The 72,089-nt window shown below is 45.0% G+C and overlaps 1 protein-coding gene across 1 annotated transcript; it reads left to right on the forward strand.

The window, feature by feature from the left end:
* Positions 1-30,036: 30,036 nt before the first annotated feature.
* On the forward strand, positions 30,037-36,087 carry LOC110728728 (probable 1-deoxy-D-xylulose-5-phosphate synthase, chloroplastic). The gene is made up of 10 exons (XM_021908374.1): positions 30,037-30,523; positions 31,462-31,590; positions 31,676-31,840; positions 32,217-32,367; positions 33,299-33,570; positions 33,680-33,953; positions 34,207-34,514; positions 34,630-34,911; positions 35,020-35,304; positions 35,490-36,087. The coding sequence occupies exons 1-10, from the start codon at positions 30,410-30,412 to the stop codon at positions 35,637-35,639; spliced, it is 2,130 nt and encodes a 709-aa protein (XP_021764066.1). The 5' UTR covers positions 30,037-30,409; the 3' UTR covers positions 35,640-36,087.
* The last annotated feature ends 36,002 nt before the right edge of the window (positions 36,088-72,089 follow it).

The following is a 72,089-nucleotide window of genomic DNA, read 5'->3' on the forward strand; positions in this document are numbered from 1 at the left end:
GATAAAGATAGACCCAATGGGTTATTGGTTATCTTATGTGGAATTTCAAGTTCGTAATTAAAAGTTTTCGTGCTTAAGTGCAAATTAATAGCAAGGTACGTATGCACGGCTAAATCTATAAATATGTGATTTTATATGCAAATATGCTTTATGTTTTAACTAAACGATAAATGAACCTCTTCTTCTTTCAGTTTTCTACCTCTTCTTCTCTTCTCTTAATTAATTCTATTATTATTATTTTATTATCAAAAACCTACAAATTCAATCGATTTACAAGAAATTAGTGGGGAGCCGAGATACAATCTGGGCCCCCACTCCTCTAGTTATAGCAAACCCGATCCTGCTGAAGATGTGTGCAGCTGCACGAGCACCTATATCCTAAGTCCGTGCGAACGCCTGAACCCGCTTCAGCAACGCAACAATATCCCTCTCTAATTCCCCCAATGAAGAAAAGGAGAAGGAGAGAAAACCATAGCCAATAGCCCATGCAACGCGCCCCATACTTGTCCCGCTTTCGCTGAGCAACAACCGACACAACACGACCAGGAACAAAGTCAGACAACCCTGATTGTGTTAAAGGAGAATTCCCTGTCAAGTCAACACTCACATCAAGGCCTCTATCCCAAGAATAAAGCAACACATCTGCAGGTCGAAGAGCCCCAACGTTTCCTCCAGTCAACCCAATGTTAACCTCCTTACGAGCAAAAATCCCGGACCGAAAACAAATATCAACAAGGGTATTGCGAACAACATTATGTCGATATTTAATGCCCACCATCCCAGCATAGTACATGCATGATCCCCAAAAATATCCCCATCGAAAACCCTTGAGCAAGCGGAACACGGTGCCGAAACGGAGAACAAAGGAACACCCAATCTGTAACAAAGAACAGAACGATAAGCCTTACCATTCATAGTCTGACCCAACCCTGAAGTTGGCACCGCCCGCAACCAGGCAGAAGTGTGATCCCCCTGCTAGGATTTCCATAAGGCAACCTGATGCGGAGATAAGGAGAAAGTGGATGTTGTAGAAGCGGTAACCTTCGTGAAATATATATCTGCCAATTTCTTCATGAGTTTGGGGGCAGCGATCTCACTAGGATTATGCATAAGGTCAGTCTCCACTGTCCTATTAAAAAGACTAAGAGCATCATCGAACGCCGGTCCCTAACCAACAATACCAGAATCGCGAAGAAGCGTAGCCTGAAAACCAGTAGACTGCAAACGCGACGCAAGGAAAGCATAGTGTCGAACATCACCCGCTGAATAAACACCCAGTCCACCATAAGCAAAAGGCAAGGTGGCAAGTCGCCATTGCTAATCACCAAAACCAGGCCCGAAAGCAGTAACAATGCGCTCTAAAGAAGCCCGAAGGGCCACATCAAAAAAAATTTGGGCCGTTTCAAAGAGACGAGGGGGACAAGTGCGCATAGCAAAGTAGAGTTTTGAAACCCCAGCACACACACGAAGTAGTAACAACTCACATTGGGGATCATCAAGCTTAGCAACAACATCCATTAGCACAATGGTCTTCGACACTCTCTGTGAAACAAGCTCACCACAGAAAGAGGAATCTGCACTGACAGGACCACCAATCAACTTAACACCCTGCACATGACGAGTAATATCTGGAGGAAAGACACCGACGAGACGGCTACGTGGGTCCTCCGTGGGCTAGAAAACTTCCGTTTTTTTCAACATTTACATGGAGGCCGAGACGAGGTCCCTCCACCAAAATTAGTCCATAACCTTTCTAACCACCAAGGTGTCACCAATAATAGTGCCATCATCCAAATACCAAGCCTGGAAACATAAGTAAAAAGAATCCCTTATTCGACACACCAACGGATGGAGCAACAAAGCAAAAAGCAAAGGGCCAAGAGGATCACCCTACTGCACTCCTTGACATGACCATAAGATATGCTCCCCATAGAATAGTGTGGCTGGAGTAGAGTAATAGCATTCAACCCAACGCGAGAGAGCTGGACAACAGAGACGAACCTCACGCAACAAAGCCGTACAATCAACCAAATTAAAGGAATTCTGGAAATCCACCAGCAACATAGAGAGGCCAACATCACCACCACGAGCCTTAACCAAACGATTAACTGCATGAAGAATAGTCTCACCACCCGCCGACACCCCAACACCAAAGTGAAGACCTCCTAAATAGTTTCCCATACGTGGACCAATTAAAGCTGCCCCAACCTTTGAAACCAAGCGTCTCCAAATGGTACCCACATCAATAGGCCGAATACCACCTCCAGGCTTAACAAGCGGCATGAGAGGAGCACTAGCAATATGTTCTCCCAACTCAGCAGGACATTTCCCAGCAAGAAAAAGATTAACCACCTGCGTAATAGAGTCCACCAACTCATCTGAAATAGCAACTGTAGCACTACTCAAGCAATCCATAAGGTGTTGAGCACGCAAGTCGTCTCTACCGCATGACGTACCACGAGGAAAACCCCTAATCTGGTCCAAAACAACAGCAGGAGTAGCAATAAGGGGATGATCAATAGGGATATCCGGTAAGATAGGAGCCGGAAAGGAAGGGTGCTTAGCATGTAAATCCGTAAGAGTAGCATCATTGTAAGGGGCAAGACCAGAAGACGAAAGAACCCTAACCGCAACAGTGTAATGTCCGTCACAAATCTTTCTCTTACATTGCTTAATACTACGCTCAGACAAATCATGGTCCTCATCAGCATCCACCAAAGGAGGAGACACATAAGCCAACGCATCCCGCACAAGATTCACAGAACCACCAGGCTCACACCAAGAACGAATAGTAGCGGTGATACACTCTTCTTGCTGTTGCCGCCTGACACCCGAAGAACACTCACGACTACTCCTCTGAGGAAAGTTTTTAAGGACACAGAGAGGCAACACAAGCTATTGAACCCAATAAGAGATGTCATTAGGCTTGCAAATCACCTTATCAAGTGCTCCTTTGAGAACCCGAGAAAAACCCAAGCGACACTTAGGAGGGATAGATTTCACCGAACGAAACCGCTCAGATAGCAAACTATCAAGGAGAGCAACATCAAATGCAAAATAAGGCTCATAAGGCACACTAGAAACAAGATTAGATACCTCCAAAGAAGGACCATGCGGTTTAGGACAACCATAAAGAACAAACCAAACAACACCATCCCCATAATCAGGTGGGGCCACAATATCATCAGAACTAGGACCATGTCGACACTTCGTACGAAGAGTATGTGTCTTGAAACACTCCCCACAAAGTCAAATGACCATACGACGAGAGGTTGACTCCGGCTCTAAGAAAATAGCCAAATCAGAAGTAAGAGAGTTTCGGGTCATATCCCGCGCATCCGCACAACAATGACGGTCATAGAGATGAGTGATCAAATATTCTATAGAGAGACCATTCCCCCCCCATAAAGACACCCATTAAGACCCACAAATGGGCAATGAAAGCGAACAGAAGGAGGCACAACACCCACCCAAACTTGCCACGAGAAGATCACAATATAGCACAACACAAACTACACATGAAACGACCTAATATCGCACCAAAACTACACACCCAAATCACACCAAAACTACATAAAAAAAACACCAAATCCACACCAAAACTGCACAAAAAAACAACACTAAAAACACACCCAAACAGCACCAAATACGCACCAAAAAACAGCACCAAAAACAGCACCAAATACACACCAAAACTGCACCAAAATCACCCCAAAATTGCATCAAACTGACCGCCTGAAAATTGCACCAACTGACCAAAAATAGCACCAATATTAGAGAGGAATACTCCCGCAAAATTGACCCAATAACAGCCTGAAAATCGCACCAAAAATAGAGCAGAACCACGCCTGAAAACCCAGTAGAACTACACCTTAATTTCACCTAAAAATGCACCTGAAAGCCGCCTGAAAACACACCAAAACCGCCCAGAAACAACCGATCAAGAAGACGCCCAGAAATTGCACCAAATTATCGAGCAAATCGCACCAATAAAAATGCCCAGAAACCACCTGAAATTCGCTTGAAAGTCTCCTGACCTGAACGTATAACACGCAAACTGCTGGGAACTGCTTCATGACTTGAACACGCTTGAAGCTAAACACGCAAACCGCCTGAAAAATACGTGGAAGCAAACACATAAACCACCTGAAAATCGCCACGAAATAGTCGCTTGAGACCGCCTGAGTCTGCCAGAAACCGCAGCTGCTGCTGTGGAAGTCGCCGGAATTTGGACGTGGAAGTCGCCGAAACTTGGACGTGGAAGCAGCCCTAATCACCCATAAAGATCACCGTTATTTGAGAGAATTTTGAATTGTTATTATTATTATTATCATTATTATTATTATCATTATCATTATTGTTTCGGGGTTTTCTGATGTCCTGCGGGAGAGTTACAATTCCGAGACTGGAACCGGACGCCTGTACCTGCAAAACAAACGGATGCTCCGGATGATTGGAGATCCGCCTCCGACGGTCAAGTTAGTACTTGCTTAAGGAGTAATTAATGCGGAAATTAAAGTGATTGGGTCTCTCTAGGTGAGAGTGTTTAATGTGCGTAATCCCCCTTAATGAGGATTAAGGGAGGTATTTATAACCTCGGGAAACGTGCCAATCCTAGGTTTAGGTTAACCTTGGGCTGATTGGGCTTCCCTCGAAAGTTGGGCCTAGGTGGCCGGTTTCTCCATTAGGCATGGAGTATGCCACGTGTCATGACATAATAGGTCCAAGGTGGACGAATAAGCGTGTGCCACGTGGCAAGCCCTGACAGTTCCAACTGGGGGACACTTGGCAGGACCTGATTGGCCCACGTGGCGCATTCCGATTGGTGGGAGCAAAATCCCCTAATCATTTGCCCCTCACAGGTGGAACGTGACTGGTCACGTGTTACCTGTGACAGGTGTCGCCCTGTAACAGGCGACGTCCTGCTAAAGGTGTCACTCGGCGAAAGGCCGAGAGATTCTCCCGCCAAAATTTTGAATTCCGGAAGTGACCCTTCGCCTTCTCACTTCGCCTATATAAAGGAGTGTTGACTTCGGTCATTTTCACACTTAAGAACTTTGTGAGAGAACATTCGGACCCCTGAACTTGCTCTGACATTTTGGACCCTTTCTACCTACCGCCTGCTCTGACAAGCCGACTGCAAAGGATTTTCAGAACTTCATCAACGTCACTCGTTTAGGTAACCGTCGGTTCTCTTACTCTTAATTTTCTCTTTATTTTATTCTTTTTTGAAATGGCACCACAGAAGCACACGACACGGCCTAGGTTAGTGATCAGCCGGTCACCGGGGACGGCTGAATCTAGGACTAGGAGTGCCGCCTGCCCTTTTCCGGACCCATCTTTGCCCTTTATACAAAGTCCGACTGTCTCTGTGTCTATGCAGAACATGATGGCCAGAACAAAAAGAACTGCTAGGATTTCGAACTCAGACGGCTCCTCCCACAGGGTGCCGGTTAGTGAAACATCTGACCAGGCGCCAGATGTGGAAGTGAACCAAAGCGGCTTGAAAGCCGGCAGTTCTGAGGGAGGAGTCAAAGTGACCCCTTCCAATTTTACAGTTGACAAGTCTACATTTTCTCCTGCTCCTTTTAAAGGAGAGGAGGCGGGCCCCTCTGGGAGAGGGGAGGAGTCGTCCTCTTCGGACTCGTCAGAGGACGAATCCGAGTCTAGCTCTTCTGGCCATGCTTCTCTGGACTCAGAAGAGAAAAACATCCACCTCTTACCGAGAGCAAAATACCCCCTACTACTTCACTGTTCCACGGGGCCGGATAACGGCCATGCAAGAGAAAGTGGGGAGCTTTATTGCGAACCACACAATGGGCCCCGGCTTTTTAGTGTTCGTGCCGGATCCAGAGGACACAGTCGTCTGGCCGGCTGGTACTAGCTATGATGGCGCCTGCTTTGGCTGCTACGAGGCGGCCATCAAGGCTGGGCTGCGATTCCCACTACATCCGGCTGTTCAGCGGATCTTGGATGGGTATGAGTTGGGGTTATGGCAGTTAGCCCCGAACTCCTGGGTCAACGTACTCGGCTATGTGGTCGGGTGCGAACTGCACGGGGTGGAGCCAAACTTCGAGGCTTTCGCCCACATGAACTACCTCAGCCGGACCCCTAAGGCAGGCGGTACCGGCTGGTATCAATTGACGAGCCACAGGGGCTACCTCATGACAAGAGGTAAAGCAAACAAATGGAAGGACTGGCGGAGCACCTTCCTTATCATTGAGAGTTCAGACACAGAGCTGAACAAACGCTTCAACAGGTGGAACAAGAATCCGCCCCTTCTTGCAGGCGGCCGCAGCATGCCGCCTGTTCCCCCCAAGGCTAAGAAAGAGATCCTAGATAAAGGACTCTTCAAAGTAGAGTCGAGGGTGAACTCTACTTCAGGGGTACGAGAGCAAGTACCCCTGCACTGCGTCCCGAGCTTCAAATGGCTCTACGACGAGTACTTTTTGGCCGCCTGTGGCCTCAGCATTCGGTGCTCAAGAGGTAGCCGGCCTGTCGAATACTCTGTTTTTCCATGCATTTTTGTGATGACTTTTTATTAACTTTGCTATTTGTTTTTGCAGCGGACGCATGAGCAAAATTACTGCCTCCAAGACTGCGGCGGCCATGTTGCGGGCCTCCATCATGCAACAGTCTTCAACCGACTCCCCCAACAAAGGGGCACCCTTGGTGAGCTTCGAACCCTTCACTCTCTTTTTGGAGTTGGGTTTATGCATATACTGACCGAGTGTTTTATTTTATTTTTTTTTTTTTAGACTGGAGCTCCAAGAGCTTCTTCTTCCCAACAGCCGGACTCCAAGACCCGGAGGACGACTGTTGCGAGCTCTCCTGGTTCTTCCAGGAAACATGCGGAGGCTGAGAAGCAGCCGGCCACTCCTTCTAAAACTCCAGCTGGGCCACCTAGAAGTATGAAATTGTCCTTGTAAATTTTAGACTTGCTCCCTTCTTTACTAGGTCTAATCCGTTTGTTTATGCTTGATGCAGCCGGCCCTCAGGAGCCTGACTTGGTCGAGGTGGCCAAGTCTATGATCAAGGTCGTTCCTCCAGCTGAAAGGGAGGCGGTCAGGGGTGTCGGCACCCTTGACCTAGACGGGATTGCAGGGGTCCTTGCTGAGGTATACTTAGCATATTTTTGAGTATTTGAATTCCAGGACGCCTGTTTTTTTGTTTGGAAACTGACGCCTGTTCCCTTTTTACTTAGGCCCTGCTCCGAGTGAACGGCCTCCGTAAGCCGCTTGACAGGAAGAACAAAGAGGTAAAGGCCGCAAAAGCTATGGCCGCCTCTGACTGTGATAAGGCAATGTTTCAAATTGCCCAAAATGAGGTTCTGACAATTGACATTCTTTATTATAAGGCGCAGGCTACTTCTACCATCCGGGCTCAGTTAGAGGCGGCCCAGAAGAGAAATAGCGAGCTGGAGGCAACCATCAACAATCTCAAGGCCGAGCTGAGACCTCTTCGCCAAAAGATGTCCTCATACGAAACCTTGGAGAAATCCTTGGCGAACGTAAAGGAACGCCTGGTGACCCAGGAGAAGAGTCTTACTCAGGAGCTCTAGGAAAAGGCCGAGCAAGAAAAGAAAGAACTGGTCCGGGAGATGATGGAAGACTCTGCTCAAATCTAGCGCATGACCTGGGGCCGCCTCTTCCCCAATGCCGACTATTCCTCCAAGGAAAAAACGTATCGCCAGTGTTCTGATAGATATAATCAAGAGATCCTGGCGGCTGCTTAGGACGAGGCGTTGGAGGAGGAGGAGCCGGTAGAAGCGCTTGTGCCACTTGGGGATAATGCATCGAAGAAGGATGCAGCTGAAGCCGAGTCAAGCAAGAAGAGTGCTGACCAGGCGGCAGCTGCTAATATTGAAGATCTGCCCCCTTCTTAAGCTTTATGTCTTCTTTCCACGGCCTGCGTGCCGTTTGTTTGTATTTACCCGGCCAGGGGGCCGGGGTTCTGAATATTTGGCCGGTCTTTAATGACCAGCTTCTTTTTATGCCAAAATATTTTATTTTTGTTTTGTTTCAAATTTGTTTAAGTATCGAATATTCTGATATCCAATTGCACACTATACCGACTGTTTTGCATGGCCGATAGTTGCGGACAGGTACGAGATAATTAGTCACACTGCCTATGCCCCTGGACGACTGGTTGTTTGTCTCCAGGCTAAGCGATCAGTCGGCCACTTTAAAGAATGGATTTTTTTCAACCAAGTAGGAAGGTGGTTTCCTACCTGCCTTGTTTGATTTTTAAGCTGGAGACTCTAGTCGGTCCAGGCCGACTGTTCCCCGCCATTTTTAATCTAGTGTGAACAGGCGCCGTATGAACACCTTTTTAGCTTCATACTAAAATATTTTTTTTAAAGAGTGACCATGGAAACATAATTGTTACCTAGTCGCCAAGTGACTGAGTAGTAGAGGTATCAAGCGGTGGGTACCGGTTGTTCCCCTTTATTCGCCAATGTTTGTTGGCTATTAACTCATAAGATACCAACTGTTTTTATCCCAAGTAGTTCAGTCGGTCGATTGACACGGATGGTTACTGCGAACACTTGTTTGACCTGATTAGTCAAATAAGTGAGAGGTATCCTTGTCCGGGAAACGGCTACGTGGTTGTCTTGGTTAGACAGTCGTATAGGTGCCGTGTAATGATTTTATAGAACAATGTTCCACCCAAAAGGGAGCTGCTCTCTGCGACGAATTTCATCCGGATGGATGTCGTCGGACGCCTGTTATAACGTTGGGACAGGTCAAATTGAATTTTTATATTTTGATCAGTTGGCTTGGCGCCTGGTCTGATCATTTTAGCCATGAGCCTTTGATAGTTCTTGGTGAACTGTGTTCTGGGAGAGTAACCGGTTGTGTGGAACAAGCGGCGTGCCCCTCTTAAGTAAGAATGAAAATTAAACATGGAGAGTAGTCGACTGTTTGTCAGTAGGCATGCCCCTCTTAGTACAGAATTGAATAAAACATCAAACTTTTATTAAGCAGTCCTCGACTATTTACATCATTCAAAAGAAATATTTCTTAAGATTATCTACATTCCAAGTTCGAGGCAACGGTTGGCCGTCTGGTGTTTCCAGACGGTAGGTACCGTCTCTGACCTCTTCATAGATTCGGTAGGGTCCTTCCCAGTTGGGAGTTAGTTTGCCAGACTCATTAGCCCTACCAACTGCTTCCATTTTTCTAAGTACAAAGTCCCCCACTTTGAGTGGACGCCTGTGTACTTTTTTGTTGTATGATCTAGTCATTCTTAGGCAGTAAATTTCATGGCGCAAGACAGCATTGCCCCTCCTTTCAGGGACTGAGTCTAATGCCAGGCGCATGGCTTCCCAGTTTGCCTCTTCGTCATATAGCATTACTCGAAGAGTCGGCTCGTAGTGTTCAATTGGAAGAACAGCTTCCGCACCATAAGTTAGGAGGAATGGAGTTTCTCCAGTCGCCCCTTTTTCAGTCGTCCTAATGGCCCAGAGAACATGTGGTAATTCATCCACCCATAGACCGCCTGCTCGTTCAATCTTTTTCTTGAGACCGTCTGAGATGATTTTATTAAAGGCTTCTACCTGGCCGTTTTCTTGTGGACGGCCGACTGATGCAAAGTAGTGTGCAATTCCTTGGTCACCCAACCAGCTTTTGAGAACAGGCGTCTCAAATTGGGGACCATTATCAAAGACCATAGACATGGGAACCCCGAACCGAGTGATGACATTTTTCCAGATGAATGAAATTACATCCTTCGTCTTGATTCCCTTTACAGCCTCCGCCTCCACCCATTTAGTGAAGTAGTCGACTGCAACAAGTATGTACCTCCTTCCGCCTGTAGCAGGCGTATAGGGACCCAGAATATCCATGCCCCACTTAGCAAACGGTAATGGGCTATGAATGGTAGTGAGGTCAGTAGCCGGACGGTGAATTAGTTTGCCAAACCTTTGGCACTTGTCACTTTTTTTCACCATCTCCATTGCATCTGCTTCTAAAGTAGGCCAAAAGTAGCCCTGCCGCCTTGCCCGTTGAGCAAGCTTCCTACCGCCTATATGGGAAGCACAGTAACCAGAGTGAAGATCGTCTAGTATCTCTCGCCCCTTTTCTGGAGTAACACACTTTAAGAAGGGTTGAAGGTACCCCCTTTTGTGAAGTTCTCGATTTATCATTTCAAAACTGGCTGCTCGTTTTTTCAGCGCTGCCGCCTGGTGATGATCATCCAGCAGGATACCATCTGTCAGATATGCCCTGATTGGATCCATTCAAGTTGAGCTTCTGTCTAGGATTCCAATAGGGTCTTCCTCGATGCTTCTCTTCTCCATCACTTCCCAAAAAACAGTTCGAGGAGTATCACAAGAGGCGGATGATGCTAATTTTGAAAGTGCATCTGCCTGGTTGTTTTCTGATCTCGGCACTTGAGTCAGATGAAAATCTTCAAGGGATCCGACTGCCTGTCGTACTGCCTGTAAATACTTGATCATGGCCGGATGGGTTGCTTTGTATTCACCATTATACTGACTCACTACCAATTGTGAATCGGAACAGGCGTCTATTTTTCGTGCCCCTGCAGCCTTGCACATGCGGATTCCGGCTAGTAAAGCTTCATATTCTGCCTCATTGTTTGAGGCCTGAAAACTGAAGCGTAGAGCATACTCGTACCTGTCGCCCTCTGGCGACTGACATATGACGCCTGCCCCACAACCATTTGAAGTAGAGCTTCCATCCACATATACCTTCCAGACTTGGTCTGGATCTCGAGAATAAGGGGGGCGAGTCATCTCAACAATAAAGTCAGCAAAGCCTTGCCCTTTCACTGCTTTTCTAGGCTCGAAAGTAACTTTGAGGCTCTGAATTTCTATGGCTGACGAGCGCTAAATCGGTCGCACAATTTAGGCTCATTCAAACACATTTATAACAAACACCTCACTCAAACAAGTACAATGGCAAGCAAAGGTTCGGTCCACGGAGAACGGGAATCAAATGCTAAATAATCTTAATGCTCAAGCTAAATCGAAATCAAGGTATAAGTGGTGATTAACTAACAAACTACAACTAAAGGTTGAATTCAAAGGACTAAAACACTAGGGGAATGGGATTCACTCAACCAATAGCAATTAGGCAAATAGGGAGGAATGAGGGTAATGGAATAGCAAAGACCACATGTAAGATCAACATGAAACGATATGAAAACAACTCAGATTACTAAGCTTAGATCCCTCATTAACTTAGCAACAAAAGATACATAATCATATTGCAATAGGTAATGAAACATTCAACTCACATTTCCATGTCGAACCAAACATTTCATGCCATCAAGTTCAATAATCTAGGTTAATTACTCCTATCATGAAGAACTAACAAGCAATCCCATATAATCAAGTTTAGTCGCAATCCACCATCAAAATCACTCCCAAACTCACATAATCACCAATAGGTTGAGTTTCACCAAACCCCTAGCCAAGAGGACTACTCACAATTCATTGTGAGTACATGCAAATTCCAAGCTTGGATTATAAGCGATTCTAAGATTTGGAAAAACAAGTGATTATCTATGGACAAAGCTAACATGCAACAACAATATATCAAGATTGAGAGAAAATCAAGTGGCTTACAAAACAAAAAAATAAAATCAGAAAATAATGAAGGACAAATGAAAGAAGTTACTATTGAAGCTTCAAAAATGTTGGATAATTGCTGAAATTCTTGAGATAAATCTTGAAATTTGCTTCTACAATGATCAGATTTGAGAGTTTCTAAAACTAAATCAACTAATTTAATGAAGTTGCTAACTAAGAGAGAGTATCTTTTTTGCTGAAAACTATTCTACTGTTTTTCTTCTCTCCCCCCGAAAAACGATCTCAAAAGGACCTTAAATAGTCCGTACAAAATTGGCTGAGATCGGGAAAAGGTCTGACCGAACTCTGGGTAGGTTCGGTCGGACTCAGGGTAGGTTCGGTCGGACTCAGGGTAGGTTCGGTCGAACCTCCCTAATCCTTGTTTGATCGAAATTTTGAGGTTCGACCTCTCCTGCAAAATTGCTGAAAACTGGTTTGACACTGCCTTCACTGCACCCAGGAGGTTCGGTCAAACTTTTCAAAAGTTTGACCACACCTAGGTTCGACCGGACCTTTCAGAGGTTCGGCCACACCTCCTCTTGCACTTCCTTTTCTTGCTTCCTCTCCTTCCCTTTTGCTCCTCTTGCCTTTGTCCATGGCTTCCATACTTGGCCAAGGGGCCTCCCACCGTGCATAGGACCGTCATGGAACCTGCAGAAGATACCAAAGTTCACGAGAGCATGGGGATGATAAAATAATGCATAAAGATTATCAAAATAAGCGCAAATAAGCATTACTTTTCATCAATACATAAAGAAGCCATAAGAGGATAAATGAGGTGGAAAAAACTAAGAAAAATAAGAGGAAAAAGACCTAAATGCTACCCCTAAGAGTGACATATATGTCACTCATCAATGGCCCATTTGATCATCCGGCCTGACGACTCCATGGTGGTCAGTGGCCGCTTGATAGGTTGATCTGTATACACGACGACTGCATGTGCCAAAAAGTAGGGCTTCAATTTTTTAACAGCCATGAAGAGTGTAAGACCAAATTTCTCCACTAAGGGATACCTCAACTCGGCATTTTTCAATACATGACTGACAAAGTAGACCAGGAGCTGACAGCCGTCTCTTTCAGCAAGAAGAACAGCGCTTAACGCATGATCAGAGACGGCCAGGTACATGTAGAGTACTTCTTTGGGCAAAGGGATGACCAGCCTTGGCAAGGAATGCAAGTGAACTTTCAATTTCTGGAAGGCCGCCTCAGCATCCGGCCCCCATTCAAACCTTGCCTTCTTCTTAATGGCCTGGAAGAAGTATAAGCATTTGTCGCCTGATTGACTTAGAAATCTTCCCAAGGCCGCCAGACAACCTGTTAACTTCTGAACCTCTCGAACGGTACGAGGCGACTGCATATCGATGACCGCCTGTACCTTCTCAGGGTTCGCCTCTATTCCTCTCTGATTGATAAGGAATCCGAGAAATTTCCCAGACTCAACTCCAAATACACATTTCTTGGGATTGAGCATGACATGGTGCCGCCTGAGTGTGGCGAAAGTTTCTCGGAGGTCCGACAGATGATCTGTCTGAAGCTTAGACTTGATAATCATATCATCAATGTATGCCTCGACGTTTCTCCCTATTTGATCAAAGAACACAGTGTTTATCATTCGCTGGAAGGTGGCCGGGGCATTCTTAAGACCGAACGGCATAACCGTGTAACAGTATAACCCTTGATCAGGGACGAAGGTCGTCTTCTCCTGATCTTTCTTCCATAAAGGAATTTGATGGAAACCAGAGTAGGCGTCCATAAAGCTCATCAAAGCATGGCCGGCTGTTGAGTCGACCAGGTTATCAATTTTAGGCAGAGGGTAACTGTCTTTGGGGCACGCCTTGTTTAAGTCTGTGTAGTCTACACACATTCGCCAGGTGCCATTCGGCTTTTTAACAAGCACCACATTTGCAACCCAGTCTGGGAAGTAACATTGCCGAATGAACCCTGCATCAAGTAGTTTTTTGACTTTGGCGACTGCCGCCTGAATTCTTTATTCGCCATGGTTCCGCTTTTTCTGCCTTACCGGCTTCTTTTTCGGATCCACAGCTAGTTTATGTGCCGCCAGGTCAGGACTAATGTCTGTCATTTCGTGGACTTCGAATGCAAAGATGTCCTTGTATTCTTTCAATAGTTTGTGCAAATCGTCACCCAGGATCTGCAGAGCAGTCGTCCCAACTTTGACTGTTCGGTCAAGACGTGAGTCGTCTAAGATCAGATCCGTATGCTCACTAGCCGGCTGAGGGCGGAATTCGTCCGACCGCTCCTCTGCCAATGATTGCTATTTTCTGTCATTTCTTGCGGCCCCCGTCTTGGCTGCCTTTCTCTTCTTGTCGCGTGCTTCTTGAACAGGCGCACTCTCCTTGACATTGTCAAGGTCTGTTTTTCCACCACTTGATCCAGCGGTCATAACAGTGGGTTTGTTATCCGAGAGATAGCACTCTTGGGCCATCCTCTGATCTCCCCTTAAGGACCCGACTGTTCCATTATCCCTCTCAAACTTGAGCAACATAAGTGATGGGATTATAACAGCCTTGGAATTATTCAGGGTTGGTCGTCCCAGAATCATGTTGTAGGCCGAGAGTTCTTCTACTACCAGGAACCGGACTACCATGTGTTGTCCTTCCCCTTTTTCACCCAGGCGGATGGGTAAATCCACTCGTCCCACTAGGTGGACTCCTCCTCCTCCAAACCCTACTAAAGGGTGGGATGTCGGATGTATGCAATCAGTCTGATATTTGAGTTTTGACAGACATTTGCTACTGATAAGATTTGAGGAGCTTCCGGTATCTATAAGGATTCGGCCAACTCTCTGGTTGGCCACTTTACATTCAATAACGATAGGGTCGTCATGCAGCCCCCTTACCCCTCCTAGATCTTCTTCAGTGATGACAATCTCAGGAAATGAATATTTGGAGGGCCGCTCTTGGTGAACGGAATTTACATCTAACTGCCTGATATTGTCTTTGTTGCCCCTAACAGTGGGACCGCCTCCTGCAAAGCCGCCTCCAATGGTGTAGACGGCTGCATCATCTGTATCAGAGTTGTCGGCCTGTTGACTCTTTTTGGCCGACTGCTTTTTCGAGGAAATGTTCCCCGTGGATTTCTTGACATAAGAGTCAAGATTGCCTTGCTCAGCCAGGCGGTCCAGATACCGCATGATACTGATGCATTCGTTGGTGTGATGACCAACATCTTCATGATAATCACAAAATTTTTCCTGGTTCCGGTAACTTGCAGAACCCTTCATGGGGACCGGCTTCTCAATTGAGATTCGTCCCTTGATTTCCATTAGGATAGCTTGGCTATCCTTGTTAAAAGCATACTTTGGGGAGTATGGTTTGAATTCTGTTTTCTTCTTCTAGGCCGGCTGTTTAGAGGAATCAGCCGCCCAGACCTCTTTTCTTTTCTTCTCATCTTTGTTCGACAACTGTTTCTGTCGCCCTTCTTTTTTGTCGAACCTTTTCCCGTCCGACTGTTTTGTACTGCAAAGATCAGTCGCCTGTATATAGGCTTCTGCTTCAATCAAGGCCTCTTGAAGAGTCGCCACCCTCTTTCGGACCAAATCAAATTTGAATGTCGATCCGTCTTTGAGGCCTCTGAAAAAGTCAGTATAGGCTACCTCATCCGGTAACCCTTGAATCTGTATTCTCATCAGGTTAAACCGCCTGATGTAAGAACGAAGCCCCTCCTTCTCGCCCTGCTGAATCGTTCCTAAATCAAGGGTCGTCTTCTTCGCAGGGATGTTCATGGCAAAGTTGGTGGTGAATAAGTAAGCAAGCGTCCTGAAGTTATTCACACAACCAGTCGGCAGGTTGCCGAACCATTGTCGTGCGATTCCTTTGAGAGTCGCTGGGAAACACTTGCACCAAGTGGGATCATCCAACCCTTGAAGGTACATCAGGTTGGTGAATGCCATCAAATGGTCTTCTGGGTTAGTAGTGCCGTCATAGCAATTTCCTTGGAGAAGGCCGACGGCTGTTCCCCAAGTCTAAGCAACCGTAGCTGCCAGTCCATAGGTTGGACATTCTTTGTTGCATGCCCACTAAACAGAGGTGGCTGTAAAAAATATTGTTGTTGCGGTACAAATGGTAAGTTTGGTACCGCCTGGTCACTGTGAAAGCCGGAATGACGGGAGGTACCGCCTGACTGACTCTCATGATGCGACTGAGTATGTCTCATCGAGGTATTGCGCAGACTGTCTTGGAAGTTTGAATTAGAGGCTGACTCTGACAATCGGTCACTCTTCTTCTGTTTTAGCAATAACCGAGCATATGTGTATGTTTTCTTCGACCCGTCCGCCTGAATATGACGAACAGGTTTCCTCATTCCTGGAGTAGGAAAACGGTATTTTGTGAAATCAAGGGCAGGCGGCTCCCACTTCCTAGAGTTAGGATGAGGGGTTGCCTCTCACCTTTGACATGGCTTCCTCTTCCCTGAAGTGGAAGGTTTCTTAGCCGCCTGATCCTTGGCCAGAGCAGGTTTCTTGTTGAGCAACTCTTGAATCTCTCCCTTGAAGCCCCTCATGAAGGTCATGAGTTCGTTCCTTGTGATGGGAGCAGACCCATCAGTCGGCTTCTGCCGAACAGGCGGTGCGCCTGCTGGCTCACTTCTAGTTTGAAGATGTTCCCGTTCCCTCCTTTCGGTATGACGGGTGCGTCGGGCCCTTAGGTTCCCGTCTGAAGCTGTGTGAGCTTCAACTTCAAATTCATTCTCAGTATCATGTTCCGACTGAACTTGAGGGTCGTCTAGGGGACGCCTCTCTTCAGGAGTCGGTACAGACATGGATGCCATCTCAGAAGTACTCTCCCCACAGACGGCGCCAAAATGTTTCGGGGTTTTCTGATGTCCTGCGGTAGAGTTACAATTCCGAGACTGGAACCGGACGCCTGTACCTGCAAAACAAACGGATGCTCCGGATGATTGGAGATCCGCCTCCGACGGTCAAGTTAGTACTTCCTTAAAGAGTAATTAATGCGGAAATTAAAGTGATTGGGTCTCTCTAGGTGAGAGTGTTTAATGTGCATAATCCCCCTTAATGAGGATTAAGGGAGGTATTTATAACCTCGGGAAACGTGCCAATCCTAGGTTTAGGTTAACCTTGGGCTGATTGGGCTTCCCTCGGAAGTTGGGCCTAGGTGGCCGGTTTCTCCATTAGGCATGGAGTATGCCACGTGTCATGACATAATAGGTCCAAGGTGGACGAATAAGCGTGTGCCACGTGGCAAGCCCTGACAGTTCCAACTGGGGGACACTTGGCAGGACCTGATTGGCCCACATGGCGCATTCCGATTGGTGGGAGCAAAATCCCCTAATCAATTATCATTATTGTTATTCTTGTTAGTGTTATTCTTGTTATTAATGTTATTCTTCTTATTGTTATTGTTGTTGTTGTTGTTGTTGTTGTTATTATTATTATTATTATTATTATTATTATTATTATTATTATTATTATTATTATTATTATTATTATTATTATTATCATTATTATTATTATTATTGTTGTTGTTGTTGTTGTTGTTGTTGTTGTTGTTGTTTTTGTTGTTGTTGTTGTTGTTGTTGTTGTACACACTTGTAACAACAAACCCAAAAATTGTTACTTCCTACGAAACAATGCTTCAATTAATAGCGTTTGAAATTACTTGCTTCTACCAATTGATGCTTCAATTAACAGCGTTTTAAACCGAGATTGACTTCAACACTAAAGGTGCGTCATTGTCAATTTAACTCTATCTACTACCATGGTATTCTAGATTTTCACATCGATACTGTTTCGGGGTTTTCTGATGTCCTGCGGGAGAGTTACAATTCCGAGACTGGAACCGGACGCCTGTACCTGCAAAACAAACGGATGCTCCGGACGATTGGAGATCCGCCTCCGACGGTCAAGTTAGTACTTGATTAAGGAGTAATTAATGCGGAAGTAATTGAGTCTCTCTAGGTGAGAGTGTTAAATGTGCGTAATCCCCCTTAATGAGGATTAATGGGCATATTTATATGCCTTGGGATGCGTGCCAGTACTAGGTTTAGGTTAAACCTAAGGCTGACTGGGCCCCCCACAAAGATTGGGCCTTGTTGGCCGGTTTTCCCATTTGGCATGGGTGGACACGTGTCACATTGCAATTGGTCCAAGGAGGACGAATCTCTTGATGACACGTGGCAGGCTCCTATTGGCCTTCATGAAGGACTAGTGGCGAAACCTGGCTGGCCCACGTGTCGGATGCTGATTGGTGGATAAAAATCTCCTAATCAGATGCCCCTCAAAGGTGGCACGTGACTGGTCACGTGTTACCTGTGACAGGTGTCGCACCGTGACAGGCGACGGCCTGCTACAGATGTCACTCGGCGAAAGGCCGAGAGATTCTCCCGCCCAAATTTTGAATTTTGGAAGTGACCCTTCGCCTTCTCACTTTGCCTATATAAGGGTGTGTTGACTTCAGTCATTTTCACACTTGAGAACTTTTTAGAGAGAACATTCGGACCCTTGAACTTGCTTTGACATTTCGGACTCTTTCTGCCTACCGCCTGCTCTGACAAGCCGACTACACAGGATTTCCAGAACTCCGTCAACTTCACTCGTTCAGGTAACCGTCGGTTCTCTTACTCTTAATTTTCTCTTTATTTTATTCTTTTTGGAATGGCACCACGGAAGCACACGACACGACCTAGGTTAGTGATCAGCCGGTCACCGGGGACGGCTGAATCTAGGACTAGGAGTGCCGCCTGCCCTTTTCCAGACCCATCTTTGCCCTATATACAAAGTCCGACTGTCTCTGTGTCTATGCAGAACATGATGGCCAGAACAAAAAGGACTGCTAGGATCTTGAACTCAGACGGCTCCTCCCATAGGGTGCCGATTAGTGAAACATCTGACCAGGCGCCAGATGTGGAAGTGAACCAAAGCGGCTTGAAAGCCGACAGTTCTGAGGGGGGGGTCAAAGTGACCCCTTCCCATTTTACTGTTGACAAGTCTACATTCTCTCCTGCTCCTTTTGAAGGAGAGAAGGCGGGCCCCTCTGGGAGAGGGGAGGAGTCGTCCTCTTAAGACTCGTCAGAGGACGAATCCGAGTCTAGCTCTTCTGGTCATGCTTCTCTGGACACAGAAGAGAAAAACAGCCGCCTACAAGAGGCGAGGCTTTCTCACGCAGTTGAGAAGGGGGACAATTGGGCGGAGCCATCCGCTGGCTCCACCTCTTACCGAGAGCAAAATACCCCTTACTACTGCACTGTCCCACGGGGCCGGATCACGGCCATGCAAGAGAGAGTGGGGAGCTTTATTGCGAACCACACAATGGGCCCCGACTTTTTAGTTTTCGTGCCGGATCCAGAAGACACAGTCGTCTGGCCGGCTGGTACTAGTTATGATAGCGCCTGCTTTGGCTGCTACGAGGCGGCCATCAGGGCTGGGCTGCGCTTCCCACTACATCCGGTTGTTCAGCGGATCTTGGATGGGTATGAGTTGGGGTTATGGCAGTTAGCCCCAAACTCCTGGGTCAACGTACTCGACTATGTGGTCGGGTGCGAACTGCACGGGGTGGAGCCAAACTTAGAGGCTTTCGCCCACATGAACTACCTCAGCCGGACCCCTAAGGCAGGCGGTACCGGCTGGTATCAATTGACGAGCCACAGAGGCTACCTCATGAAAAGAGGTAAAGCAAACAAGTGGAAGGATTGGCGAAGCACCTTCCTTATCATTGAAAGTTCAGACACAGAGCTGAACAAGCGCTTTAACAGGTGGAACAAGAATCCGCCTCTTCTTGCAGGCGGCCGCAGCATACTGCCTGTTCCCCCCAAAGCCAAGAAAGAGATCCTAGATAAAGGACTCTTTAAAGTAGAGTCGAGGGTCGACTCTACTACAGGGGTACGAGAGCAAGTACCCCTGCACTGCGTCCCGAGCTTCAAATGGCTCTATGACAAGTACTTTATGGCCGCCTGTGGCCTTAGCAGTCGGTGTTCAAGAGGTAGCTGGCCTGTCGAATACTCTATTTTTCCATGCATTACTGTTATGACTTTTTATTAACTTTGCTATTTGTTCTTGCAGCGGACGCCATGAGCAAAATTACCGCCTCCAAGACTGCGGCGGCCATGTTGCGAGCCTCTATCATGCAACAATCCTCAACCGACTCCCCCAACAAGGGGGCGCCCTTGGTGAGCTCCAAACCTTTCACTCTCTTTTTGGAGTTGGGTTTTTGCATATACTGACCGAGTGTTTTTTTTTTTTTTTTAGACGGGCACTCCAAGAGCCTCTTCTTCCCAACAGCCGGACTCCAAGACCCGGAGGACGACTGTTGCGAGCTCTCCTGTTACTGCCAGGAAACATGCGGCGGCTGAGAAACAGCCGTCCACTCCTTCTAAAACTCCAATCGGACCGCCTAGAAGTATGAAGCTATCCTTGTGAATTTAGAGTTGCTCCCTTCTTTATTAGGTCTAACTCGTTTGTTTATGCTTGATGCAGCCGGCCCTCATGAGCCAGACTTGGTCGAGGTGGCCAAGTCTATGATCAAAGCCGTCCCTCCGGCTGAGAGGGAGGCGGTCAGGGGTGTCGGCACCCTTGACCTAGACGGGATTGCAGGGGTCCTTGCTGAGGTATACTTAGCATATTTTTGGTTATTTAAATTCCAGGACGCCTGTTTTTTTGTTTGAAAACTGACGCCTGTTCCCGTTTACTTAGGCCCTGCTCCGAGTGAACGGCCTTCGCAAGCCGCTTGACAGGAAGAACAAAGAGGTAAAGGCTGCAAAAGCTATGGCCGCCTCTGACTGTGATAAGGCAATGTTTCAAATTGCCCAAAATGAGGTTTTGACAATTGATATTCTTTATTATCAGGCGCAGGCTACTTCTGCTATCCGGGCTCAGTTAGAGGCGGCCCAGAAGAAAAATAATGAGCTGGAGGCGACCATCATCAATCTCAAGGCCGAGCTGAGACCTCTTCGCCAAAAAATGTCCTCATACGACACCTTGGAGAAATGCTTGGCACACGTTAAGGAACGCCTGGTGACCCAGGAGAAGAGTCTTACTCAGGAGCTCTCGGCAAAGGCCGAGCAAGAAAAGAAGGAGCTGGTCCGAGAGATGATGGAAGACTCTGCTCAGATCCAGCGCCTGACTTGGGGCCGCCTCTTCCCCAATGCCGACTTTTCCTCCTGGGAAAAAACGTACCGCCAATGTTCTGATAGATATAATCAAGAGATCCTGGCGGCTGCTGAGGACGAGGCGTTGGAGGAGGAGGAGCCGGTAGTGGCGCTTGTGCCGCTTGGGGTGGATGCACCGAAAAAGGATGCAGCTGAAGCCGAGTCCAGCAAAAAGAGTGATGACCAGGCGGCAGCTGCTATTACTGAAGATCTGCCCCCTTCTTAAGCTTTATGTCTTCTTTTTACGGCCTGCGTGTCGTTTGTTTCTGTTTACCCGGCCAGGGGGCCGGGGTTCTGAATATTTTGCCGGTCTTAATGACCGGCTTCTTTTTGTATCTTTTACCCGGCCAAGGGGCCGGGGGTATGAATATTTATGCCGGTCCTTCTGGCCGGCTGTTAATGCCACGTGGATGCCTTTTTGCCAAAATGTTTCGAATTTGTTTCGTTTCGAATTTGTTAAGTATCGAAACTCTGATATCCAATTGCATACTTATACCGACTATTTTGCATGGCCGATAGTTGCGGACAGGTACGAGGTAGTTAGTCAGGCCACCTATGCCCCTGGACGACTGGATGTCTGTTTCCAGGCTAAGCGATCAGTCGGCCACTTTAAAGACTGGATCCCCTTCAACCAAGTAGGAAGGTGGTTTCCTATCTGTCTTGTTTATTTTGTTTTTTTTTTTTTAGGCTAGAGACTCTAGTCGGTCCAGGCCGACTGTTCCCCGCCACATTTAATCTAGTGTGAACAGGCGCTGTATGAACACCTTTTTAGTCTCATACTAAATTTTTAAGGAGTGACCAAGTAAACATGATTGTTACCTAGTCGTCGAGTGACTGAGTAGTAGAGGTTTCAAGCGCTGGGTACCGGTTGTTCCCCTTTATTTGCCAATGTTTGTTGGCTATTAACTCATAAGATACCGACTAATCTTATCCCAAGTAGTTCAGTCGGTTTGTTGACACGGATGGTTACTGCGAACACTTGTTTGACATGATTAGTCAGTTAAGTGAGAGGTATCCTTGTCCGGGAAACGGCTACGTGGTTGTCTTGGTTAGACAGTCGTATAGGTGCCGTGTAATGATTTTATAGAACAATATTCCACCCAAAAGGGAGCTGCTCTCTGCGACGAATTTCATCCGGATGGATGCCGTCGGACGCCTGCTATAATGTTGGGACAGGTTGAATTGAACTTATATTTGAATCAGTTGGCTTGGCGCCTGGTCTGATCATTTTATCCATGAGCCTTTGATAGTTCTTGGTGAACTGTGTTATGGGAGAGTAGCCGGTTGTGTGGAACAAGCGGCGTGCCCCTCTTAAGTAAGAATAAAAATTAAACAGGAGAGTAACCGACTGTTTGTCAGTAGGCATGCTTCCTTAGGTAAAAAATTAAACATGGAGAGTAGCCGACTGTTTGTCAGTAGGCATGCCCCTCTTAGTATAGAATTGAATGAAACATCAAACTTTTATTAAGTAGCCCTCGACTATTTATATCATTCAAAAGAAATATTTCATAAGATTATCTACATTCCAGGTTCGAGGCAACGGTTGGCCGTCTGGTGTTTCCAGACGGTAGGTACCGTCCCTGACCTCTTCATAGATTTGGTAGGGTCCTTCCCAGTTGGGAGTTAATTTGCCAGACTCATTAGCCCTACCAACTGCTTCCACTTTTCTAAGTACAAAGTCCCCCACTTTGAGTGGACGCCTGTGTACTTTTTTGTTGTATGATCTAGTAATTCTCAGGCGGTAAATTTCATGGCGCAAGAAGCATTGCCCCTCCTTTCTGGGAGTGAGTCTAATGCCAGGCGCATGGCTTCCCAGTTTGCCTCTTCGTCATATAGCATTACTCGAAGAGTCGGCTCGTAGTGTTCAATTGGAAAAACAGCTTCCGCACCATAGGTTAGGAGGAATGGAGTTTCTCCAGTCGCCCCTTTTTCAGTCGTCCTAATGGCCCAGAGAACATGTGGTAATTCATCCGCCCATAGGCCGCCTACTCGTTCAATATTTTTCTTGAGACCGTCTGAGATGATTTTATTAAAGGCTTCTACCTGGCCGTTTGCTTGTGGACGGCCGACTGATGCAAAGTGGTGTGCAATTCCTTGGTCACCCAACCAGCTTTGAGAACAGGCGTCTCAAATTGGGGACCATTATCAAAAACCATAGACATGGGAACCCCGAACCGAGTGATGACATTTTTCCAGATGAATGAAATTACATCCTTCGTCTTGATTCCCTTTACAGCCTCCGCCTCCACCCATTTAGTGAAGTAGTCGACTGCAACAAGTATGTACCTCCTTCCGCCTGTAGCAGGCGTATAGGGACCCAGAATATCCATGCCCCACTTAGCAAACGGTAGTGGGCTATGAATGGTAGTGAGGTCAGTAGCCGGACGGTGAATTAGTTTGCCAAACCTTTGGCACTTGTCACATTTTTTCACCATCTCCATTGCATCTGCTTCTAAAGTAGGCCAAAAGTAGCCCTGCCGCCTTCTCCGTTGAGCAAGCGTCCTACCGCCTATATGGGAAGCACAGTAACCAGAGTGAAGATCGTCTAGTATCTCTCGCCCCTTTTCTGGAGTAACACACTTTAAGAAGGGTTGAAGGTACCCCCTTTTGTGAAGTTCTCGATTTATCATTTCAAAACTGGCTGCTCGTTTTTTCAGCGCTGCCGCCTGGTGATGATCATCCAGCAGGATACCATCTGTCAGATATGCCCTGACTGGATCCATTCAAGTTGAGCTTCTGTCTAGGATTCCAATAGGGTCTTCCTCGATGCTTCTCTTCTCCATCACTTCCCAAAAAACAGTTCGAGGAGTATCACAAGAGGCGGATGATGCTAATTTTGAAAGTGCATCTGCCTGGTTGTTTTCTGATCTTGGCACTTGAGTCAGATGAAAATCTTCAAGGGATCCGACTGCCTGTCGTACTGCCTGTAAATACTTTATCATGGCCGGATGGGTTGCTTCGTATTCGCCATTATACTGACTCACTATCAATTTTGAATCGGAACAGGCGTCTATCTTTCGTGCCCCTGCCGCCTTGCACATGCGGATTCCGGCTAGTAAAGCTTCATATTCTGCCTCATTGTTTGAGGCCTGAAAACTGAAGCGTAGAGCATACTCGTACCTGTCGCCCTCTGGTGACTGACATATGACGCCTTCTCCACAACCATTTGAAGTAGAGCTTCCGTCCACATATACCTTCCAGACTTGGTCTGGATCTCGAGAATCAGGGGGACGAGTCATCTCAACAATAAAGTCAGCAAAGGCTTGCCCCTTCACTGCTTTTCTAGGCTCGAAAGTAACTTCAAGGCTCTGTATTTCTATGGCCCATTTGATCATCCGGCCTGACGACTCCATGGTGGTCAGTGGCCGCTTGATAGGTTGATCTGTATACACGACGACTGCATGTGCCAAAAAGTAGGGCTTCAATTTTTTAACAGCCATGAAGAGTGTAAGACCAAATTTCTCCACTAAGGGATACCTCAACTCGGCATTTTTCAATACATGACTGACAAAGTAGACTGGAAGCTGACAACCGTCTCTTTCAGCAAGAAGAATAGCGCTTAACGCATGATCAAAGACGGCCAGGTACATGTAGAGTACTTCTTTGAGCAAAGGGCTGACCAGCCTCGGCAAGGAATGCAAGTGAACTTTCAATTTCTGGAAGGCCGCCTCACCATCCGGTCCCCATTCAAACCTTGCCTTCTTCTTAATGGATTGGAAGAAGTATAAGCATTTGTCGCCTGATCGGCTTAGAAATCTTTCCAATGCCGCCAGACAACCTGTTAACTTCTGAACCTCTCGGACGGTACGAGGCGACTGCATGTCGATGACCGCCTGCACCTTCTCAGGGTTTGCCTCTATTCCTCTCTGATTGATAAGGAATCCGAGAAATTTCCAAGACTCAACTCCAAACACACATTTCTTGGGATTGAGCATGACATGGTGCCGCCTGAGTGTGGCGAAAGTTTCTCGGAGGTCCGACAGATGATCTATCTGAAGCTTAGACTTGACAATCATATCATCAATGTATGCCTCGACGTTTCTCCCAATCTGAACAAAGAACACAGTGTTTATCATTCGCTGGAAGGTGGCCGGGGCATTCTTAAGACCAAATGGCATGACCGTGTAACAGTATAACCCTTGATCAGTGACGAAGGCCGTCTTCTCCTGATCTTTCTTCCATAAAGGAATTTTATGGAAACCAGAGTAGGCGTCCATAAAGCTCATCAATGCATGGCCGGCTGTTGAGTCGATCAGGTTATCAATTTTAGGCAGAGGGTAACTGTCTTTTGGGCACGCCTTGTTTAAGTCTGTGTAGTCTACACACATTCGCCAGGTGCCATTCGGCTTTTTAACAAGCACCACATTTGCAACCCAGTCTGGGAAGTAACATTGCCGAATGAACCCTGCATCAAGTAATTTTTTAACTTCGGCGGCTGCCGCCTGACTTCTTTCTTCGCCATGGTTCCGCTTCTTCTGCCTTACCGGCTTCTTTTTCGGATCCACAACCAGTTTATGTACCGCCAGGTCAGGACTAATGCCTGGCATTTCGTGGACTTTGAATGCAAAGATGTCCTTGTATTCTTTCAATAGTTTGTGAAAGTCGTCACCCAGGACTCTCAGAGCAGTCGTCCCAACTTTGACTGTTCGCTCAGGACGTGAGTCGTCTAAGATCAGGCCCGTATGCTCACCAGCCGGCTGAGGGCGGAATTCATCCGACCGCTCCTCTGCCAATGATTGCTATTTTCTGTCTTTTCTTGCGGCCCCCGTCTGGGCTGCCTTTCTCTTCTTGCCGCCTGCTTCTTGAACAGGCGCACTCTCCTTGATATTGTCAAGGTCTGTTTTTCCACCACTTGACCCAGCGGCCATAACAGTGGGCTTGATATCCGAGAGATAGCACTCTCGGGCCATCCTCTGATCTCCCCTTAGGGACCCGACTGTTCCATCATCCCTCTCAAACTTGAGCAACATAAGAGATGGGATTATAACAGCCTTGGAATTATTCAGGGTTGGTCGTCCTAGAATCTTGTTGTAGGCCGAGAGTTCTTCTACTACCAGGAACCGGACTGCCATGTGTCTTCCTTACCCTTTTTCACCCAGTCGGATGGGTAAATCCACTCGTCCCACTAGGTGGACTCCTCCTCCTCCAAACCCTACTAAAGGGTGGGATGTCGGATGTATGCAATCAGTCTGATATTTGAGTTTTGACAGACATTTGCTACTGATAAGATTTGAGGAGCTTCCGGTATCTATAAGGATTCGGCCAACTCTCTGGTTGGCCACTTTACATTCAATAACGATAGGGTCGTCATGCGGCCCCCTTACCCCTCCTAGATCTTCTTCAGTGATGACAATCTCAGGAAATGAATATTTGGAGGGTCGTTCTTAGTGAACGGAATTTACGTCTAGCCGCCTGATATTGTCTTTGTTGCCCCTAATAGTGGGGCCGCCTCCTGAGAAGGTGCCTGCAATGGTGTAGACGACTGCATCATCTATATCAGAGCTGTCCGCCTGTTGACTCTTTTTGGCCGACTGCTTTTTCGAGGAATTGTTCCCCGTAGATTTCTTGACATAAGAGTCAAGATCGCCTTGCTCAGCCAGGCGGTCCAGATATCGCATGAGACTGATGCATTCGTTGGTGTGATGACCAACATCTTCATGATAATCACAGAATTTTTCTTGGTTCCGGTTGCTTGCAGAACCCTTCATGGGGATCGGCTTCTCAATTGAGATCCGTCCCTTGATTTCCTTTAGGATAGCTTGGCTATCCTTGTTAAACGCATACTTTGGGTAGTATGGTTTGAATTCTTTCTTCTTCTTCTGGGCCGGCTGTTTAGAGGAATCAGCCGCCCATACCTCTTTTCTCTTCTTCTCATCTTTGTTCGACGACTGTTTCTGTCGTCCTTCTCTTTTGTCGAACCTTTTCCCGTCCGACTGTTTTCCCGTACTACAAAGATCAGTCGCCTGTATATAGGCTTCCGCTTCAATCAAGGCCTCTTGAAGAGTCGTCACCCTCTTTCGAACCAAATCTAATTTGAATGTCGATCCGTCTTTGAGGCCTCTGAAAAAGTCAGTATAGGCTACCTCATCCGGTAACCCTTGAATCTGTATTCTCATCAGGTTGAACCGCCTGATGTAAGAACGAAGCCCCTCCTTCTCGCCCTGCTGAATCGTTCCTAAATCAAGGGTCGTCTTCTTCGCACCAAGTGGGATCATCCAACCCTTGAAGGTACATCAGGTTGGTGAATGCCATCAAATGGTCTTCTAGGTTAGTAGTGCCATCATAGGCGCCTACTAATACATTTTTCACTTTGGCCGGCTGAGCGGCTTCAGCAATTTCCTTGGAGAAGGCCGATGACTGTTCCCCAAGTCTAAGCAACCGTAGCTGCCAGTCCATAGGTTGGACATTCTTTGCTGCATGCCCACCAAACAGAGGTGACTGAAAAAATATTATTGTTGCGGTACAAATGGTAAGTTTGGTACCGCCTGGTCACTATGAAAGCCGGACTGACAGGAGGTGCCGCCTGACTGACTTTCATGATGCGATTGAGTATACTTCATCGAGGTATTGCGTAGACTGTCTTGGAAGTCTGAAGTAGAGGCCAACTCTGACAATCGGTCATTCTTTTTCTTCTCTAGCAATAGCCGAGCATATGTGTATGTTTTCTTCGACCCGTCCGCCTGAATATGACGAACAGGTTTCCTCTTTCCTGGAGTAGGAAAGCGGTACTTTGTGAAATCAAGGACAGGCGGCTCCCACTTCCTAGAGTTAGGATGAGGGGTCGCCTCTCGCCCTTGAACAGGCTTCCTCTTCCCTGAAGAGGAAGGTTTCTTAGCCGACTGCTCCTTGGCCAGAGCAGGCGGCTTCTTGTTGAGCAACTCTTGAATCTCTCCCTTGAAGCCCCTCATGAAGGTCATGAGTTCGTTTCTTGTAATGGGAGCAGACCCATTAGCCGGCTGCTGCTGAACAGGCGGTGCGCCGGCTGGATCACTGAGTCCAGTTTGAAGATCTCCCCGTTCTCTCCTTTCGGTATGACGGGTGTTCGGGCCCTTAGGGTCCTATCTGAAGCTGTGTGAGCTTCAACTTCATATTCTTCCTCAGTATCATGGTCCGACTGAACTTGAGGGTCGTCCAGGGGACGCCTCTCTTCAGGAGTCGGTACAGACGTGGATGCCATCTCAGAAGTACTCTCCCCACAGACGGCGCCAAAATGTTTCGGGGTTTTCTGATGTCCTGCGGGAGAGTTACAATTCCGAGACTGGAACCGGACGCCTGTACCTGCAAAACAAACGGATGCTCCGGACGATTGGAGATCCGCCTCCGACGGTCAAGTTAGTACTTGATTAAGGAGTAATTAATGCGGAAGTAATTGAGTCTCTCTAGGTGAGAGTGTTAAATGTGCGTAATCCCCCTTAATGAGGATTAATGGGCATATTTATATGCCTTGGGATACGTGCCAGTACTAGGTTTAGGTTAAACCTAAGGCTGACTGGGCCCCCCACAAATATTGGGCCTTGTTGTCCGGTTTTCCCATTTGGCATGGGTGGACACGTGTCACATTGCAATTGGTCCAAGGAAGGCGAATCTCTTGATGACACGTGGCAGGCTCCTATTGGCCTTCATGAAGGACACGTGGCAAAACCTGGCTGGCCCACGTGTCGGATGCTGATTGGTGGATAAAAATCCCCTAATCAGATACCTATATCAAACCCTAAAATTTATTCAAACACTCTTTAACACATAATTTTAATCACTCATTTGATTCAACAGTGCCTCCAACGCTACTGCGCAGTCTTCTTTGCCACCGCAATCATCATCGGGAATGGGCTCGCAAATGATCAACCCATACTCGCCGCCGGTGTACCTTTTGATATCCTCAGTGGTTTCAAGGTACTCCATTGCTTGCTTAGAGCAGTAGAATTTTTAGGGTTCCTGCATTAATGCAAGGATTTTGGAGTTTGCAAGGATTTTCGAGTTCAACAATGGAGAAAAAGGTGGTCACCTTTTCACCAGATTTTTTAAGGAAGAAGGTTCCCCTTTGGAAAAACCAAGCTTAGTATTGTGGGTCTGCTGGAAGAAAGAAGTACAAGTGGGAATCAGCCTCAATTGTTTTTTATTAGGATATGGGTCCCACCCCGTTACAAATTTTTACTATACAATTCAGATTTTCCCTCCAATTTCAACACCCATAACAAAAAGTTGCAAAATATTTATAGAAATGCCATGTTATGCATTTGCCCACACATATCAAACCTCCATTTATACTTCCTCGTGGGGATGGGGGTGGTGGGGGAGGGGTAGCACATGTCCCCCCATGCGCCAACGCGGATCTGCAAGTGTTGTCATGATTATGGAAAGAGGAAAGAGAGAATTGTTTGTCAACATTGCTTTTATACACTTGTATATTCCAATTTTTTGTGAATTAAACGAGCCGTTCAAATAATTTATTACTGTATTGAAATCATCAACCAACATCTATTACACTAAGGTATTGTTTAGGTTAGTTATTCTACTAACTTTTTGTCATTTCTACAATTCTCAACTCCTCGTGAAGATGCGCTTCAATATCAAATTACTACATCTGTTTCAAAACAAATGCCCTAATTGACCGGCACATTTGCTAATGCATAACTTTAACTAATAATATATTTAATTATGAACAACTAAAAATTATAAAAATTTTGTCATCATTCGTAAGCATATATTGGTACGATATCAACAAATACCACCATCACTATTTTAAACATTACAGTATGCATAAAACACCATCAAAGGTTAAAGTAGTGTACAATAATACAAAAGTGAAAATGAGACCTTTATTTTGAAATAGAGTGAGTATAAAAACAAATTCTCCCTCCGTTTCAATATAATTGGCCCATTTTGATTTTTTTTTTTGTTTTTTTTTTTGTACTTCACTTAAGCCACTTTGACCAACTTTAATGATTTATAAATAAGAAAAATATATATTCATCTATACGTGCATTTCAGAATTATCTCAAGTTATGATTTTCGAAAATCAACTTTATATTTTCGAATATTACAGAGTGATAAATCGAAATTTTACATTGGCATATATGTTCAGTTTAATTGGAACATTTATTTTGAAACAGGGGAGTACGAAAACCCAAATACTGTAGAAAGTTGAGTTGACAAGATTTTCCAATGAGACAATCACTAGTCACACTATTCATTCCAACAAGGTAAGTTATCTTCTCTCTCTATCCACTTAAAGATTTCTGATGACGTGGTCCAATCAAATCATCCCAAATCACCTCCCTATTAAAATCTTGAGTTTTTAGGTGCATTGTATACAAAAACAAAACAAGGTAAACAAACATGGGCAATTTGGCAATACTCAGTGCTCACTTTTAAGTGGTAACGCCTATGACAGCATTTCACTCATTGTTAGTGTACATTCTCCATTGCCTACCGCACAAATCATCCTCTCTTTTCTTCTCTTTTTACTTCAAATTTTAACTTCATTACCAAACAAAAACCAATATCAATAGTTTTATTTCAATTGGGTATTTCAATTGTTCCCATTTTGTGAAGATTTTGATACTTTTTTGGGTTATTTGATTTGATTATTGGTTGATTTTTGATCAAGAATTTAGATTGATTTCTGGGTTTGATTCAAATTGGAAATTTGTTTCTGGGTTTTGGTTAATTTTGCATTTAGAAGTTTGAGTGTTTAAAATGGCGTTTTGTTTAAGTTCAATGGCTGTACATTTTGGTCCAGTAGTTAGTTCAGATCTGCTCAAGCCTCAATTAACAAAGAGCAAAAATCTGCAAAATCTACCTAAGCAGCAGGTTGAATTTTTTTTTTTTTAATTTTATATATATATATATATATATATATATATATATATATATAAATTATGCTTGGATAAATTTGGAATTTATTGGTTGTTGCACTGTCTATGCTTCTGAATTTCATAAAAGTCAAATAAATGATTAAAATGTTTTATCATATCATTTGGCATGTGTTGGAAATTACAGAGTTCAATTACTATTATGACATGGTTAGAAATTTGATATGTCTTGCTTTGAAATTTGTACTTCTTTAGTTTCTTTTTGTTTGTCCTAGTTGAAATCTTCAGTTTGAGGAGGGAGATTTGAATATATATATTTTATAATATTTTATAATGAAGGTATTAATGCTCATTGCTCAAACATGTGTATTGAAAATTGTGAAAAAACAAATGAGATAAATAAAAAGGAATGGAGGGAGTAATTATGAATTATGGATAGTTTTGTAACAAAAATTGGGTTAATTCACTCAATGACATCAAACGAATGAAATTAAAAAGTATAACCCTTTTGCATGGATTGGATAAAACTTAAATTCTTTGTTTCAATGACGTGGAAGAGAAAAAAAAAAAAAATCATTTTTGCTTGGAATCAATGAATAATTTGGTGAAAGTAGGTGAAATTCATTGATTTGCATCAAATAATAATACGAGTTAATAGTCTGCTCTTTTGGCATGTTTTGGCTAGAATTAGTTACTTTGTTACATTGATGATTCATCCAATTGAATTCAATCTTGCTAGAATTAGATGAGTGGTTTTGTGACAAATGTGGGTTGACTCATTGATTTATGTTAGAAAACGAGATTAGAACAATCTATTCATTAATTTGTTATAATGATTTGGGTAGAATTTAAATTTATTCTTGAAAAGTGATGAGTAATTATTTTACTATTTTTTTTTAATTTTTTTTTTTAATATTTTTATTTTACTTTGTTCAGGTGAAGAGAAGGCCTTGTAATGTAAGGGCATCATTGACAGAAAGTGGAGATTATTACTCAGAAAGACCACCTACTCCCCTTTTGGACACAATTAACTACCCCATTCATATGAAAAACTTATCTGTTAAGGTAAATTATTATGTGTGTATGTTTCCGGCATTAACTTAATTAAGTTGATTAAATTTAGTAAATTTGATGATTACTGTCAATGCAGGAGCTTAAACAATTAGCAGATGAGTTACGGTCTGATGTGATCTTCAATGTGTCTAAAACTGGCGGTCACCTTGGTTCCAGCCTCGGGGTTGTGGAGCTCACCATAGCTCTTCATTATGTCTTTAATGCACCTCAAGATAGGATATTGTGGGATGTTGGTCATCAGGTATTGATCTGAACTAATCTTCCGTTTTCGAATGACAGGCAATGTTGATTCCGACGCTTTTACTCAAAAAATTTGTAGCGGCTACATGAATATTCTGAAACGAAAGATCTACACTAATGATCTTTTGTAGTGTTTTATTACGCCTCGACAATCATTTATTACTTTGATTACAATAATTTTGTAGCCATTGTAAAAGCTTACATAGAAAATCCTTAATTCTAGTAAATGTGGCTAGCAGCTGAGTTCTATTTTTAAAAGCTCATTAAATGCATACTTATTATGGATGAAGTTTAAAACATGCTTTTAGAGGGTGTGATGTGAGAGGGGTTTTTCTTGATATTTACATCCGGGAATATGTGCTTTTCATTATTTGCAGTCTTACCCACACAAGATCCTGACTGGAAGAAGAGATAGGATGAGAACATTAAGACAGACGAATGGATTGTCAGGATTTACAAAGCGCGGGGAGAGTGAATTTGATGCCTTTGGTGCAGGTCATAGTTCCAACAGCATTTCTGCTGGCTTAGGTAAATTCCTATTCTTAAAATCACATTAGTTTTTACTTGGATAGTTGGTTTCAACATTCAAGGAAGTAGGTTACATTCTCTTCAACTAAATAAGGTGTTGTAATATTAATTTTCTAATCTTTGGTTTGGTCTGTATTTTACTGGTTATATCTGATTTTTTGGTTTGACTGAAACTTGACTGTATTTATACTCTAATACTTGAGAAATTAAAATACATTATGATGTAGATTCTTAGATATGTTTAAATATGTACTTTTGAAATATCTATTTGTTCGTTATTTTTTATTAAAAATGAATTAAATATATATTGCTTTGCAGTAGGCAGATGGTAATAAGAAAATCTGCTATGGTCTGATTAAATAAGAATAGATAAGGTAATTAGCTTATAAAATGAGTCTCTGATAAGTCCACCTGATCTAAATGGTCTGATATTCTTATTTGACTTAACTTCGATGTTATTTACACCAATCCTTAAGAAAAAGAATTGTCAAATAAGATGTCATTAGAATAGTATTCATGTGCTTTTCTCAAATATGAAGTGATTGTAAGTAATTTTAATACAAAAAGAAAAAGCTGGACTCTTGTATAGCTAATTATGCAATGATGTACAAGTTTATATTGGTTTCGAGACATCCTTTGATGCCTAGCTGAGTCATTGGACTCTGGCACTTTTTAAAAATATTTACTGATTATAATTTTCTATATCTTTGTTGATAGTGATGGGAACGTTTGACTGAAACATTAATTGACTGAAGAGTAAAGTCTACTTGACAGTTGCTTTATACATTATTAACTTCTATTAGCTTCTGAAAAGAGTATATTTTTCTTTCTCCTTGCAGGTTAATAGAATATTTCACCTCATTTAATTTGATATTTTGCTAGCACTTGCTGGTCTACTAAAATGATTAATGGTTTGTTATCATTTGCATAGGTATGGCCGTAGGAAGGGATCTTAAGGGTAGACAGAACAATGTAGTTTCCATTATAGGCGATGGTGCCATGACTGCCGGCCAAGCCTTTGAGGCAATGAATAATGCAGGATACCTGGATTCTGACATGATTGTCATTCTCAATGACAATAAGCAGGTCTCTTTACCCACTGCCAGTTTGGATGGGCCTATTCCTCCAGTTGGAGCTCTTAGCAGTGCTCTGAGTCGATTGCAGTCGAACAAGCCTCTTCGAGAATTAAGAGAAGTTGCCAAGGTATTGTATGAAATACAGTACATGTTTAAGCAAAGACTCAAACTTAGGGAGTAAACAAGGTATTGACTGGCATGATTGATGGTTTGTGTCATCATTGAATTTATTGCAGGGAGTCACGAAACAAATAGGAGGGCCCATGTATCAGCTAGCTGCCAAAGTTGATGAATATGCCCGAGGCATGATCAGTGGTACAGGATCAACTTTGTTTGAAGAGCTTGGACTCTACTACATTGGTCCTGTGGATGGTCATAATGTAGATGATCTTGTAGCTATACTTAAAGAGGTTAAGAGTACAAAAACCACAGGTCCAGTGCTTATCCATGTTGTGACAGAAAAAGGAAGAGGTTACCCTTATGCTGAGAAAGCTGCAGACAAATACCATGGTATACATATCTTTCCAAATGCCAGTTTTTAGGCCACAATACTAATTTTAATGAATGAAAGGCTGGCCATTAAATTACTTACTTTTTTTTTTTTTTTTGTTAAAATCAAATTTTGATCTTGTCGCACTTTTAATTTTTTACAGTTTGTATTCTCATAAAATTGTTAAAGATTCGTTATTAAAATGATGAAGAAACTAAAGCTAATACTTCACTTGGATAATGTGCATTTTAAAGCATATTTCTCATTGTGTAGGGGTGACCAAATTTGATCCAGCCACTGGCAAGCAGTTCAAAGGCCAATCACCTACTCAGTCTTATACAACTTACTTTGCCGATGCATTAGTTGCAGAGGCAGAGGTGGACAAAGATATAGTTGCTATTCATGCTGCCATGGGTGGTGGAACAGGCTTAAATCACTTTCTACGACGCTTTCCTTCACGCTGCTTTGATGTTGGGATAGCTGAACAACATGCTGTAACTTTTGCTGCTGGATTGGCTTGTGAAGGTCTCAAACCTTTTTGTGCAATTTACTCATCTTTCATGCAAAGGGCATATGATCAGGTAAAACTTCTAGTCATCTTCACGTAGTAGATCACATTCTAAGCGACAGATCACTTTCTTTACTGTTCCTCTGGTAAAACTTTTTGCTAAAAGTCACGTTGATTTTTATGTACAGGTAGTTCATGATGTGGACTTACAAAAGATACCAGTGAGGTTTGCAATGGACAGAGCAGGCCTTGTAGGATCCGATGGCCCTACACATTGTGGCGCTTTTGATGTAACATTTATGGCTTGCCTCCCCAATATGATAGTAATGGCGCCATCAGATGAGACAGAACTATTCCACATGGTCGCTACTGCTGCTGCTATTGATGACAGACCTTCTTGTTTTCGTTACCCCAGGGGAAATGGAATTGGTACAGAGTTGCCACCAGGCAATAAAGGCATTCCACTTGAGGTGAGCCTTTACCTTAATTTTGTACTCCTACTGTCCTACATGCTGAATGACAACCTTTATTTCCTTTAAATTGGATATTCTCATTAGAATTAAAATCATATGTGACAGATTGGACGAGGCAGGATATTGAAAGAAGGCGATAGAGTAGCACTCCTAGGTTATGGTACAGCAGTTCAGTACTGCCTGGCTGCAGCAGCTTTGGTTGAATCTCGTGGCTTGAATTTGACCGTAGCAGATGCCCGCTTTTGCAAACCACTAGACCATGCACTAATCCGTAGTCTAGCAAAATCCCATGAAGTTCTAATCACTGTTGAGGAAGGATCTATTGGCGGTTTTGGATCTCATGTTGCCCAATTTATGGCTCTTGATGGCCTTCTTGATGGCAAACTAAAGGTACATATATGGTCAACATATTGTTTTTTAATTTAAAAGGTGTAAACTCTTTATATCAGTAAATTCATCTATAAAAAAGATTTGAATAGCAGTGTGTGGTAATTTACATACTAAAAGTCTTGATAAGATGTGGAAGTAGTTATATTAATTCCCTGTGTTCTTGTATCTTTTTAATTTGTCTGCAGTGGCGGCCTTTGGTCCTCCCAGATCGATACATTGAACATGGCGCACCAGGAGACCAGTTGGCTGAAGCGGGGCTTACGCCATCACATATTGCTGCGACAGTATTCAATATCCTTGGGAAAACAAGGGAGGCTCTTGAAGTCATGACATAGAATGGAAAATTTTCAAGCCATTATTGACAAGTGACTTACAAGTTGCAACACCGCTATGTTTTCTCGCTTGTGATTGTTTAGGTGACTGTTAGATTGGTACATAAGTAGTGTTTGTAGCATGGAAATCACAGATGATGTAACATCGTAGCTATTTCGATATTTAGCACCTTCAGAAGGTTTATAGATGTCCCTAGTCGACGTAATACATGGACAATATGCCGCAGCTAGTGGAGATGTACATAGTTTATTGATGTAGCAATTGGGCAAAGTTATAACCTGCCTTTACATTAGCAAAGAAAGCAGAAACTATTTCAAGGTGGTTGAATATGGTAAGTGTATATATGTTGATAGATAAATCAAATGAGCTTTGAATGAAGTTGTAAAACAGGAAATTGGGGATATTACTAAATGGCAGAGTTCGCAAAGACTGATTTGCCCATGAAACGTACGATTCAGAGGCTCTGGATTCGAATGAAGCTTTTGTATTGCATTGGAAAGCTGCAGGCTTTTATTTTTTCTCCTACTTGTTAGACTCTTACAAGTATTTAGACAGAACAGATAAACAAGCTGACGATAATTGAATTAGATCCAAGGAGGAAGAGTTACCTCCTTATTAATCACAATCGGAGATTTGCTACTCACTCCAAGAGTTCACATCATTCTATCACTATTGTTAAACTAAGAAAGCTTACAGAAATATAAAGTGCAGTTTGATTATATAATTGATTTGTTGTCCTCAATTCAGATGCCTTTTTATTGTTAATATAGACATCTATAATGAAAGTTACACATTGTTTATTATCTTTGTCGTTTCTTCTTATGGTGCTGAATTTAATTTAAAACATAGATTTGTTGTATAAGTTTCGAGGTTTTTGGGTCCTTTATTCTTTAAGTTGGGTTGTGTGATTGACTTGATATTGAGACCAACAACTTAGAGTTCAATATGGATTGGACTTGTATACTTAGTCAACAAAAATGACAAATGGGTCTAACATCAGCCCATTTATGTACAAATATGATTTACAAACTATCCTAAAAATTCTGTTGGTGACTTTCTTATTTGCTTTGAAAAAAATCATTTGCTGTTTATATGTTGGAGTGACTAATTAATGATTAGTTTAAACTTAAGAAAAAAAAAGGTAAGCATTTTTGTACCTAGTAAAAGGGTATATAGTTATTGCATGTAGCATTTTATCACATAGGATAATGTAGCGAGTGTAAATCCTTTCCATCCATGTATAGTAATAACAGTTTTATGAGCGGTTTACCTGATCTTGTTGGGTTAATGAGGAATTTCACTATATTATCAATATGTAACCAATCTTTTAATTTTTGACAATTTTCTTACACACAAATGTGGAAAAATCTCAAAAGTAAACCAAATTCTTTCTTCTCTAGATAATTTACTTTTAAAAAACCCATGTAATATAACAATAGTTTCACTAAACTATTTTCTAACCTACATGATTTAGAACATATTTATAAGGCCAAATATATTAACTTAATCCAATCTTGCTGGACCTATTCTTATCTAATATGGCATAATTGAGTACGTATTACCAATCAACCAAAATGATCTAGTGTAAACTTGTTTGTATTTAAATTTTTAAACATTACCATTTTCTTCTAATTTGTTAATAATCAAATTAAGCCATTTTATTTCTATTTTCAAATGTTCCAAAAGATTAAAATAACATTTATTAATTTTCAATATTGACACGATTAATATCATAATGGTTAAGTTTAGAATGAAAATGCAACTTTTTATCATACTTTTACCGTTTTTTAATATACATCAATTTTATTTTCACAAATTTCTAGAATTTTTTTGGTGAGATGTATTAGATAAGTCGGGTGTAATGTAACACCCTAGAAATTTCTTTCCTTTAAATTACATGTTCTTGCTCTTTTTAAATACAAAATAGGAAATTATAAGACATTACCGCCACCGTGAAAAACGGCTAAGGCAATTATCAAAGACACACAGCGGAAGACTCTCTTTAAAACTATTCAAAACAAGCCAACTAACAAGTCAAACCAAATGAAAGTAAAGTCAACCAAAGTCAACCTACAACTTGGAACCATTGTAGGAGTTTAATAAAACCGAGATAAAACATTTGAAAACATTTGCATTAGTCTCACAAGCAAAATATATAATAATTGAAGCAATAAACAACATCATATTCTTATAGAAACTAAATTGATTCGCTATTCACTCATGCCCATCATGAATATGCTTCCACACCTGAAAAATTTCTCTTTACTTTGTCCCCACTACTCACCATTAAAAATGGGTCGTCGTAGGGCCAAGATAAAGACAAGGCCAAACAAACATACAAACACACAATCAACAATGCTGAGTACATAAGCGTAAACAGTACACACTAACATGCTTTCATCCTATCAACACACAACTTACGTACCTTGTTTCACCTGTTTACAAGCACACAACATACAACATAACCAACTAACAGATCACTAGATTATTTATTTATCTTGATTACGCATCAAACGGGTTTTCCCCTAACTTGCCCCAATAAAGGGGTACTAACACGGGAGCTAACCGTGTCAGTATAAAAGAACCACTCGTAAGTGGCGGAATTCCTGCGCATAATAAAAAAAGGAATATACAGCGTCCTGTACTCCCAGTAGAAGTTATGGTCAATTATAAAGTCGCATAACTCCCCCCATATGTTCAACCTCGAGGTATGCTGGGTTTCGTAATGTCCGACACTACGCGGAATGAAACCCGCCCAAGACTCGCACACTAATTAATGTAATTAAACATGCAATCACATAATTAGACAACAAAAGAGAGAGAAAGAGAAAAGACGATCTTACCCTCGACGCGTGCTTCGCTCGCTTACGAGCTCTTACTTGAAAGCTCTAGCTTGGTAAGTGCGTAAGCCTCTAACGGCTCACACCCTTGACCCGACCCGAGCGGTCTCTACCCTGAAGGTTAGTCGGGGCTAGACTAAGGAAATACTAGAGTATTACGAACTTAAAGGTTTTAGCACTTATAAGGAGATGCCTTATTGAGTTCAACTCAAGTGCTTCTTCCCAAACCAAAAACATGGGTATTTATAGGGAAAGGAGTCTTGATTTCCCATCTCCCTTCAATGTGGGAGAATTGCATTTTGCACAATTTATTTTAATCCAAAAACAAATTAAAATGCAAATGAATCAACAAGCGCCAAGTGTCAAATGGTGAGCAAGGGTAGGTAAGGACCACTAAGGGGGGGGGGGGGACAAAACACCACTTGCTCCCCAAGCAATCCCCATAAACCGGTCCTCTCTATTGACCGTGAGCTGGCTACGCACAGCTGGCTTCCAGCCTGCCTTGGCTGCCAAGGCTGCCTAGCTGGCGCCTGTCACCTTGGATGGGCTAGCACGCCAGCCCGCATACACAAGAGCGCAGCAAGCAAGCCACGCACGTAATGCAGGCTGCTGCTACGTTGCGTGTGCTAGTGAGGCCCAGCTGCTACTTGTGGCTGGTGCTGCTATGCTAGCACGCACGCATAGCACGTTGCTTGCGATGCTCATGCTAAGCGCAGCCTAGCTGCGACTATGCATGTGGCTGAGTGCGAGGGGCAGCACATTGGCACGCTAGCATGCGTGCGACTAGGCACGCCAACCATGCAAGCATGCTCGGCCAGCGAGCCTAGCACGCACATGCATGCTTGGCTTGCGGCATAGCCATGCGTTGCGGTTGGTGGCCTAGGCTAGCCTAGCACTCTCATGGGTAGGCCAATGCGAGGCTACGGCTTAGCTCGTACTTGTCGCTTGCTTGATTTCTCGGCTCGTCAAATTCTAAATTTGACTCGACTTATGACGCTCGATTTCGACGCTCCAAGCTCGATATCCGACGTTTTTGTTCGTAATACTCTAATGACTCATCTAATCCCTCGGATTGATTCGTTGTTTCGCATTTGGTTACTCGATTAGGGTGCGACCCAAAGGGTTCAGTCAAGATTAAGCTGTAATATTAATTATACATTGATATTATTGATCAGAAGCGGCCTCCACCTAGACATTCCGATCACTTGACCTCACTGAATAATTAGCTTTCTAATGATTCCGAACCCTCTATTGGAATAATACATTTGTTGGAAGGACACCATTTCTTTCAATCTCCCACTTGTCCTTCCAGACAAGTGTGCAGTTAGTGTATAGCCCATTTCCTATGTCACTTATGTCTCTTCATGAACTATAAGGTAAGATTCATAGTCATCCTTATTACGTCTAGAAGTGTTTCTCGATTTCCGAGTTCGACTGTCAATAAGTGAATGATTTCTAAAATCCATCTGAGCACGGCCTGAAAGGAATGGTGTCCTTCCAACAAGTGTATTATTCTGATAGAGGGTTCGGAATTATTATAAAGCTAATTCTTCAGTGAGGTCAAGTGATCGGAATGCCTAGGTGGAGGCCGCTTCCGATCTGTAATATTAATGGGTAATTAATATTACGACTTAATCTTGACTGAACCCTTCGGGTCGCACCCCAATCGAATAACCGATCCGAGACGACGAATCAATCCGAAGGATTACATGAGTTGATTAGGGGATTTTCCCCTTTCAGTCATCATCTGACAAGTGGACCATTCAGGCCCTGCCATGTGTCCGCCACATGGACCAGTTGGACCCTGCCACGTTTCAAGTGCTGATCAGTCCACCTTGGACCAGTTGTGCCACGCCACGTGGCCTCCCCTATGCCAAATGGGCAAAACGGCCACCTAGGCCCAGTTTTCGGAAGAAGCCCAATCAGCCCTAGGTTGACCTAAACCTAGGATTGGCACGCTTCCCAAGGCATATAAATACACTCATTAATCCTCATTAGAAGGGGATTCAGCAATTAATTACTCTCACCTAGAGAAGCCTAAACACATTGATCACTCCTCACCTTGAGGGACCAGATCTCCTACCTTTACTTTTCCGCATTTATTACTCCTCAAACAAGTACTAACTTGACCGTCGAAGGCGGAACTCCCACCACAAGGAGTCTCCGTTGTTTTGCAGGTACAGGCGCAAGGATACCAGTCCCGGAATTGTAACTCTCCCGCAGGACATCAAAAAACCCCAAAACATTTTGGCGCCGTCTATGGGAGAGTACTTCCGAGATGGCATCACAGTCTGAACTGAATCAAAGCGAGAAGCGTCCTATGGACGACCCTCAGGTCTATAGTGACCAGGATACTGACAATGAGGTTGAGGTTGAGACTCACACGGCCCCAGACGGGACCTTACGAGCTCGACGAACTCGTTCCTCCAAAAAGAAGGAACAAAAGGATTGCCCGGCTGGATCTAGTAAACCTGCCGGCCAGCCGCTTGATCATCAACAGGCGGCCGAGGGATCTGCCCCCATCACTAGAAGTGAACTAATGACCTTCATGAATAGCTTCAAAGGGGAAATCCAGGATCTCATCAATAAGAAGACGAGTGCTCCATCCAAGGAGCAGTCCGCCAGAAGACCCTCCCAGTCTGGGAGAAAGAAGCTTGTGAAAGATCGTGAGGCGACCCCTTACCCAAAACTTGGGGCAAGGCAGCCGCCAGTGATCGACCTAACGAAGTATCATTTTCCCTCACCAGGGAAGAGAAAGCCCATCCGTTATGTTCAAGCAGATGGGTCAAAGAAAATGTACTCTGATGCTCGATTGTTGGTGGAATAGAAGAAGAGTGACCGACTGTCAGAGTCGGCCTCTACTTCCGATTTTCAAGACAGTCTGCATAATACCTCCATGAGGTATTCACAATCAAATTATGAGAGCCAGACAGGCGGCACCTCCCGTCGGTCCGGATCCCATAAAAACCAGTCGGCTCCGCATGTGCCACACCAGCCATACGTGCCGCAGCAACAATATTTCTTGCAGCCTCCTCTATTTAGAGGGCAGGCGGCGAGAAACTTCCAGCCTTTGGACTGGCAACTACGGTTGCTTAGAATTGGAGAACAGTCGTTCGCCTTCTCCAAGGAAATTATTGAGGCCGCCCAGCCGTCCAAAGTGAAGAATGTATTAGTAGGCTCCTATGATGGCACTACGAATCCAGAAGACCATCTGATGGCTTTCACCAACCTGATGTACCTTCAAGGGTTGGATGATCCCACCTGGTGCAAGTGCTTCCCAGCCACTCTGAAGGGCATTGCTCAACAATGGTTTGGCAACCTGCCAACTGGTTGTGTGAACAATTTCAAGACCCTCGCTTACCTGTTCACCTCCAATTTCGCCATGAATATCCCTGCTAAAAATACAACCCTTGACTTAGGGACCATACAGCAGGGAGAGAAGGAGGGACTCCGTTCCTACATCAGGCAATTCAACCTGATGAGGATTCAGATACAAGGGCTGCCGGATGAGGTAGCCTACATTGACTTTTTCAGAGGTCTCAAGGATGGGTCAACCTTCAAATTTGACCTGGTCCGGAAGAGGGTTGCTACCCTTCAAGAAGCCTTAATTGAGGCTGAAGCCTACATACAGGCGACTGACCTGTGTAATATTGGGAAGCAGTCGGACGGAAGGAGGTCCGACAAAAAAGAAAGCCGACCAAAGCAGTCGGCAAATAAAGATGAGAAGAAGAGAAAAGAAATTTGGGTGGCCGACTCATCTGAACATCCGTCCCAGAAAAAGAAGAAAGAGTACAAACCATTATCTGCCAAGTATGCGTTCAACAAAGATAGCCAAGCTATCCTCAATGAAATCAAGGGCCGAATCTCAATTGAGAAGCCGGCCCCCATGAAAGGTTCTGCGAGCAATCGGAACCAAAGTAAATTCTGTCATTTTCACGAAGACATTGGTCACGAAACCAATGAATGTATCAGCCTCATACGCTACCTGGACCGCCTGGCAGAAAAAGGCGATCTTGACTCCTACGTCAAGAAGCCCAAGGGGAATGCTCCCCCCAAATAGAAGCAGTCGGCCAAGAAGAGTCACCGGTTGGCTGACAGTTCTGATACTGATGACGCCGTCGTCTATACCATAGCAGGCGGCTTCGCAGGAGGCGGCCCCACAATCAGGGGCAACAAAGATAACATCAGGCGGTTGGATGTTAACTCCGTTAATCAAGGACAAACATCCAAGAGTACATTCCCAGAAATTGTTATCACAGAAGAGGATCTGGGAGGTGTTAGGGGGCCGCATGACGATCCCATTGTCATTGAATGTAAAGTGGCCAACCAAAGAGTTAGCCGGATCCTCATAGATACCGACAGTTCCTCTGATCCCATCAGCAACAAGTGCTTGGCAAAGCTCAAGTACAAACCTGACTGTATACATCCGGTATCTCACCCTTGAGTAGGGTTTGGAGGAAGTGTCGTACACCCAGTGGGGCGGGTGGATTTGCCCATCTGCCTGGGTGAGAAAGGGGAGGGCCGTCACATGGTGGTCCGGTTCTTAGTTGTGGAAGAGCTCTCGGCCTACAACATGATCCTACGGCGACCCACCTTGAACAACTCAAAAGCTATCATCATTCCTTCTCTTATGTTGCTCAAGTTTGAGAAGGATGATGGAGTAGTCGGCTCCCTACGGGGAGATCAGAAGATGGCACGAGAGTGTTATCTCTCTGATATTAAACCCACTGTAGCAGCTACTGGCCCAAGTGGAGATTATAATGACCTTGAACAAATCAAGGAGAATGCGCCTGCAGCAGGCGGCAAGAAAAGAAAGGCTGCCCAACTGGGGGCCGAGATAAAAGAAAAACGATAGCAATCACTGACAGAGGAGCGGTCAGACGAATTCCGCCCTCAGCCGGCTGGTGAGAGCATACGGATGTCGTCCTGGACGACTCACATCCAGACCCAACAATCAAAGTTGGGACGACTGCTCTTACAGTGCTGGGTGATGATCTTCACCAACTCTTGAAGGAATTTAAGGATATCTTCGCATTCGAGGTTCATGAAATTCCAGGTATAAGTCCAGACCTGGCTGTGCATAAACTAGCTGTGGATCCAAAAAAGAGGCCAGTCCGGCAAAAGAAATGGAACCATGGTGAAGAAAGAAGTCAGGCGGCTGCCGCCGAGGATAAAAAATTGCTTGATGCAGGGTTCATTCGGCAATGTTATTTCCCTGACTGGGTTGCAAACATTGTACTAGTAAAGAAGCCGAATGGTACCTGGCGAATGTGTGTGGACTACACTGATTTGAACAAGGTGTGCCCCAAAGATAGCTATGCATTGCCTAAGATCGACAGTCTGGTCGACTCAACAGCCGGCCATGCCTTAATGAGCTTCATGGACGCCTACTCTGGTTTCCATCAGATCCCCTTGTGGAAGAAAGATCAGGAGAAAACGGCCTTTGTCACTGATCAAGGGTTGTATTGCTACACGGTCATGCCGTTTGGTTTGAAAAACGCCCCGGCCACCTTCCAAAGAATGATAAACACGGTCTTCTTTGACCAAATTGGAAGGAATGTCGAGGCATATATAGACGATATGATTGTGAAATCTAAGCTTTAGACGGACCATCTGGCCGACCTCCGAGAAACATTCACCACACTCAGGCGGCACCATGTTATGCTCAATCCCAAGAAATGTGTCGTTAGGGTTGAGTCTGGGAGGTTTCTCGGATTTCTCATTAATCAGAGAGGTATAGAAGCGAACCCTGAGAAAGTGCAGGCGGTCATAGATATGCAGTCGCCTCGCACAATCCGAGAGGTTCAAAAGTTAACAGGTTATCTGGCGGCCCTGGGAAGATTTCTCAGCCGAGCAGGCGACAAATGCCTTTACTTCTTTCAGGTAATCAAGAAAAGATCTATGTTCGAATGGGGGCCGGATGCTGAGGCGGCCTTCCAAAAACTAAAAGACCATATGCACTCCTTACCAAGGCTGGTCAGCCCCTTGCCCAAAGAAGTGCTCAACATGTATTTAGCAGTATCTGACCATGCTCTAAGTGCCGTCCTCCTTGCTGAAAGAGGCGGCTGTCAGATCCCTGTCTATTTTGTCAGTCATGCGTTGAAGAATGCCGAATTGAGGTAGCCCCTAGTGGAAAAATTCGGTCTTGCCCTTTTCATGGTAGTTAGAAAGTTGAAGCCCTACTTCTTGGCATATTCAGTCGTCGTATACACAGATCAGCCAATCAAGCGGCCACTGACAACCATGGAGTCGTCAGGCCGAATGATCAAATGGGCGATAGAAATTCAGAGCCTTGAAATCATATTTGAGCCAAGAAAAGCAGTAAAGGGGCAAGCATTTGCTGATTTTATTGTAGAGATGACTCGGCCCTCTGATTCTCAAATTGCAGACCAAGTCTGGAAGGTCTATGTGGACGGGAGCTCCACTTCGAATGGTTGTGGGGCAGGCGTCATATGTCAGTCGCCAGAAGACGACAGGTACCAGTATGCTCTACGCTTTAACTTCCAAGCCTCGAACAATGGGACGGAATATGAAGCCTTACTGGCCGGTATCCACATGTGTAAGGCGGCTGGGGCAAGAAAAATAGACGCCTGCTCTGAATCACAGTTGATAGTAAGTCAGTACAACGGCGAATACGAAGCAACCCATCCGGCCATGATTAAATATTTGCAGGCGGTACGACAGGCGACTGGGTCATTTGAGGAGTTTCTTCTAACTCAAGTACCCAGGTCCGAGAATAACCAGGCGGATGCTCTCTCAAAGTTGGCATCCTCGGCCTCCTGTGATACTCCAAGAACAGTCTTCTGGGAAGTTATGGAAAAACGAAGTATTGAAGAAGAGCCCATTGGAGTTCTGGATAGAAGTTCAACCTGGATGGACCCAATCAGGGCATATTTAATGTTTCGGGGTTTTCTGATGTCCTGCGGGAGAGTTACAATTCCGAGACTGGAACCGGACGCCTGTACCTGCAAAATAACGGAGACTCCTGAGAGCTCCGCCTCCAACGGTCAAGTTAGTACCTGATTAAGGAGTAATTAATACGGAAATTAAAGTAATAAGATCTCTCTAGGTGAGAGTGTTTAATGTTGGTAATCTGCTTTGTTAGCGAGATCAACCGGTTATTAGTGTGTTCCGTAACGTTTCTGTTCTGTTCTTCAGGTGAGATTAATTGCTTGATCCCCTTTAATGAGGATTAATTAAGTATTTATAGTCTTGAGAAGCGTGCCACTCTCTAGGTTTAGGGTAAACCTAGGGCTGACCGGGCCTTTAAACAGGATTGGGCCTTGTTGGCCGGTTTTCCCATTTGGCATGGGTGGACACATGGCGTGTCTCAATTGGTCCGTAGAGGACGTATCTGTGATTGACACGTGGCAGGCTCCTATTGGCCTACGTGAAAGACACGTGGCGGAACCTGGTTGGTCCACTTGTCAAACGGTGATTGGTGGATAAAAATCCCCTAATCATTTGCCCCTCACAGGTGGCGCGTGACTGGTCACGTGTCACCTGTGACAGGTGTCGCACGGTGACAGGCGACGGCCTGCTACAGGTGTCACCTTGCAAATGGCCGAGAGATTTTCCCGCCCAAATTTTGAATTTGGAAGCGACCCTTCGCCTTCTCACTTTGCCTATATAAGGAAGTGCTGACTTCGGTCATTTTCACATTTGAGAACTTTGCGAGAACATTCGGACCCCTGAACTTGCTCTGACATTTCGGACCTTTTCTGCCTACCGCCTGTTCTGACAAGCCGACTGCACCGGATTTCCAGAACTTCATCAACCGTCACTCGTTCAGGTAACTCAGTTCTCTTACTCTTAATTTTCTTTTTATTTTTTGAAATGGCAGCACGGAAGCACACGACACGACCTAAGTTAGTGATTTGCCGGTCACCGGGGACGACTGAATCTAGGACTAGGAGTGCCGCCTGCCCTTTTCTGGACCCATCTTTGCCCTTTATACAAAGTCCGACTGTATCTGTGTCTATGCAGAACGTGATGGCCAGAACGAAAAAGACTGCTATGATCTCAAACTCGGACGGCTCCTCCCAAAGGGTGCTCATTAGTGAAACATCTGACCAGGCGCCAGATGTAGAAGTGAAGCAAAGCGGCTTGACAGCCGGCAGTTCTGAGGGAGGGGTCAAGGTGGTCCCTTCCCATTTTACCGTTGATATGTCTAATTTTCCTCCTGCTCCTTCTAAGGGAGAGGAGGCGGGCCCCTCTGGGAGAGGGGAGGAGTCGTCCTCTTCGGACTCGTCAGAGGACGAGTCCGAGTCCAGCTCTTCTGGCCACGCTTCTCCAGGCTCAGAAGAAAGACACAGCCGCCTACAAGAGGCGAGGCTTTCTCATGCAGTTGAGAAGGGGGACAATTGGGCGGAGCCGTCCGCCTCTTACAGAGAGGAAAACACCCCCTACTACTGCACGGTACCCCGGGGCCGGATCGCAGCCATGCAAGACAAAGTGGAGAGCTTTATAGCTAACCACAGAATGGGCCCCGAATTTTTACTGTTCGTGCCGGATCCAGAAGACACTGTCGTCTGGCCGGCTGGTACCAGCTATGATGACGGCTGCTTTGGCTGCTATGTGGCGGCCATCAAAGCTGGACTGCGCTTCCCATTACATCCGGCTGTTCAGCGGATTTTAGATGGGTATGATTTGGGGTTATGGCAGTTAGCCCCCAACTCTTGGGTAAACGTACTCGGCTATGTGGCCGGGTGCGAAATGTACGGGGTGGAGCCAAGCTTTGAGGCTTTCGCCCACATGAACTATCTCAGCCGGACCCCTAAGTTGGGAGGTACCGGCTGGTATCAATTAACAAGCCATAGGGGCTACCTCATGACGAGAGGTAAGGCGAACAAATGGAAGGATTGGCGGAACACCTTCCTTATCATCGAGGGTTCAGACACGGAGCTGAACAAACGCTTTAACAAGTGGAATAGGGATCCGCCTCTTCTCGCAGGCGGCCGCAGCATGCCGCCTGTTCCCCCAAAGGCTAAAAAAGAGATCCTAGACAAAGGACTCTTCAAAGTAGAGACTAGGGTGAACTCTACTTCAGGGGTACGAGAGCAAGTACCCCTAAACTGCGTCCCGAGCTTCAAGTGGCTCTATGACGAGTACTTTTTGGCCGCCTGTGGCCTCAGCAGTCGGTGCTCTAGAGGTAGCCGGCCTGTCAAATACTCTGTTTTTTCACGCTTTGTTTACTTGGGATCTTTACTAACTCTTGCTGTTTATTTTTTGCAGCTGACGCCATGAGTAAAATAACAGCATCCAAGACTGCGGCGGCCATGTTGCGGGCCTCTCTCATGCAACAGTCTTGTACCGACTCCCCCAACAAGGGGGCACCCTTGGTAGGCTTCGAAACTCTTCCTCTTTTAGGAGTTGTCTTATGCATATACTAACTCTTGTACCGACGTTTTTTTTTTTTTTTTTTTTTTTTTTTTTTTTTTCAGTCGGGCACTCCAAGAGCTTCTTCCTCGCAACAGCCGGACCCCAAGGCCCGGAGGACGACTGTTGCAAGCTCTCCTGGGTCTTCCAGGAAAACAGTGGCGGCTGAGAAGCAGCCGACCACTTCTTCTAAAACCCCGGCGGGGCCGCCTAGAAGTATGGACAATTACTTGTAAAAACTTTTACACTTGCTTCCTTCTTGACTAGGTCTAACTTGCTTTTTTACGCTTGATGCAGCCGGCCCTCAGGGGCTTGACTTGGTTGAGGTAGCCAAGTCCATGATCAAAGTAGTTCCTCCATCTGAAAGGGAGGCGGTCAGGGGTGCCGGCACCCTTGACCTTGATGGGATTGCAGGGGTCCTTGTTGAGGTATACTTTTTGAGTATTTGAATTCCAGGACGCCTGTTATCTTTTTTGTTTGGAAACTGACGCCTGTTTTTTTTTTTTTTGTACTTAGGCCTTGCTCCGAGTTAACAGCCTTCGCAAGCCGCTTGATCGGAAAAAACAAAGAGGTAAAGGCTGCAAAAGCTATGGCCGCCTCTAACTGTGATAAGGAAATGTTTCAAATTGCCCAAAATGAAGTACTGACCATTGATATTCTTTATTATCAGGCGCAGGCTACCGCCGCTGTTCGGGCTCAGTTAGAGGCGGCCCAGAAGAAGAATGACGAGCTGGAGGCGACCATCACAAATCTTAAGGCCGAGCTGAAACCTCTTCGCCAAAAAATGTACTCTTACGAAGCCATGGAGAAATCCTTGGCCAACGTAAAAGAACGCCTGGTGAGCCAAGAGAAGAGTCTTAACCAAGAGCTCTCGGAAAAGGCCGAGCAAGAGAAGAAAGAGCTCGTCCGGGAGATGATGGAAGACTCCGCTCAAATCCAGCGCATGACCTGGGGCCGCCTGTTCCCCAATGCCGACTTTGCCTCTTGGGAAAGAACGTACCTCCAGTGTTCGGAAACATATAATCAAGAGATCCTGGCGGCTGCTGAAGAAGAGGCGTTGGGAGATGCGTTGGAGGAGGAGGAAGAGCCGGTTGTGGCGCTTGTGCCACTTGGGGGTAAGGCATCAAAAGAGGATGCAGCTGAAGCCGAGTCCAGCAAGAAGAGTGCTGACCAGGCGGCAGCTGCTAATACTGAACTGCCCCCTTCTTAAGCTTAATGTATTTTTTCCACGGCCTGCGTGCCGTTTGCTTTGTATTTACCCGGCCAGGGGGCCGGGGCTTTGAATATTTTGCTGGTCTTTAATGACCGGCTTATTTTTAATGAATTTTTGTTTTGCTTCAAATTTGTCCAAGTATTCCATATCTAATATCCCATTGTTTACTAGACCGACTGTTGTACATGGCCGAACGTTGCAGACAGGTACGGATAGTTAGTACGCCGCCTATGCCCCTGGACGACTGGTTGTCTGTTTCCAGGATAGACGATCAGTCGGCCATTTATTCAATCGGTATTCGAACTATTTTGTCTGGATCCTTTTTAGGCAGGCGTGCCTGTGTTTTTGTAATTTTAACCAAGTAGGAAAGTGGTCTGACCAAGTAAATAGAATATTACCTAGTCGCCAAGGAATTGAGTGGTAGAGATAACAAGCGGCGGGTACCGGTTGTTTCCCTATATTGCCAATGTTGTTGGCTTTTAACTCATAATTTGTTAACCTAGCAAGAGTAGTGGTTGAGAGCCCCTGTTTGTTAAAAACAGACGGACGACTCATACCTTTTAGGTTCCATACCAAATTTGAAGGAGTGACTATGAGTTAACGTTGGAGTTACTCAGTCGCCGTCACTTTTGTTTGAGAAGTAGAGGTACCAGGCGGCGTAGGCCGACTAGACCCCTTGATTCGCCAATGTTTGTTGGCTATTAACTCAATAGGTACCCCCTGCATTTATCCCAAGTAATACAGGCGGTCATCTGACTCAGATGTCAACTGCTACCACTGGTTTGGTTAGTGATACAGTTATCCTTGTCTCAAAAACGGCTACGTGGTTGCCCTTGGGGACAGTCGTATAGGTGCCGTGTAATTAGTTTATAGAACAATGTTCCACCCAAAAGGGAGCTGCTCTCTGCGACGAATTTCATCCGGAGGGATGCCGTCGGACGCCTGCTATGATGTTGGGACAGGTCGTATTAGTTTTGTAGATTTGATCAGTTGGCTTGGCGCCTGGTCTGATCATTCGGCCGGTGGCCTTGGTAAGTTTTTGGTGAACGTAGGTGCTAAGTAAAAGAAGAGTAGCCGCCTGTTAGGCACAGGGTCGGCCAGGCCCTAATCTTTTTAGCCAAGTATTGTGAGTAAAATACTCAATGGAGAGTAGCCGACTGTAAAGGTACAGACGGCATGCCCCTCGGAAGATAGAGTGAAAAACTCAATGGAGAGTAGCCGACTGTAAAGGTACAGACGGCATGCCCCTCTGAAGATAGAGTGAAAAACTCAATGGAGAGTAGCCGACTGTAAAGGTACAGACGGCATGCCCCTCGTAATACAAAATTGAATAGTAAGTGCAAACTTTATTAAGTAGCTCTTTACTTTACATCATTCAGAAGAAATATTTTTTAAGATTATCTACATTCCAAGTTCGAGGCAACGGTTGTCCGTCTGGTGTTTCCAGACGGTAGGTACCGTCCTTGACTTCCTCATAGATTCGGTAGGGTCCTTCCCAGTTGGGAGTTAGTTTGCCAGACTCATTAGCCCTACCAACTGCTTCCATTTTTCTAAGTACAAAGTCCCCTACTTTGAGTGGACGCCTGTGTACTTTTTTGTTGTATGATCTAGTCATTCTCAGGCGATAGATCTCATGGCGCAAGACAGCATTGCCCCTCTTTTCAGGAAGTGAGTCTAATGCCAGGCGCATGGCTTCCCAGTTTGCCTCTTCGTCATATAGCATTACTCGAAGAGTCGGCTCGTAGTGTTCTATTGGAAGAACAGCTTCCGCACCATAAGTTAGGAGAAATGGAGTTTCTCCAGTCGCCCCTTTTTCAGTCGTCCTAATGGCCCAGAGAACATGTGGTAGTTCATCCGCCCATAGGCCGCCTGCTCGTTCAATCTTTTTCTTGAGACCGTCTGAGATGATTTTATTAAAGGCTTCTACCTGGCCGTTTGCTTGTGGACGGCCGACAGATGCAAAGTAGTTTGCAATTCCTTGGTCACCCAACCAGCTTTTGAGAACAAGCGTCTCAAATTGGGGACCATTATCAAAAACCATAGACATGGGAACCCCGAACCGAGTGATGACATTTTTCCAAATGAATGAAATTACATCTTTCGTCTTGATTCCCTTTACCGCCTCCGCCTCTACCCATTTAGTGAAGTAGTCGACGGCAACAAGTATGTACCTCCTTTCGCCTGTAGCAGGCGTATATGGACCCGGAATGTCCATGCCCCACTTAGCAAACGGTAGTGGGCTGTGAATGGTAGTGAGGTCAGTAGCCGGACGGTGAATTAGTTTGCCAAACCTTTGGCACTTGTCACATTTTTTCACCATCTCCATTGCATCTGCTTCCAAAGTAGGCCAAAAGTAGCCCTGCCGCCTTGCCCTTTGAGCAAGCATCCTACCACCTATATGAGAAGCACAGTAACCAGAGTGAAGATCATCTAGTATCTCTCGTCCCTTTTCTGGAGTAACACACTTTAAGAAGGGTTGAAGGTACCCCCTCTTGTGAAGTTCTCCCTTAATCATTTCAAAACAGGTGGCTCGTTTTTTCAGTGCTGCCGCCTGTTGAGGATCATCCGGCAGTGTACCGTTTGTCAGATATGCCCTGATTGAATCCATCCAGGTTGAGCTTCTGTCTAGGATTCCAATAGGGCTTTCCTCGATGCTTCTCTTCTCCATTACTTCCCAAAAAACAGTTCGAGGAGTATCAGAGGAGGCGGATGATGCTAATTTTGACAGTGCATCCGCCTGGTTGTTTTCTGATCTCGGCACTTGGATCAGATGGAAATCCTCAAGGGAGCCGACTGCTTGTCGGATCGCCTGTAAATACTTGATCATGGCCGGATGGGTTGCTTCATATTCGCCATTGTACTGACTCACTATCAATTGTGAATCAGAACAGGCGTCTATTTTTCTTGCCCCTGCCGCCTTGCACATGCGGATCCCGGCTAGTAAAGCTTCATATTCTGCCTCATTGTTTGAAGCCTGAAAACTGAAGCGTAGAGCATACTCGAACCTGTCGCCCTCTGGAGACTGACATACGACGCCTGCTCCACAACCATTTGAAGTAGAGCTTCCGTCCACATATACCTTCCATACTTGGTCTGAAACTTGAGAGTCAGGAGGACGAGTCATCTCTACAATAAAGTCAGCAAAGGCTTGCCCCTTCACTGCTTTTCTAGGCTCGAAAGTAACTTCGAGGCTCTGTATTTCTATGGCCCATTTGATCATTCGGCCTGACGACTCCATGATGGTAAGCGGCCGCTTGATAGGTTGGTCTGTATACACGACGACTGTATGTGCCAAAAAGTAGGGCTTCAATTTTTTAACAGCCATGAAGAGTGCAAGACCAAATTTCTCCACTAGGGGATACCTCAACTCGGCATTTTTCAGTACGTGACTGACAAAGTAGACCGGGAGCTGACAGCCGTCCCTTTCAGCAAGGAGAACAGCGCTTAACGCATGATCAGAGACGGCCAGGTACATGTAGAGAACCTCTTTGGGCAAAGGGCTGACCAGCCTCGGCAAGGAATGCAAGTGAACTTTTAATTTCTGGAAGGCGGCCTCAGCATCCGGCCCCCATTCAAACCTTGCCTTTTTCTTAATTGCCTGGAAAAAGTATAGGCATTTGTCGCCTGATCGGCTTAGAAATCTTCCCAAGGCCGCCAGACAACCTGTTAACTTCTGAACCTCTCGGATGGTACGAGGCGACTGCATGTCTATGACCGCCTGCACCTTCTCAGGGTTCGCTTCTATTCCTCTCTGATTGATAAGGAATCCGAGAAATTTCCCAGACTCAACTCCAAATACACATTTCTTGGGATTGAGCATGACATGGTGCCGCCTGAGTGTGGCGAAAGTTTCTCGAAGGTCCAACAAATGATCTTTCTGAAGTTTAGTCTTGACAATCATATCATCAATATATGCCTCGACGTTTCTCCCAATCTGATCAAAGAACACTGTGTTTATCATTCGTTGGAAGGTAGCCGGGGCATTCTTAAGACCAAACGGCATGACCGTGTAACAGTATAACCCCTGATTAGTGACGAAGGCGATCTAAAAGATTATAGGGACTCCCTGCATCGAGCTTCTTGCCCAACCCCGTCTTCTCCTGATCTTTCTTCCATAAGGGAATTTGATGGAAACCAGAATAGGCGTCCATGAAACTCATCAAGGCATGGCCGGCTGTTGAGTCGACCAGGTTATCAATTTTAGGCAGAGGGTAACTGTCTTTGGGGCACGCCTTGTTTAAGTCTGTGTAGTCTACACACATTCGCCAGGTGTCATTCGGCTTTTTAACAAGCACCACATTTGCAACCCAGTCTGGGAAGTAACATTGCCGAATGAACCCTGCATCAAGTAATTTTTTAACTTCGGCGGCTGCCGCCTGACTTCTTTCTTCGCCATGGTTCCGCTTCTTTTGCCGTACCGGCTTCTTTTTCGGATCCACAGCGAGTTTATGTACCGCCAGATCAGGACTAATGCCTGGCAGTTCATGGACTTCAAATGCAAAGATGTCCTTGTATTCTTTCAATAGGTTGTGAAAGTCGTCACCAAGGTTTCTCAGAGCAGTCGTCCCAACTTTGACTGTTCGGTCAGGACGTGAGTTTAAGATCAGGTCCGCATGCTCACCAGCCGGCTGAGGGCGGAACTCATCCGGCCGCTCCTCTGCCAATGATTGCTATTTTCTCTCTTTTCTTGCGGACTCTGTCTGGGACGCCTTTCTCTTTTTGCCGCCTGCTTCTTGAACAGGCGCACTCTCCTTGACATTGTCAAGGTCTGTTTTTTCACCACTTGACCCAGTGGCCATAACAGTGGGCTTGACATCCGAGAGGTAGCACTCTCGGGCCATCCTCTAATCTCCCCTTAGGGAGCCGACTGTTCCATTATCCCTCTCAAACTTGAGCAACATAAGAGACGGGATTATAACAGCCTTGGAATTATTCAGGGTTGGTCGACCCAGAATCATGTTGTAGGCCGAGAGTTCCTCTACTACTAGGAACCGGACTACCATGTTTCGTCCTTCCCCTTTTTCGCCAAGGCGAATGGGCAAATCTACTCGTCCCAGTGGGTGGACGACTCCTCCTCCAAACCCTATTAAAGGGTGGGAGGCCGGATGTATGCAGTCCGTCTGATATTTCAGTTTTGACAGACACTTGCTGCTGATGAGATCTGAGGAGCTCCCGGTATCTATGAGGATTCGGCCAACTCTCTGGTTGGCCACTTTACATTCAATAACGAGAGGGTCGTCATGCGGCCCCCTTACCCCTCCTAGATCCTCTTCAGTGATGACAATCTCAGGAAATGTATATTTAGACGGCCGTTCTTGGTGAACGGAATTCACATCTAACCGCCTTATATTATCTTTGTTGCCCCTAATAGTGGGGCCGCCTCCTGAGAAGCCGCCAGCAATGGTGTAGACGACTGCATCATCTGTATCGGAGTTGTCGGCCTGTTGATTCTTTTTGGCCGACTGCTTTTTTGAGGAAGTGTTCCCCGTAGATTTCTTGACATAAGTGTCAAGATCACCTTGCTCAGCCAGGCGGTCTAGGTACCGCATGAGACTGATGCAATCATTGGTGTGATGACCAACGTCATCATGATAAGCACAGATTTTATCTTGGTTTCGGTTGTTTGCAGAACCTTTCATGGGAACCGGCTTCTCAATTGAGATCCGTCCCTTTATTTCTTTTAGGATAAACTGGTTATCCTTGTTAAACGCATACTTTGGGGAGTATGGTTTGAATTCTTTTTTCTTCTTCTGGGCCGGCTGTTTAGAGGAATCAGCCGCCCAGACCTCTTTTCTTTTCTCATCTTTGTTAGACGACTGTTTCTGTCGTCCTTCTCTTTTGTCGAACCTTTTCCCGTCCGACTGTTTTATCGTACACAGATCAGTCGCCTGTATATAGGCTTCTGCTTCAATCAAGGCCTCTTGAAGAGTCGCCACCCTTTTTCGAACCAAATCAAATTTGAAGGTAGACCCGTCTTTGAGACCTCTAAAAAAGTCGGTATAAGCTACCTCATCCGGTAACCCTTGAATCTGTATTCTCATCAGGTTAAACCGCCTGATGTAAGAACGAAGCCCCTCCTTCTCGCCCTGCTGAATTGTTCCCAAATCAAGGGTCGTTTTCTTCGCAGGGATGTTCATGGCGAAGTTGGAGGCAAACAAGTAAGCAAGCGTCCTGAAGCTATTTACACAACCAGTCGGCAGGTTGCCGAACCATTGCTGTGCGATTCCCTTGAGAGTCGCTGGGAAACACTTGCACCAAGTGGGATCATCCAACCCTTGAAGGTACATCAGGTTGGTGAATGCCATCAGATGGTCTTCTGGGTTAGTAGTGCCGTCATAGGCGCCTACTAGTACATTTTTTACTTTGGCCGGCTGAGCGGCTTCAGTAATTTCCTTGGAGAAGGCCAACTGCTGTTCACCAAGTCTAAGCAACCGTAGCTGCCAGTCCATAGGTTGGACGTTTTTTGCTGCAGGTCCACCAAATGGAGGTGGCTGCATAAAATACTGTTGTTGCGGCACAAATGGTAAGTTTGGTACCGCCTGGGCACTATGAAAGCCGGACTGAGGGGAGGTGCCGCCTGACTGACTCTCATGGTACGACTGAGTATGCCTCATCGAGGCATTTCGCAAACTGTCTTGAAAGTCTGAAGTAGAGGCCGACTCGGACAATCGGTCACTCTTCTTCTGCTCTAGCAGTAGCCGAGCATCTGTGAATGTTTGCTTTGACCCGTCCGCCTGAATATGACGAACCGGTTTCCTATTTCCTGTAGGATAATGGAATTTTGTGAAATCAAGGGCAGGTGGCTCCCGCTTCCTAGATTTAGGATGAGGAGTCGCCTCTCGCCCTTGAACTGGCTTCCTCTTCAGTGAAGTGGAAGGTTTCTTGGCCGACTGCTCCTTGACTGAAGCAGGCGGCTTTTTGTTGATCAACTTTTGAATCTCTCCCTTGAAGTCCCTCATGAAGGTCATGAGTTCGTTTCTTGTGATGGGAGCAGACCCATCAGTCGGCTGTTGCCGAGCAGGCGGTGCGCCTGCTGGCTCGCTTCCTGTTTGAAGATGCTCCCGTTCCCTCCTTTCGGTATGACGGGTACGTCGGGCCCTTAGGGTCCCGTCTGGAGCTGTATGAGTTTCAACTTCAAATTCACTTTCGGTGTCATGGTCCGACTGAACTTGAGGGTCGTCTAGGAGACGCCTCTCTTCAGGAGTCGGTACAGACTTGGATGCCATCTCTGAAGTACTCTCCCCACAGACGGCGCCAAATGTTTCGGGGTTTTCTGATGTCCTGCGAGAGAGTTACAATTCCGAGATTGGAACCGGACGCTTGTACCTGCAAAATAACGGAGACTCCTGAGAGCTCCGCCTCCAACGGTCAAGTTAGTACCTGATTAAGGAGTAATTAATACGGAAATTAAAGTAATAAGATCTCTCTAGGTGAGAGTGTTTAATGTTGGTAATCTGCTTTGTTAGCGAGATCAGCCGGTTATTAGTGTGTTCCGTAACGTTTCTGTTCTGTTCTTCAGGTGAGATTAATTGCTTGATCCCCTTTAATGAGGATTAATTAAGTATTTATAGTCTTGAGAAGCGTGCCACTCTCTAGGTTTAGGGTAAACCTAGGGCTGACCGGGCCTCTAAACAGGATTGGGCCTTGTTGGCCGGTTTTCCCATTTGGCATGGGTGGACACATGGCGTGTCTCAATTGGTCCGTAGAGGACGTATCTGTGATTGACACGTGGCAGGCTCCTATTGGCCTACGTGAAAGACACGTGGCGGAACCTGGTTGGTCCACTTGTCAAACGGTGATTGGTGGATAAAAATCCCCTAATCATTTAACATATGGCACCTTGCCGAGTGATCAATCCCAGGCGGCCCTGCTGAAAAAACGGGCGTCCAACTTCGAAATGTGTAAAGGGGAACTTTTCAAAAAATGGTATCTCAAGCCCTTCTTGAAATGTGTCACCCCAGAAATAGGACGAGAGGTCTTAGAAGATCTACATTCAGGGTACTGCGCTTCTCACGTAGGCGGCAGGTCACTTGCTCAAAGAACTAGGCGGTAAGGTTACTTCTGGCCTACATTGGAAGCTGATGCTATGGAAATGGTTAAAAAATGTGACAAGTGCCAAAGGTTTGGCAAGCTAATCCATCGTCCGGCCACAGATCTCACGGCTATCCATAGTCCCATACCCTTTGCTAAGTGGGGCATGGATATCCTAGGTCCCTATACGCCTGCAACAGGCGGCAGGCTATACATACTGGTTGTATTTGACTACTTCACCAAATGAGTGGAGGCAGAAGCAGTTAAGGGTATCAAGACGAAGGATGTGATACCGTTCATCTGGAAAAATGTCATCACTCGGTTTGGGGTGCCCATGTCTATGGTTTTTGATAATGGTCCCCAATTTGAGACGCCTGTTCTCAAAAATTGGTTGGGAAACCAAGGCATCTCACACTGCTTTGCATCAGTCGGCCGTCCGCAAGCAAGCGGTCAGGTGGAAGCTTTCAATAAAATCATCTCAGATGGCATCAAAAAGAAGATTGAACGAGCAGGCGGCCTATGGGCAGACGAACTACCGCATGTTCTCTAGGCCATTAGGACGACTGAGAAAGGGGCGACTGGAGAAACTCCATTCCTCCTAACTTATGGGGCAGAAGCTGTTCTACCAATTGAACACTGTGAGCCGACTCTTCGTATAATGTTGTATGATGAAGAAGCAAATTGGGAGGCCATGCGCCTAGCATTGGATTCACTCCCAGAACGAAGGGTTAATGCAGCCTTGCACCATGAAATCTACCGCCTGAGAATGAAAAGGGCATATAACAAAAGGGTACACAGGCGTCCACTCAAAGTGGGGGACTTTGTACTGCAAAAGATGAAAGCAGTCGGTAGGGCTAATGAGTTAGGCAAATTAACTCCCAACTGGGAAGGACCCTACCGAATCTATGAAGAGGTCAGGGACGACACCTACCGCCTGGAAACACCAAACGGCCAACACTTGCCTCGAACCTGGAATGTAGATAATTTAAAGAAGTATTATTTTTGAATGATGTAAATAGCCGGGAGCTACTAATAAAGTTTGCTATTTAGCTTCATCTATATTGTACATAGAGAGGCATGCCGCCTGCCCCACTAGCAGCCGGCTACTCTACATTTTCTCATCAATTAAGAGGAGCACGCCGCCTGTAGCTATGCAGTCGGCTACTCTCCTATACTTAGTTCTCCATGAACTACCTAAGGCATATGGCCGAATGATCAGACCAGGCGCTCAGCCAACTGATCCAATCTTTAATCTAATATGACCTATCCCAACATCATAGCAGGCGTCCAGCGGCATCCCTTCGGATGAAATTCGTCGCAGAGAGCAGCTCCCTTTTGGGTGGAACATTTCTCTATAAACTAATTACACGGCACCTAGACGACTGTCCTCAAGGGCAACCACGTAGCCGTTTATGAGACAAGGATAACTCTGACACTAAACCAAACAAGTGTTAGCAGTTAACATCCGCGTCGGATGACCGTCTGTATTACTTAGGATAAGTACAGCCGGTACCTCTTGAGTAAATAGCCAACAAAAATTGGCGAATCAAGGGGATCAGCCGGCCTCCGCCGCCTGGTACCTTTACTACTCAAGCATAAAAGCTGACGAATGGGTAATCTCAAAGATTACTTATAAGTCACTTTCTCATACTTAGTAAGGATCCAAAAAGTTACGACGAGTCCGCCTGTCCAAAGGCAAACAAGAGCTCTCGTACCATGACCCCTACTAAGACGATTTCTTTTCAAACCTAACGTGTTTCCTGAAATACGTTGGGGATCTGACTAGGTAAATGGCTGACTGATCGCCTAACCTAGAACCAAGACAACCAGTCGTCCAGGGGCATAGGCAGTCAGTACCTAGTACAAATTTTAAGTTACAAATTTTAAAACATTTTTAGCCGAAAAAGTCGGTATGACATGCAAGCGGATAGTAAGGATCCTCTACACTTGGAAAAAATAAAGCATGAACAATATTCAGTGAGCAAAGACGACCGAAAGATGGTCGCCACATTCATATATAAACAACAAGCCATAAAGACCGGCAAAATATTCATAAACCCCGGCCCCTTGGCTGGGTAAAGAGATACAAGAACAAACGACACGCAGGTCGGAGAAAAGTTTGAAAAAAATGAAAGCTTTAAACATTGGGAGGGGCTTGAGTCTCAACTGCCGGCTGATCGAGCTTAACGACAGGCGCTTGGTTCTTCAAAGCGTCCTCTTTTGTTGACTCGTCTTCAGGGGTAGGAGCTTTGGGCGCACCCTCTTCTATTGGCTGAAGGGCCACCACCTCCTCTTCCTCCTCGGAGATGGAGTCAGCCCCTTCCTCTTTCTTCTCGTCCTCTTCAGCCGCCTGTTGCATGATTCTTCTGTTGTACTCTTCAGTACAAGCGTTGAATTTTTTGTCCCATGCAGCATAAATAGCTTTTGGGAAGAGGGACGACCAAGTCATCATCATGATATTGGCCGAGTCCTCTATCATGGTCTGGGCTAGAGCCAGCTTCTCAGTCTCGGCCTTCGCATTAAGATCTTTGGTGATGGCCGCCTCCTGTTTCACCAAGCGGTCCTTGACAGCCATCCAAGGACTTTTGTAGGCTCTCGACATGATGGGCAATATGTTTAAGTGGCCGCACCTCATCTTTGAGGCTCTTGACCATTTGCTCCAGCTCCTGGTTCCTTTTGTTGGCCGCCTCCAACTTGTCTTTAATCTCCAAAGTGGCCTGAGCCTGATAATAAAGAATATCAGTTGTCAAAATTTCATTTTGGGCAATTTGAAACATTGCCTTGTCAAAGTCAGAGGCGGCCATAGCTTTATCAGCCTTTACCTCTTTGTTCTTGGCGCTGATCGGCCTATGGAGGCCGTGTACTCGCATCAGAGTCTAAAAAAGGGAAAACAGGCGTCAGATCTGAAAAAAGCAGGCAGCAGGCAAAGTCAACATTTTAAAAACTCTAAGTCTACCTCGGAAAGGAGACCCATGATGTCGTTTAGGTCAAGGGTTCCGACTCCCTTGACCACATCCCTCTCCTCTAGAGGGATGGCCTTAATCATAGACTTGGCCATTTGGACCAAGTCTAGTTCTTGAGGGCCGCCTGCATCCAGAAAAGAGAAACATCAAAAACATGAAGAAAGCAATGAAGAAAGAAGTTAAGTCAAGCAGAGCCAGATTATACCTCTTGGCGGCCGACTGTCCCTTGGGACTTGAATTTGTTTACCCACAGTTTATGGGGTCTGCAGCTGCTTGTCAGCCGCTTGTTTCTTGGAGGAGCCAGGCAAGCTCCCAATAGCCAGCTTGCGAACCTTTGCATCCGGCTGCTGAGAAGAAGAGGGCTTAGACGTGCCCACCTGCGAAAAATATGAAATGGTCAATACTAATAAACGCAGGCTTTTAAGACAAAGTTTGAAGGCGCAGAACTCACTTGGTGCCCATCCTTGGTGGAATCAGTAGAGGTCCGCTTCTGGTGCATAATGGAGGTCCGCAACAAGGCGTCCGCCTTCTTGGACGCAGAGATGTGGTCCATAGCTTCAACTGAAAATAAGCACCACAAAGAATTAGGAAAAATTTGAAAGCAAAATCAATGATGCATATAGAGGCTAAAGAGGCCGGCTACCTCTGGAGGTCCGACTGCTAAGGCCACAAGGGGCCAAAAAATACTCATCATAGAGCCATTGAAATTTGGGGACACAGTTTAAGGGCACCTGCTCCCGTACCCCAGTAGTAGAGTTTGCCCTTATCTCTACTTTGAAGAGTCCTCGAACAAGGATCTCTTCCCTAGCCCTGCGAGGGACAAGCGACATGCTACAACCGTCTGCTAGAAGAGGCGGATCCTTGTTCCACCTATTGTAGCGCTTGTTCAGCAGCTTGTCAGGACTGACAATTATGAGGAAGGTGTTTCTCCAATCCTTCAATATATTTTCCTTCCCCCTCGTCATCAAATAGCCCTTGTGGCTCGATATTTGGTACCAGCCGGTACCGCTTGTTTTGGGGGTTTGGCTAAGATAATTCATATGGGTGAACGCCTCAAAATTCAGCTCCACCCCATGCATTTCACATCCGGCTACATAGCCAAGGATGTTGAACTAGGAATTCAGGGCTAACTGCCATAGCCCCACCTCGTGTCCATCGAGGATTTGTTGAACGGCCGGATGCAAGGGAAATCATAGACCAGCCTTAATGGCCTCCTCGTAGCAGCCAAAACAGGCATCCCCGTAGCTATCCCCAGCGGGCCAGACGACTGCATCTTCAGCATCCGGCACAAATAATTGAAAATCAGGACCCATCACATGGTCCGATAGAAAAGAGTCTATTCGTTCTATCATGGCCTTGATTTGGCCCTTTGGGACATGACAGTAGTAAGGAGTATTCAACTCCCTTTGAGAGGTGGATGGTTCTGACCAATCGTCCCCCTTATCAGCCGCATGAGAAAGTCTCGCCTCATGCAAATGAGAATGCCTTTCTTCTGAGTTTAGAGAAAGGCGGCTTGAAGAGCTAGAGTCAGACTCACTATCAGAAGAGTCCGACTCCTCCCTACTCCCTAAGGGGGCCGACCCCTCTTCTTCTTCAGGGGCCGACTGCTGACTGGCCAGGTCAACAGTAAAGTGGGAAGGGGTCACCTTAGCCCCCTCCTCAAAGCTCACGGCAACAGAGCCGCTTTAGGTACCTTCAGCATCAGGCGTCTTGTCTGATGTCTCGCTCACTGGTACATAGAAAGAGGGACCATCCGAGCTGGTGTATCTGGCCGTCCTCTTAGTTCGGGGCATTGTGTTCTGCACAGACACAGAGACAGTCGGGCTATGTGCAAAGGGGGAAGATTGGTCTAGAAAGGGGCAGGCGACACTCCTAGTCCTAGATTCAGCCGTCCCCGGTGACCGACAAATCACTAACCTAGGTCGTGCCGGGTGCTTTCGAGGTACCATATTTCACAGAAAAGAAATTAAAGAAAACACAAGAGAGCAGACGGTTACATGAGTAATATGAGTCCTGGAAAGAAGGAAAAAACAGTCGTCCAACGAAAGCAGTCGGCTTGTCAGAAATAATCGGCAAGTCAAAAGTTGCAAAGTGTCAGAGCTCAAGTGCAAGGGTCCGAGTGTTCTCTTTCAGAAAATGCAAAGTGTGAACAAAAGACTTTCGGTCAAGGCCCTTATATAGAGAATTTGTGGAAGTTGAAGAGTTGTTCCATATTAAAAAAATGAGCGGGAAAAACGCTCGGCCCATTATAGGGCGACACCTGTAGCAGGCCGTCGCCTGTTACAGGCTGACACCTGTCACAGGTGACATGTGACCAGTCACGTGCCACCTGTGAGGGGCAAATGATTAGGGGATTTTCCCCTTTCAGTCATCATCTGACAAGTGGACCATTCAGGCCCTGCCATGTGTCCGCCACATGGACTAGTTGGAGCCTGCCACGTGTTAAGTGCTGATCAGTCCATCTTGGACCAGTTGTGCACGCCACGTGGCCTCCCCTATGCCAAATGGGCAAAACGGCCACCTAGGCCCAGTCTTCGGAAGAAGCCCAATCAGCCCTAGGTTGACCTAAACCTAGGACTGGCACGCTTCCCAAGGCATATAAATACACTCATTAATCCTCATTAGAAGGGGATTCAGCAATTAATTACTCTCACCTAGAGAAGCCTAAACACATTGATCACTCCTCTCCTTGAGGGACCAAATCTCTTACCTTTACTTTTCCGCATTTATTACTCCTCAAACAAGTATTAACTTGACCGTCGGAGGCGGAACTCCCACCACAAGGAGTCTCCGTTGTTTTGCAGGTACAGGCGCAAGGATACCAGTCCCGGAATTGTAAGTCTTCCGCAGGACATCAAAAAACCCCGAAACATGAGTCATTAGAGTATTACGAACAAAAACGTCGGATATCGAGCTTAGAGCGTCGAAATCGAGCGTCACAAGTCAAGTTGAATATAGAATTCGACAAGATGTAGAATCAAGCAAGCGACAAGTTCGAGCCAAGCCATAACATCGTATTTGCCTAGCCATGCGAGTGCTAGGCAAGGCGAGGTCCCAAACCGCATGCGTGCTAGCATGCCAAGCATTGCCTAGCACTCGCAAATTGCGTAGCACGAGCATCGCAAGCTGCGTGCCATGCGTGTGTGATGTGGCTATGCGTGCATGGCTGTGCGTGCTTGCTAGCATAGCAGCACCAAGCAGCAGCAGCTGGTCCTTGCACATTGTAGCACACCCGCAACGCATCGCAGCAGTAGCAGCAGCAGCCCGCAATGCATGCGTGGCTCGCTTGCTGCGCGCATGCGAAGGCAGACTGGCCAGCAAGCTTAGCCTTGGTGCCAGCCAGCCAAGCATGGGGAACAACTATACGGTTTGTAGAGGGGACCGGTTTTGGGGATTGCTTAGGGAGCAAGGGGGTTTTGGTCCCCCGACCCCCGTCTAAATGGTCCTAATCTACTCTTGCTCACCATTTGCCACTTGGCGCTTGTTGATTCATTTTGCATTTTAATTTGTTTTGAGATTAAAATATATTGGGAAAAAGACAATTCTCCAACATTGATGGGGAATGGGAAATCAAGGCTCCCTTCCCTATAAATACCCAAGTTTTGGGTTTGGGAAAAAACACTTGAGTTGAACTCAACAAGGCATTTCCTTGAAAGTGAGAAAACCTTTAAGTTCGTAATACTCTAGTTTTCTTTGGTCTAGCCCCGACTAACCTTCGGGGTAGTGACCGCTCGGGTCGGGTCGAGGGTGCGAGCCGTCGGAGGCCTACGCATTTGCGAGGATAGAGCTTTTAAGTAAGAGCTCGTAAGCGAGCGAAGCACGCGTCGAGGGTAAGAATGTCTTTTCTCTATCTCTCTCTTTGTTGTCTAATTATGTGATTGCATGTTTAGTTACCTTAATTAATGTACGGGTCTTGCGCGGGTTTCATTCCGCGTAGTGTTGGACACTACGAAACCCAATAGCGGTATCGGAGCCGCACTCACTTTAATTATTGTAACTAATAATTAATTGAGGTGATTTAAAATGGATTTAAATTTCTGGTTTTGTTTTCTAATTAGATTAGAAACTCGTTTTAATTAGTCTTAATCTCGTATTTTACTAATTTTGGCTCATGAACCCAGATTTCGACTCAAAAGTAGTGAATTTTGGGTGGAATCAATGTTCTAAATCGTTTTTGACCTTCTTTGAGAGCTTTCCAGAAGCCAAAATTCACCCAGAAACATGTTTTTTGAGGGGTTTCGTTTTTGACGAAAAATTTTAAATCTTTAAACCTTGATTAATTATGGCATGTTAAAGGTAGATTAAATGTATGGTTGCATTACTAGTCTACTGCAATAATAAACCTTATTAAGAATGTTTATGAAGTCATAATTGGTGCTTGATTTGGTAAGCTCATTTTTCACATAAACTTGAAATTTCATAATTTTGCAAATTAATTGCTTCAAGTGTGAATGTTTATGGTGAATGTGTAATTTTGAAGTCTCTAATATGTTAATGATACAATCTTTAATTGTTTATTTGGTTGGAACTTTGATTTCTAAATTCCATGTTGAGCTAATTTTTGGATTTAATCATTATTGAGTTGATTAAAGTCCTAAAAGTTCAAAACTTGTGATTGAAAATTTAATTAATCTTCATATTGGAAGATGTAATTTTTCAATTATACACAAGTTAGTGTTGGAAATTTTTCATTAGATGAATGGGTTTATTTTTCCAACATCTTTAATTTTGTAAAATCTCATTATTAATTTATGTATGGTTAAATTAATTGTGAGTATAGCCCTTCATTTTTGTAGCATTATGATGAACCTAAAATTGATTTAAAGAATGGTTCTCGAATAATTTTGGTTTGTGCACTATAAACTTGAATTTATTTAAGTTAGACTTGTTATATTTTCATTCTTGCTCAATGTTGGTTCTAAAATAAATTTAGAATCAATTTTATGCCACACACATATCGGGATTAAAATCCTGATACAAGTGTGTGCAAATCGAGGCAAGGACCGCTCAAACACCCTTGGGATAGCCGGGCTGCTCATGCAACCCACATGTGGCTGCCAAAGTGCGTTTGTGGGCTGCCTTGCCCCCTTGTTGCGCTAAAGTGTGGTGTTTGCAAGTAAGTGAACACTTGGTGTTGCGGTATGTGTGCATTTGCTGCGATTTTGTGCGGCACAAGGGGCAACAAGCCAACATTGCTAGCAGGCCACCCACAAGCTGCCAGCGCCAGTAGCATGCTGCGAGGCTGGTGGTGCCAGCAGGCGTGGGGTGCGCTGCTGGCTGGGCAGGCTAGCACCCTAGGCACGCATAGCCAAAGGCCTTGGTGCCTAGCAAGCCTAGCCCCATGGCTTGGACGCTAGGCACTCTGCCATTTGGTGGGCTATAACTTTGCGTTATTTGGGCCGTTTTAAATATTTATTTAATTATTTTAACGAGGCTAGGCCTCGGTTCCTCCGGCACTTGCAAAATAATTTGGCAAAATATGGGTTAACCGGCTTGTTTAATTAGATTAATTAAGTCGCGGAATTTAGTGGGAGCTTCGTTAATTACTTGAGCTAATTTATTGCGTCTTAATCACATAATTGGTTAACAACTTTGACTAGTTTTAATTAGGCGTGTTAATCGGATTAACCACCTAAGTTAGTTACTAGTCTTCGCGTGTTATGCATTGTTACTTGTTTTCGTTGTAAAATGCATGGGCCATTCAGACATAGTGAATGGATGAATGGAATATATATTGCGTCCCAGGTTTTGTGAAAATAGCAACTAGTTGGGCTCGACTAGGATAGTAAATATGGACTGCGATCCGTTATGCATTTTTGTAAATCTAAATACGGTCTGCGTACCGTTGCGTATTTCTGTACCTTAATATTTAGACTAATCCTAGTCATAGTAACTAGTAGTTGCATATTTGGTGGAGATGTCTCGAAGACGACGTTTCTAAGAAGACAAGCCAAGAAGTTGCATCAAAGTCCTATGGAGATTTGAAGACTCAAGGGGTCATGCTAGTTGCCAAATGCATCTTTTACTTTTGTTCTATATATATAATTGTGTTTATATATGATTGAATGGTATGATAGATGCATGTTTAGGATTTCAAATGTTGCTATGATTAATTAAGTTCACTTAAATCAACCAACATAGAAACCTTAGGTCCCTATAAAATTGAGCTAAAATTTGCCATTCCAAGAACAACACTTACCGAACTAATACGCGTAGTGATGGGCTACGCCAAAGCGAGGCATCACTACTTCCCTAGGAACGTAAGGTATACGAGGTATACAAGTTTGTCTTGGTTAAGCTCAACGATATCAGTTAGGAGTCCTTAGATGTCGTGGCAATGGAGATAAAATGTCATGGAAGCATTAGATGCGACGTTTTATCGAACCAAGAATAGCTTAGAGCTATTAGCAATTGGATTGCTTACCTTAAAATATTAAGTTTTAAGACAAGCTAAAGCATGCTTAATAAATTTTTGATTTTTGGGATCTTGGAATTGTTTTATTCTCGCCTAAAAGGGACTAATATTAATGCGTGGATAAAACACTCAATAAGATTGAAAATTTGCATGTATGCTTTAAATTTCAAACTTAATGGTTTATGAATGGTTTTTCATTTTGAATTCTTTTAATTGTAGAAACATGTTTGCAAATAGCTCAAACAACAACCCTATGTGCCCAAAACTCCCCGACAAGTTGGCTTTTAGCCTTAACTTAGTCAACTTCAAGGAATGGGAAGAGAAACTCAGAAAAACTCTTCGAAATTGTTCCTTAAAGTACACTCTTGATACTCTCATTCCAAGCTTCTTCTCTAAGGGGATCATGAGTGATGAAGCTCATGATACATGGTCTTCCGATTGCAAAAAGGTCTCACGACTAATGGCTAATTCCATCCCGGAAGAATGGAAAGAAAAGCTCTCCTTCTATTTTCCGGACATGTTCCTCAAAGCACTTGAGGACGTTGTCAATGTGAGAGTCACCAAGAGTCTCAATGGCAACTATGATGGACTCGTGTTTGATGTGACTAGGTCACTCTCGAACATGAAGATAAAGCCACCGGAAGAAGGTTGTCTTGCTAAGGAGAGGCGCCGGGTTTGGGAAAGGAGACACACTCTTTTAGAGAGGTGGTGCAACTGCTTCACCAAGCCACCTCCTATGGAGCAACCAAAAGGCCCCTAAGAGCAAAGAAGAAGGAGTTCAAGAACAAAGCGAAGATGCGATGCTTCTATTGTGGTGGGCAAGGCCACTACAAAAGGGAATGCAAGATCTTCCGAAAGGATGAGGAGGAGAGGAATGTTTCATCTACCTTAGGTACCTTCATTAACACTTGTGTATAAAGCTATTCACAGGTATTAGATACCATGTATAACTCACTTTATGCTCCCATTTCAGAGACCAAGTGAGAGGGCTTCACAAGTGGATGTGTAACTACGAACGGACGATAAAGATGGACTTTTGGTCGTGCTTGTAGGCACATTTTTGTCTACGGCTTGTAATTAACTAATCTTTGTTTATCATGCTTTTGAACATACTTTGATCTATGGTGTTGGATACCGGGTTACATTGATCACAAGACTATAACAATGGTTATTTTGTAATGTCTTGTTTATATGTTCTATAAATTTGCATATGATTAGATAAATGTTAATGATACCGCTAAAAGAGTTAAGACCATTGAGTCGTATCAAACCTACTTGTGGCATTGTCGTCTTGGCCACATTAACATCAAACGTATCAAGAAACTTCTTCATGAAGTAATTCTTGACTCATTCGACTTAGAGTTGTTTGAAATTTGACAAGGATGTCTATCAGCCAAGATGATAAAGCAACCATTCTCCAAGTTGGGAGAAAGGGCTAGTTGTTTTGGGGTTTTCCGAGCAACCATTCTACAATTCCAAGACTGGTTTCCGAGTGCCTGTAGCTGCAAAACAACGGAGACTCCAGTTGGGTGGAGTTTTGCCTCCAACGATCAAGTTAGAACGTGTTCGGATGATGTAGAAAGTGCGGAAAGTTAAGTATCTTCTCGGATTCAGAGAGAATATCTACAATTAATGATTACTATATTTAATTTTTCTGAATGTGCTTCCAGGTGGGAATATCTCCCTATTTATAGGGTCTCGGGATTTGTGACGCTATCCTTGGTTAGAGAAACCTAGGAATGCTGGGCTGTCTCGGGAATTGGGCCTTGAAGGCCGCCTTTTTTCTCAATCATTGGAGACGCCACATGTTAGCAGACGAGAGGTTCATTTTGAACCTCTCTAAAAGGTGACACGTGTCACCACCTTATTAGGCCACGTGGCCTTGGGTATTTTTACCCAAATCATTTGCCCTTATCAGGTGTCACATGCAGACAGGTGAATATATTACATTTTTTTTTTTTTGGTGAGGGTTCATCTTCTGGGGAAGTTATAGGGGTGCCCCTATTTCCCTCCCTTCTATAAGTAAGCCTCCCCCCCTATCTTTTCTCATTATTAGAATTCTGAAAATTTTTTAGAGAGGAGATTTTAGAGACCTCTGATTCCGCCTGCCTTTGTTTTCTCCAATTCAGTTTCTTCCGCCTGACACAGCTGGTATACTGTCTGTGTTCTTAGAAACCAGGGCTTCCAAGAACCGTCTGGGTATATTTCTAGCAAATTCTCTTGCTTTCCAGGTGGGTACATCCAATCAACTGTCTGTACCTCTCTCAAGCAGCTAATTGATTTCTGCCTGCTCATCACAGCTGGTCAGCGCTTTTCTTATCAGAGATATCTTTGAGGTATCATCTCTCCCCTTCACAACTCTTTCGAGATTTCCGTCTGTATGTATAGTAATAAATAATGGATTCACCCACCACACACACGACACAACCTAGGACGGTAGTCAGCTGGTCTCCTGGTACGACTGAGTCTAGGATTGGGGATGCCCTCTAGGGGTGTTTGGACCACCCTTGCCCTCTAGGGGTGTAGGACAGTATGGCTTGGACGAAGCGGACGACATTTGACCCTGAATATACATCAGATGGCTCAGATGGGGTGCCAGTTGACAAAGAATACTACATTCCTCCGGGTGCACCCAGCACTCCAAGTGACTATATATTGGAAGAATCTGATAGTGGAGACGGTGCTGAGACCGTCCAGCAATCTAACTCAGGGGAGTCAACCTCACTGCAGGCGGATGTCGCTAGTGAGGAGGATGCACACAAGTGGCCTGCTATAGCCAACCCCACTGAGATGCACATGTCCGCCAGAGACATTGTCACCCCAACAGCCACCTTTCCCGCCTTTTTAGAGAAATGTTCGGTTGGGGATAAGTGGGAAATTCTTGTGCCGCCTGCTGAGGTAACCGTCGTCTGGGATGACGACATAGATCATGCCGATAATTATTTCGGCTGTTATGAGGTGGCATTCAAAGCCGGTCTCCGATTCCCCCTTCATGACGCGGTCTAAGCCATTTTAAGGGGCTATGATCTTGGCGTTTGACAATTAACACCCAATTCTTGGGTAAATATTTTAAGTTATGTCGCTGCCTGCGAGACGCAGGACATAACGCCTAGTTGGGAGGCGTTTGCACATATGCATTACTTGAGTTGTGCCCTAGGCGGCTGGAAGGCGTGGTGTACTTTAACCACGTTTCCAGAGTATATGATGACACTGGACAAGCCGTCTAAGTGGAGCAATTGGAAAAACAAGTTCTACTTGGTTTCCTCCCCTTCTAAACGTCTGAACCATCAGCTCCGCCAGTATAATAAGGAGCCGGCTCTCCTGGGGAATTCTACACGAAAAAAGGAAATTGGCAACGGTTTGTTTATCTCGTACCTCCTCGCGTGCATTTATCTCCTGTTCTCCTTCTCTTCGTGGGTGGCTACTTGAGTCGGCCGGTGTTGTCGAGGAAAAGGGCAAGGTCGGCAAATTAATTTGCTTCGCCCATGCATTGAACTCTTCGCGCATCTCATTGCGCACTTGTTCTTTAATTGATGCCACTGTGGCATCGAAGTTCTGTGGCGAATTCACACTTGCTCGGGATCTTCCAGATTTGGTATATTCGGGACCCATTACCTTCTCCCATCCTAGCAAGCTCCCCCCAGCACCTAATACCCGTCCCGGATGGTAGGGCTTTCCCATAGCCAAGGTGAAGGGATCCTTCTCTACCGTCGGGACGAGCTTGCCTTCAACAAGCTCTCCAGTGTACTCAAGCTGTAGCAAAAACAACATAGCAACATGAAGTAAGTGTTTATATAAAGTGATATACATGCAAATGAATAAAGTAGTTCACTAGTTCATAGTTGCTTACTAGCTTATCTGTCATTTCTTTGGTTTCCGGAGCCTTGATGGACCATTTTCCGGTCTTCTTGTCCCGCGAATGCATAGAGCAAAAGAAATCCCCAGCACGACTCACCAAAGTACTGGTCGTGGAGTCAGACGGCGCTATGGAGGACCCTAGAAGCGCAGTGGGGTACACTCCTTCACTCACCCACGTATCTCTCCATTCATCATACGTCATTGCTCCCATATGATGGTGGTATTGCTTTTGCAATGCATTCCTAGAATTCTGCTCCCTCATTTCCTACATAAAAAGATATATATGTTAGTTTCATTACTAATAAAAAAGACGATAAATTACAACACAATTTTCATCAGAGTTCTTTAAACTTACAATTTCTTCTTTTTTACATTTTTGATGAACGAAAGCCTCCCAATCATCCTTCGATATGCTAGGCCATATTTTCCAAGGGAGTTTCTCTTCATCGATGACATCATCATCACTGCCACCTCCTTTCTTGTTCTTTGGTTTCCTCACAAGTTTCTTTGTGATAAACCGACGAACTAAGTTACACTTGAAGCTTCTGAATCTTGCCGCAAGTAAGGATTCAAACACACTTCGCTTGGCGTACTCATTTGGAATGTTAAATAGACTCTGCAAGCACAAATAACAAACATTATTAGTTTTCCAATAACATAACAATAAATTGAAATTGTTTATAAATAATCACATCAAATCAAACTTACCCTGGTATCATTCCAAAACGTGTCAATCAAGCCTGTAGGTACGTCGCTCATACGAAGCGTAATGGGGATTTTGCGCGCACAAATCCCAACTTGACCAGCATACTGACGACGCCATTTACCTGAGGGTTGCCCTACCCTGTCATACTCCAAGACCATAGGACCGACAGGTTTCTTGAAAGTTGTCGTCGGCCCCCTCTGCTTTTTCTTTGTTGGTGCCTGCACCCCCCTCCACTTTGATCATCACGAAACGGCTCCATCATGTCATTATCGATTGGAGGCGCTTGCTCAGCAGCAATTTCAAAGTCATCTATCATTCTCTCCAATACATCTTGCGCCTGATCTTCTGGCTCACCCAAATTAGTTTCCTTGTTCACATCATACGGCTGGTCCCCATCATTAGATGAATCATCTGAGTTAGATTCAACATCCTCAACTCGAACACGGAATCGATCGTCCGCCATTAGATGTTAAAACCTGTCATTACAAACATAACACGTTATTAGCTGCTGAATTGAAAGGTAAACTTATAATCATATATAAATTGCTAAATTATAATACAAATAAACATAGAAAATATACAAATAAACATAAATTGCTAAATGGGCAAGTAATTCAACAATTTCATTCATTTTCACCTAAAAATGTGATTTTTTAATTCTTTCTATGCCTGCAATTCAAACTAACAGAAAATATACAGTACCTCAATCTAATATTCCTTCATCGTGGTCTGATCTCATGTAATTGGCTTGGTCGTTTATCTCATTTGGCACAGCAGGTCTAGGAACAGTGAAAGGTGCAGAGTCATCAAAGGCATCATATTCTTCCTCATCCTCGACATCTCCAACGCCAAGGATTCTTCTTTTGCCGGCTAGCACAATAGACCATTTTGAGTCGGCAGGGTCAGATACGTAAAGCACCTGCTTAGCTTGAGATGCAAGGATGAATGGTTCCGCACTATCATTCAGGTTGCCAAGATCTACAAGAGTAAAGTCATCAAATTTTACGTTACGCCTGATATTATCAACCCACTTACACCGGAAAAGAGC

This window comes from Chenopodium quinoa, unplaced genomic scaffold, assembly GCF_001683475.1.
Source record: "Chenopodium quinoa cultivar QQ74 unplaced genomic scaffold, ASM168347v1, whole genome shotgun sequence".
In the NCBI taxonomy this organism is placed as follows: domain Eukaryota; kingdom Viridiplantae; phylum Streptophyta; class Magnoliopsida; order Caryophyllales; family Amaranthaceae; genus Chenopodium; species Chenopodium quinoa.

Bases quoted from the DNA above. Each gene is read 5' to 3' on its own strand.
- LOC110728728 (XM_021908374.1), top strand. From the start codon at position 30,410: ATGGCGTTTTGTTTAAGTTCAATGGCTGTACATTTTGGTCCAGTAGTT. The intron at 30,524-31,461 runs GTTGAATTTTTT...TACTTTGTTCAG, and splicing joins AAAATCTACCTAAGCAGCAG to GTGAAGAGAAGGCCTTGTAA. The intron at 35,305-35,489 runs GTACATATATGG...ATTTGTCTGCAG, and splicing joins TTCTTGATGGCAAACTAAAG to TGGCGGCCTTTGGTCCTCCC.